The 54,990-nt window shown below is 39.8% G+C and overlaps 5 protein-coding genes and 1 pseudogene across 5 annotated transcripts; all 6 read left to right on the forward strand.

Annotated features, from left to right (window-relative positions):
- The first annotated feature begins 5,238 nt into the window (after positions 1–5,238).
- Positions 5,239–8,067, forward strand: LOC137642781 (sericin 1-like). Its single transcript, XM_068375634.1, has 2 exons — positions 5,239–5,311; positions 6,028–8,067. The coding sequence occupies exons 1-2, from the start codon at positions 5,291–5,293 to the stop codon at positions 7,930–7,932; spliced, it is 1,926 nt and encodes a 641-aa protein (XP_068231735.1). The 5' UTR covers positions 5,239–5,290; the 3' UTR covers positions 7,933–8,067.
- A 6,644-nt stretch (positions 8,068–14,711) lies between these two features.
- LOC137642790 (sericin 1-like) lies at positions 14,712–17,349 on the forward strand. Its single transcript, XM_068375647.1, has 2 exons — positions 14,712–14,785; positions 15,399–17,349. The coding sequence occupies exons 1-2, from the start codon at positions 14,765–14,767 to the stop codon at positions 17,277–17,279; spliced, it is 1,902 nt and encodes a 633-aa protein (XP_068231748.1). The 5' UTR covers positions 14,712–14,764; the 3' UTR covers positions 17,280–17,349.
- A 7,121-nt stretch (positions 17,350–24,470) lies between these two features.
- Positions 24,471–27,109, forward strand: LOC137642797 (sericin 1-like). Its single transcript, XM_068375661.1, has 2 exons — positions 24,471–24,510; positions 25,114–27,109. The coding sequence occupies exons 1-2, from the start codon at positions 24,490–24,492 to the stop codon at positions 27,013–27,015; spliced, it is 1,923 nt and encodes a 640-aa protein (XP_068231762.1). The 5' UTR covers positions 24,471–24,489; the 3' UTR covers positions 27,016–27,109.
- Positions 27,110–31,764: 4,655 nt separating this feature from the next.
- LOC137642803 (sericin 1-like) lies at positions 31,765–34,587 on the forward strand. Its single transcript, XM_068375673.1, has 2 exons — positions 31,765–31,867; positions 32,574–34,587. The coding sequence occupies exons 1-2, from the start codon at positions 31,847–31,849 to the stop codon at positions 34,476–34,478; spliced, it is 1,926 nt and encodes a 641-aa protein (XP_068231774.1). The 5' UTR covers positions 31,765–31,846; the 3' UTR covers positions 34,479–34,587.
- Positions 34,588–41,472: 6,885 nt separating this feature from the next.
- Positions 41,473–44,126, forward strand: LOC137642809 (sericin 1-like). Its single transcript, XM_068375688.1, has 2 exons — positions 41,473–41,546; positions 42,148–44,126. Exons 1-2 carry the CDS (start codon positions 41,526–41,528, stop codon positions 44,047–44,049), a joined length of 1,923 nt encoding a protein of 640 aa, XP_068231789.1. The 5' UTR covers positions 41,473–41,525; the 3' UTR covers positions 44,050–44,126.
- A 4,667-nt stretch (positions 44,127–48,793) lies between these two features.
- Positions 48,794–51,621, forward strand: LOC137642814 (sericin 1-like; annotated as a pseudogene).
- The last annotated feature ends 3,369 nt before the right edge of the window (positions 51,622–54,990 follow it).

A 54,990-nucleotide genomic window follows, 5' to 3' on the forward strand; every position in this document is an offset into this window, starting at 1 on the left:
TTGGCCAAGACCAGTTTGAAGCATTCTCAAAGGAATGCATCGTGGACAGAACCAAGTCCATTGAGGTGGCAATCCACCGGAACAAGCTACCACTGTTTGCGACCAAGAGAGGACCCAATATACCCAAAGGAAAAGAACAGGTCAAATCTCTGAAGAATGATGTTGCGCTCTTCGCACGATTATATATCGGCTGCCAGACCCGTGATGGGAATCTAGAAGAGTTCTTCAGGCATGAAAATCAGCAATGCCCTCCAGCTTTATCTGACGGAGGGAGACTGTACCTAGGGAGCAAGAGTGACTTGCTGGTATGCCTTGAAGGCCATGCTGAGCCTCAGTTTGAAGCTCCTACTGTCACTGCTGTTGTCCTCGATGGAGCAGTAATCGTACAGATGTTGAAGCCGGGTACTGCCAACACGTTCGAGGAATATGCACAGCAAGTGTTCATCCCATACGTTGTACAACGTTTCCAACATGTATCACGTCTTGACCTTGTGTGGGACAGCTACAGAGCAGATTCCCTGAAGGCATCAACCAGAGAACAGCGTGGAAAGGGAGTACGTCGGCGTGTTGTCGACTCAGCAGTCATACCAGGAAATTGGCAAAGTTTCCTGCGAGTTGATAGCAACAAAGTGGAGCTCTTCAGCTACCTCTCCACCATGCTTGCAGAGTCCTTTCAAGAAGAAGGCAAGGAACTGGTCGTCACTGATGGGGAGCAGGTGATCTGTGTTCCACAGCAAGAGGATGTCAACTCACTCGCACCATGCAACCAAGAAGAGGCAGACACCCGCATGATGCTACATGTAGCACATGCTGCACAACATGGTCACCACCAGATACAGGTTCGAACAGTAGACAGTGACGTCGTGGTCCTAGCAGTGATGGTAGTCCAGAAACTACCAGCTGGAGACGAACTCTGGGTAGCCTTTGGGACAGGCAAGAACTACCGCTACATTGCAGCCCATGAAATAGCTTCCTCCCTTGGTCCAGAGAAGGCATGTGCTCTTCCAATGTTTCATGCCATCACAGGGTGTGATACTGTGTCAGCCTTCGTCGGACATGGGAAGAAATCTGCCTGGGCAACATGGAACACGCTGCCAGAACTCACTGATGCCCTGCTGAGTCTGGCAAATGCACCCACAAGCATCCAAGAGGATACAATGCATGTCATCGAGAGGTTTGTCATACTCCTGTATGACCGCACAAGCAAATGCAAGGACGTCAACAAGGCGAGAAAGCAGCTCTTTGCAAAGACGAACTCTGTTCAGAACATCCCGCCAACCTACGCTGCTCTGGAGCAGCATGTGAAGAGATCTGCCCTTCAGGGTGGTCATGTCTGGGGCCAGGCATTGGTACCAACGCCCGTGCTCCCTCCACCAACAGACTGGGGCTGGCATCGGAGTGATGATGGGCTCTACACACCACTCTGGACCACACTCCCTGAGGCATCCAAGGCCTGCTATGAGCTGGTGTCTTGCGGATGCAAGAAAGGCTGCAAAAACCGCTGCAAGTGCAAGAACGCTTCACTGCAATGCACTGGTCTATGTTTCTGTGAAGGCGAATGCCAGTAGATTGTGACAGAAAACTTGCTAACCAACATTATGATCTGTAGACATTCATAATTCTGGTGACCAGATTTGAAAAGTTCGGAATCATAATTAACATAGTTTGGCAAAATCTACGTTATTGTATTACATGTATGTACTGCAGGATTACACAAGTACTGTGCCTAGAGACTGGGCTTTTGGTCGACTATATAACTACAATCTGACCATACTGTAAACTTCCCGTACTCTGTGTATTATTTTGACTAGCAATTTTGCCAGCAATTTGAAATAAAAAAGCAACTTGAGCAATTAAAGTGTGTTCCTGAAATCAGGTACTGGTTATTAGAGGTATTATGTCATTGAGTATTGAAATCTTCATCAAATGTCCACTTTTTCCACAAAATGGCGGCCAGTTTGGGGGCCATTTTTGAGAAGATTCATCTAAATATCTGTTAAACATTTATTGATGTTAATTCTGATGTAAAAAAAGGGAATTTTGGCCCATCTAGCACCAAACTAACGACACATAATGAAGTCTATGTAATGACGCTAATGTTAAATGGCGGCCATTTTGAACAATGGCCGCCATATCTTCCTAAGGGCTAATCTTGAATGCCTCCATATCCAAAAATGTTTAGAATATATTAATCTACATGTGTGCCAATTTTGGTGCTTTTAGACCAATTTGAACAATTGGTCTGCTATGCCGCTGTACTAATAGCTGGAGATGGCGTGTAGCAATCTCTCTCTCTCGAACCCGTTGAACTGATATGCCATTCACTTACCTACAGGGGAAAGAGAGAGAGAAAGAAATGGATTACGATTCTGAATAACAATAACAAGAACAATGACAATGACAATAACAATGACAATAACAAGAACAAGAACATTAACTCGAGGCAAGTTTCGAGAGCATTTATCAAAGCATTCTGACCAATTAGTTTACATAGATTACAAATTACATTTCTAATTCCCAATAAAATTGTTATAATTATTACTATTCTCTCTCAAGCAATAAATAATAATAATAATAATAATAATAATAATAATAATAATAATAATAATAATAATACCATACACTGGGATTACAGCAAAGTCTCAAATTATACTTCAAATAACCTTATATAAAAGTAACTACTGTACTTAATTAATTTAGGTCTGAATACATATAAAAAAAAAAAAAAGTTCCTGTGCATATTATATCCAGGTTACGAAAGTCTCAAGATCACCCAGTCAAATATATATTAAGTACGGCTATTTATCACCAGAACGTAACCCGGTTTCAATGTCCCAGTTTCGTCTCTTACGAAGGTCGACCTTGGAGGAGAAAAGGAGACAGTTTCAGAGGAGAATCTTTACTTCATGCTATGTCATATCTTACGTGGCCTGGGAATCTCTCTCTCTCTCTCTCTCTCTCTCTCTCTCTCTCTCTCTCTCTCTCTCTCTCATTGTCCGAGGACTCTTGAAGACTTCAAGGCCTCTTTTCATCGCCGATCAAAATTTCATTTTTTTTCCCGAACAAGAAGATCCAGTTAGGATTGGACTGGACGATGTCGTAAAAACTGGAACCCAAAGGAGAGAGAGAGAGAGAGAGAGAGAGAGAGAGAGAGAGAGAGAGAGAGAGAGAGAGAGAGAGAGAGAGAGAGAGAGATTTCAGACAACAGCAGAATTTCGATCTTGGCATGCTCGTGTTTAATACACTTTGCCTTTCTCACTCAGAGTTATATATGAACATAAATTCTATCCATCTAGAGATAAATCTCAATAAAAATATATAAAAAAAAATAATCGCAAACACGCACAAACCCACACACACAAACACGAATGAAAAATCATAAGATTTCAAGGCCTGTGTAAACGCTTATGTTCAATTCTGATAGTCAACCTCGAAGTCAAATCATTTCCTAAGTCCAATGAGGACGATTTATAATATTCTAAAGACCTGGCAACTGTCTATCACGCTTGATCTTGCCTAAACACCATAAGAGTTTACCTACTATACATCATGCCCCATGTACATTAGATCTTACCTATGTACAATTGATCTTCCCTAGACATCACACATCTTTAAGATGCAGCCTGGATCTTGAACATACATCAGAGATCTTAAATACCTGTCTACATCATTAATGTTATCTAATAATTATATATATTCACAATAACTATCTCTTGCCGAAACACTATACAATTTCACTATACACGACAGATTTTGCAAAAACACCAAATATCTAAACAAACCACCACAAATCTTTGTTAGGCATAAAAAACTTGCATAGGCACCATAGATCTTATTTTGGCACCATAGATCTTATGGTCATAAAAAACTTGCATAGGCACCATAGATCTTATTTTGGCACCATAGATCTTATTTTGGCACCATAGATCTTATTTTAGCACCATAGATCTTATCATGGGAACACAGATCTTGCCTTGGCACCTTAGATCTTATCTTAGCACCATACACTTTACCTTGGCACCATACATCTTACCTTAACACCATAGATCTTATCTTGGCACCATATCTTTTACCTTGGTACCATAGATCTTACCTAGGCACCATAGATCTTACCTATGCACTTTACACCACACCCAAGGTGTCTGTGATCTTGAGTCTGAGGCAACTAAGGACAGGTCTACACAAAGTATTTTGAACAGCTGTGATTGTTCACATGGTATGTTTTGACCTCAGCAGTCAATGCAGTAGTGAATGGCCCTTTTTATGGCATCCAAAGTCAGAATGGACAAGGAATGCCAACCTGTGGTTACCTGTGAACTACTCTATAAGCTAACACTGACCAATCAAACATGTATATCTAACCATGTAGTGGAAAGTGTCTTGTATAAACCAGGCCTAAGTTGTACAAACACACACAAGGGAATAATTCATTAATTGTTAGTATCGTCTGACCTACACTAACAAACACTTAAACTTTAGTAATCCTAATTCATAGGATTCAATAAATCTATCATATCTATTCTGCATCAGAATTTGAAAGAGCAACATAGATCTTAGCTAGGCACCAAATATCTTATCATTGGCACCTTAGATCTTACCTAGGCTTCAAGGATTTACAATGGTTTACAAAATCTAATCCCTAAAGCATTAAGGAAAAGCATTAAAAAGTTCAGCTGTCGAGGGAAAAAGTCACTGAAGAGAGTAATCAAATTATTTCAAGTAGTTAAAAAGTCAATGTGGGATAAATAACATTGATTCTTCATCATAACGTGAGATTCATTAATCCTTTGTGATTATATTAACACAGGATTTTGCATTGCCTCATTTCAAAAGCAAATTCCTGTCCTCAATGAGCAAGTAAAACTTTTCTGATATTCTAAAATAACTTAATAAAGGATCACTTCAAACTATATGTATAAATGTTTCTGTAACAAAATAATAAACTAACTCAAATGGTATTTTTAAAAAAATCCATCATAAATCGAAATATAGATAATACAAAAAAAAAGTCAGTTTTTCATGGAATTTTACGATCACTTCCAGTTCAAAAGTGCATTAAGTGGTGGGTAGGGACCTGTCTTGGATGTAGAGCAGATGGGCAGATGACTATGCCTTATAACAAACCCCCCCCCCTCCCCCCCGGCCCTCCCCATCCAGTTCTTGCACTGATTCCGTTTGAGGGACACTCTTGTCTCGTGGGTATAAAAGGACCCAATCCTTTGCAACTTGAGCTCACTCTTGGGCCATCAGCATTGCCTGAAGGAACACCGCCCTCCCAGCCATACTCACAATGGCTTCCTGGATTAGCTTGGTAATGATAACACTTGGATCTCTCTCTCTCTCTCTCTCTCTCTCTCTCTCTCTCTCTCTCTCTCTCTCTCTCTCTCTCTCTCTCTCATCTTATGATAACCATCATTATATTCTTATATTCCAAAAAACTACAAAAAGAGATAAGGTTAGAAATCAAGTTAAACTTTGACAATATCATCTCCATCACTTGAATACAAAGACTGACAACAATTCTATAATATTCTTAAGAACACTTAACGTTCTGGGTTAACTGGAAACTATGTATGCATTTCTTATTGCTCCCTTTGTCTGTGATTATTCATGTAAAGTGATTTCCTTCATTAATCAGCTGCTGAAGAATGAAAGGCGTAGAGTGAGTGTAGTAATAGGGTAGATTATTTTATTACATTTAGCTTACTGATTTAGGGGACCCCTTAAAGATACCAATAACATTAAGATTATTTTTCAATGGAATATTTAATAATGATTGACCTATAAGATGATGCCACTAATGGCACTAAGACTTTTACGCCATGTACAGTATATAACCTAAGGTAATCATTTGTTACATAATGGGGATATTCAATAATTATTGATCTATATGATAATAACACTAATGGCAGTAAGTGTTTTACACCGTATAAATTATCTGAAGCATTCATTTGTTTCAGACCAAATTACTTTCCAGTGTTTAAGAATACAAAGCTCTATATAAATGTTGGCTTTCTTCTTTCACAGGCTGTGTTGTCTGCTCTGGCAGTTAGCACTCTAAGTTTGCCCGGACCTGATGGCGCTTACAACATACCTCAAGTGGGCACAGGAAGGCGTTCCCAGTACTTTGTCCTTCATAGAGATGGTACTTACAAGTATGGTCATGACACTGGTGAAGGAGCCTTCGAGAGTGCCAAGTCCACTACAGTTGGTCAACAAAATGGAAGGTTTGGCTATGTTGACCCTGATGGCAATTCTGTCAATCTACAATACACAGCTGGTGAGGGTGGTTTTGTGCCATCAGGGAGTCACCTCCCCCAACCACATCCTGACTTCCATAAGGCCCATGCTGCTGCAAGGGCTCGCCCACCTTTCTTTGATCCTCTGGCTAACAGAAATGCTGACGCTTCTTATGGTTTCCAGTTTGCTGAAGACGGACAGTCTCGATCAGAACAAAGCGATGCCAGTGGCAATGTCAGAGGATCTTATTCTTACACAGATGACGATGGAATCACAAGAACCTACTCTTACACTGCAGGTCGTGGTACAGGCTTTGTTGTAGAAGGTAATGACCTTCCACTGTCACCTCCTACACCAGAATCTTCTGGATCTACACCAGCAGCTACTCGACAATCTTCTTCAGCTAATAGATTTTCCTCTGGTAACAGAAGAACTGGATTCTCGGGATCTTCATCACCCACCTCCTCCTCAGTCATTAGTTATCAATCACCAGCTACGAGTTCCACATCATCATCCTCTTCTAGTGCTGCTGTTACAGGCTCAAGAGGAGCCTTTTCTCCTTCCCAAACCTCACCTAATAATGATGGATCTTATGCATTCTCCTTCAACGCTGGTGACCATTCCCGTTCTGAATCTGCTGATGCTAACCTTAATGTTGAAGGACAGTTTTCTTTCATTGCTGATGATGGAGTGACGAGGAGAGTTGATTATCAAGCTGGAGCTAACAGAGGCTTCGTTGCATCAGGAGACCATTTGCCAACACCTCCCTCTTCTAATACACCTCTTTCCTCTCAGTCATCTGGTGTATCATCTTACAGAGCTCCATCTGCTACCTCTTTCAGTTCTTCCACTACAAATTTCTCTGGTCGGCGACCTTCTGCTCCCCAAACATACTCTTCTGGCTCCTCTTCCTCCTCAATTGGATCTCGTTTTGAGGAAGCTAATACACGAAGTGAATTGAGACCAGATGGAACTTATGCCTTTGAATATGACACATCCAGTCACTCCAGGAAAGAAGCAGGTGATAGGAATAACAATGTTGATGGAAACTTTGCCTTTGTTGCTGATGATGGTCAACGAAGACAGATCCAGTATCAAGCTGGTTCTGATACAGGATTTATTGCTGAAGGATCCCATATCCCTGTAGGTCCTATCGTCCCTGGAGCACCTTCAGGTCAGCCTACTGGTAGGATTACCCCAGTAAGCACAGTCCCATTCATTGACCCACTCGCTAATTCTAATGCAGATGCCTCCTATAACTTTGCCTTCAACTCAGAACAGTATTCAAGATCAGAGACTGCAGACGCTGATGGCAATGTACGTGGAACATACACTGTAGTCGACGATGATGGTACACGTCGTACTGTTCAATTCCGTGCAGGACAAGGAATTGGTTTTGAAGCCAATGAAGTTTCCTCATCAAAAGGTCCTGCTCCTTCTAGATCACCATCTCCTTCGCAGACTGCATCATTTTCTTCCTCACCATCATCTCAGTCGGGAGCATTCTCTTCGTCACAAACTTCCTTAGCTGGAACATACGCTTCACCATCCTCTCACAGTGCAACATCATCATCTTCTAAAGGATATTCTGCTCATTCTTCCCAAGGATCTGCTTCGCAGAATTTCAAACTTACTCAATATGAGGCTTCAAAGAACCCTAATAAATTTGGGTATGTCTTGACTTTCAATTAGGAAGAACTAAATACAAAACTTCAATTGGTAGTTTGAGTTTTTTTTTATAAGAATCATTTTGGATGTTGTTATTCAAATTGCCATAGAATCTGTTCTATCTTTTGTATTATATTTTCTTTACTTCATAGTATCTGTGATACCACTATAAGTATAGTTATTGCAAATGAAATAATAAAAAAATATGCAGAATCATAAGAATCTTTTACTTTTACCTTGAAAAAACTACCTAATCAACTATAGTCTCAAAGGGAACAACGAAACACGGCACAAAAGTCAACAATTAATTTATAAATTCCCTCCTTTTGGCTATTACATACATTGCAAGTCTCTTCATTTTTTTTTGGAAAACATACTGCTACCTTTCACATACACTGCGACTCGAGTCTTCTCCCACATTTTACTATCCTTTGCATTAACTCGAGAATATCAAATCAAAATGGACTTTTTGTCCTTTCAATGTTCAAAATAACATTCACTCATCTATCTCCTTATTTCTATTTACTTTCACAACCTTAATTCTCCTCTTATTCCTTTCCATCTTTTCCTCAAGCAAACTCTGGTATACAAGTAATATTAAACGATTCAATTCTTTTTTTCATAAGAATTTTATCTTTAAATTCAAATGTAAATATAAACATACATGGATCATTGCACTTCACTTACATCCATCGGATACATGGTAATACCACTACACGCAAAACAAAGATGGGAGCATAGGCACCACAAAAATGTAGTTCAAAGCTGAAGATGAGAATCTTTGGGACTGCAGTTGATCCCGGCTACAGCTATCACGAAAGGAGGGCTAGTGACCTAAACACTACAACCTTGCAGATACCAGGAGACTGGAAGATTTTGAAACCACCAATGAAATTATCTGTACAGATTTATATGAATACACACATCAATATTGTCTATTCATTAGAAGTAATATAGCCAAGTACAGGTTTCAGAACTACCAGAGGATAGAGGCTTCACCTATGAGAGAATGCTGGAACCACGAAACTTCAAGCTGTTTTGGGCAGGGATGCCGTTCCACGGGAATTGTCATCAGGGACCAACCTAGTCTTCATATCTACAAATTCAGGCTCAAGAGGAGCCTTTAGTCTAGGGTGTGTTGCACAAGCAAGACCAACTTTGAAAACTCTGCAAAAGTGGAATTTTGAGCTATGTCAGAAAAACAAGAGAAAGGGCATGCCGAAATTACTTCATAGTAAAGAAAATGTTGGAACATCGCGACCACAATTTGTCATAAGGAAAGTCACAGCTCCAAAAGGAATTGCATTAGAGATCAATGCAATTCGAAAATATAAATCTATGAGGGAGCGAGAAAGCTTCCAGATTTAGTCTCCTTTGAACAAGAGAACACTTTCCTCAAGAACCAAAATTAATCCCATTGCAAAGATGAATTCTAAAGCTGCGTTGACGAGGGGGAGGTCTTGTGATTGTTGTCATGGAATTCCATAAAGTATTATGAAATAATCTCTCAAGTATTTCAAATTTGATCTCAATGTTTTTCATTTAAAAGAATCTTAAAAATTTATTTTTGCAAATTTTACCCCCGCTAAGGAGATTATGCAATCAAGTCGGTTTATTTGTCTGTATTAGTGTCTGTGAACAGGATTACGTCAAATATTCTTGATGGATTTTGACGAAATCTTCACCACAGATAGATCTTTAGTCCTGGATGCCCCTAAGAAAATTTAGAGATGATCCAGATCCGGATTGCCGATCTGGATTTGCATTTTACGCCATCTTAAAAATAACATCAAAATTACTTGACGGATTTTGATGGAATTTTTACCACAGATAAAGCTTAGGTTACGGAAGACCACATTAAATTTTGGATTTGATCAAGTTTCGGATTCTACTTTATTAATTTATATATTTGCCACTGTGGCCATAAACTGGATTACATTAAAACTACTTGATGGAATTTGACGAAATTTTCCCGACAGATAGATCTTAGTTCGTAGACAACCCTTTTCAATTTTGAAGATGATCGGGATACAGATTTCAGATTCAAATTTCCCTTTTTAACAATTTTAAAGATAACGTCAAAACTATTAGACAGATTTTGACAAAATTGTCGCCACAGATAGTTATTAGGTCATGGACGATCCAATAAAATTTTGGAGATGAACCGGATCCAGATCTGGATTCTAAATTCGGATTTGCATTTTAAAGATAACGTCAAAACATAGACAAATTTCGACGAAAGTCCCACAACAGATAGATCTTAAGCCATGGACGACTCCATATAACCTTTGGCGAAGGTCAGAAATCTCTGCTTGCTATTGTTGTTAATGTATTTTGGACTATTCAAATATTTTTGTAACTTAATATTTTCCACACTATATTAAAGTGTAATTCTATTAGTCAACTAATGCAGTCCTGATGAAGTCATGTAATAAAGTTATTCGAAACATATGTCAACAACATATAATAGATATTGTTTATTCATTATGAATGTAATGTAACATGCCAAAGTGCTCTCTCTCTCTCTCTCTCTCTCTCTCTCTCTCTCTCTCTCTCTCTCTCTCTCTCTCTCTCTCTCTCTCTCTCTCTCTCTCTCTCTCTGTGGTTTTGATAACTGCCAGTCACATTTTATCTTATCTAATCACCAACGAAATTGTCTAAGTATATTAGATATTGTCTAGCCATTATACATCCTGCCTTTGTACAATAGGGTCTTGCCTATGCCCATCAGATCTTACCAAGGCAATAGATATCTTACCAAGGCATCAAAGATCTTTATTACACATCACAAAAACTTTTCTTGGCACAACATATCCTCTCAATGATCGCAGACCTTGCCTATTAAACAGAAATCTTGCTGGAGAGTCTTGCATTTACACTAAAATATTTTACTTACACACCATATTTCTTGCCTAAACACCGCAGACCTTGTCTAAACACTAAGGATCTTGCCTAAGAACCAGAAATATTGCCCAAGCACTATATACCTTCATTAGGCACTTCAAATATTGCCTAGACACAATAACCTCGCTTAGACCCAACAGAACTTTCAGAGGCATCATAGATTTCACCTAAACATCATACTCAAGTCTGGGCACTGAAGATCTAACTTGGGGACTACAATAAGCCAGAGGCAACTGTTATTTCCAGGAGATGCTTCAAACATGACTGAATCTTGCCAAGACAACTAAGTTTTACAACAAAAACAAGAGCAAAAACACACTGAAGAATAATTCATTATTCAATATTGGTATCGACTCCCTCTACAATGACAAATATTTAATCTTGGCACTCCCAATCAACAGGATCCAATCAATCCATTGCTTCATTTCAGCGACATAATTCAAAGAACCTCGAAGGAGCTACAACGATTTGCCTAATCCATGAATCTTAAAGGAAAAGGATTCCTCAAACCTAATCGCTATAGCCTGAAGGAAGAGGATTCCTCAAACCTAATCCCTAAAGCCTGAAGGTAGAGGATTCCTCAAACCTAATCCCTGAAGCCTGAAGGAAGAGAATTCCTCAAACATAATCCCTGAAGCCTGAAGGAAGAGAATTCCTCAAACATAATCCCTGAAGCCTGAAGGAAGAGGATTCCTCAACCCTATTACCTAAAGCCTGAAGGAAGAGGATTCCTCAAATCTAATCCCTGAAGCCTGAAGGAAGAGGATTCCTCAAACCTAATCCCTGAAGCCTGAAGGAAGAGAATTCCTCAAACATAATCCCTGAAGCCTGAAGGAAGATGATTCCTCAAACCTAATACCTGAAGCCTGAAGGAAGAGGATTCCTCAAACCTAATACCTGAAGCCTGAAGGAAGAGGATTCCTCAAACCTAATACCTGAAGCCTGAAGGAAGAGGATTCCTCAAACCTAATACCTGAAGCCTGAAGGAAGAGGATTCCTCAAACCTAATACCTGAAGCCTGAAGGAAGAGGATTCCTCAAACCTAATACCTGAAGCCTGAAGGAAGAGGATTCCTCAAACCTAATACCTGAAGCCTGAAGGAAGAAGATTCCTCAAACCTAATACCTGAAACCTGAAGGAAGAGGATTCCTCAAACCTAATCCATGAAGCCTGAAGGAAGAAGATTCCTCAAACCTAATACCTGAAGCCTGAAAGAAGAGGATTCCTCAAACCTAATCCCTGAAGCCTGAAGGAAAGGTATTCCTCAAACCTAATCCCTGAAGCCTGAAGGAAGAGAATTCCTCAAACATAATCCCTGAAGCCTGAAGGAAGAGGATTCCTCAAACCTAATACCTGAAGCCTGAAGGAAGAGGATTCTTCAAACCTAATCACTAAAGCCTGAAGGAAGAGGATTCCTCAAACCTAATCACTAAAGCCTGAAGGAAGAGGATTCCTCAAATCTAATCACTAAAGCCTGAAGGAAGAGGATTCCTCAAATCTAATCCCTGAAGCCTGAAGGAAGAGGATTCCTCAAACCTAATACCTGAAGCCTGAAGGAAGAGGATTCCTCAAACCTAAGCCCTAAATCCTGAAGGAAGAGGATTCCTCAAACCTAATACCTGAAGCCTGAAGGAAGAGGATTCCTAAAACCTAAGCCCTGAAGCCTGAAGGAAGAGGACTCCTCAAACCTAATCCCTGAAGCCTGAAGGAAGAGAATTCCTCAAACATAATCCCTGAAGCCAGAAGGGAGAGAATTCCTCAAACATAATCCTTGAAGCCTGAAAGAAGATTCCTCAACCCTAATACCTGAAGCCTGAAAGAAGAGCATTCCTCAAACCTAATCCCTGAAGCCTGAAAGAAGAGCATTCCTCAAACCTAATCCCTGAAGCCTGAAGGAAGAGGATTCCTCAAACATAATCCCTGAAGCCTGAAGGAAGAGAATTCCTCAAACATAATCCCTGAAGCCTGAAGGAAGAGGATTCCTCAACCCTAATACCTGAAGCCTGAAGGAAGAGGATTCCTCAAACCTAATCCCTGAAGCCTGAAGGAAGAGGATTCCTCAAACCTAATTCCTGAAGCCTGAAGGAAAAGAATTCCTCAAACATAATCCCTGAAGCCTGAAGGAAGAGGATTCCTCAAACCTAATACCTGAAGCCTGAAGGAAGATGATTCCTCAAACCTAATCCCTGAAGCCTGAAAGAAGAGGATTCCTCAAACCTAATACCTGAACCTTGAAGAAAAATGGTTCCTCAAACCTAATCTCTGAAGCCTAAAGGAAGAGGATTCAAGCCTGATCCTTGAAGCCTGAAGGAAGAGGATTCCTCAAACCTAATACATGAACCCTGAAGAAAGAGGGCTCCTCAAACCTAATCCCTGAAGCCTGAAGAAAGAGGATTCCTCAAACCAAATCCTTGAAGCCTGAAGGAAGAGGATTCCTCAAACCTAATACCTGAACCCTTTAGAAAGAGGGTTCCTCAAACCTAATCCGTGAAACCTGAAGGAAGAGGATTCCTCAAACCTAATCCCTGAAGCCTGAAGGAAGAGGATTCCTCAAACCTAATCCCTGAAGGAAGAGGATTCCTCAAACCTAATCCCTGAAAGAAGAGGATTCCTCAAACCTAATCCCTGAAGCCTAAAGGAAGAGGATTTCTCAAACCTAATACTTGAACCCTGAAGAAAGAGGGTTCCTCAAACCTAATCCCTGAAGCCTGAAGGAAGAGCATTACTCAAACCTAATCCCTGAAGCCTGAAGGAAGAGGATTCCTCAAACCTAATTCTGAAGCCTGAAGAAAGAGGATTCCTCAAACCTAATCTCTAAAGCCTGAAGGAAGAGTATTCCTAAAACCTAATACCTGAAGCCTGAAAGAAGAGGATTCCCCAATCCTAATCCCTGAAGCCTGAAGGATGAGGATTCCTTAAACCTAGACACTGAAGCCGGAAGGAAGAGGATTCCTCAATCCTAATCACTGAAGCCTGAAGGAAATGGATTCCTCAAACCTAAATCTTAAGCTTGAAGAAAGAGGATTCCTCAAACCTAATCCCTAAAGCCTGAAGGAGGAGGATTCCTCAAACCTAATCCCTGAAGCCTGAAGGAAGAGTATTCCTCAAAACTAATCCCTGAAGCCTGAAGGAAGAGCATTACTCAAACTTAATCCCTGAAGCCTGAAGGAAGAGGATTCCTTAAAACTAATCCCTGAAGCCTGAAGGAAGAGCATTACTCAAACTTAATCCCTGAAGCCTGAAGGAAGAGGATTCCAAATTTTAACAGTACACGAAAGAAAGTCATTAAGATACTGGATTTAATGTTACTAGAAAGTCAATATGGGAACATTAACATTAATTCTCCAGATACTCACTAATCCTTAGATAAAATATTAAATACAGATTTTGTAATACCACAACTTCAAAAGCAAATTCCCTATCTAAAACGAGAAAGAGCAAGTTTTCTACTTATTTCTTAACAAATAGGATCAATATAATAATACTAACTATATATAACAAACTCTCAATTAACCAATGGAAAAAACTGAAACAAATATAATTCATTCAAAGTGAAGATGGTCTTAAACGAGTCTCATAATCCAAATAAAAACAATATAAAAATCAATTTGAAAATTGTTCTAAAATCCTTCGTGAATTGAAATAACCAATTCCTTATCAAGATAAAAAAAAAAGATTCAAGTTCTCTCATGGAAATTTACAGTCTATCCCAGTCCTCAAATGCCCCAGGGCATCAGGTCGTGGGTAGGGTCCCTTGGAAGTAGAGCAGTTGGGCAGGTGACGATACCATCTCCCCCCACCCAACCCCTCATCGTCCAGTTCTTACACTGATTCCGTTTGAAGGACTCTCTTCTGTTGTGGGTATAAAAGGATCCGATCCTTTGCAACTTCACCTCACTCTTGGGCCATCAGCGTCGCTTGAAGGAACACCACCCTCCCAGCCATCCTCACAATGGCTTCCTGGATTAGCTTGGTAATGATAAACTCTCTCTCTCTCTCTCTCTCTCTCTCTCTCTCTCTCTCTCTCTCTCTCTCTCTCTCTCTCTCTCTCTCTCTCTCTCTCTGTCTCGTCATTATATTCTTTTCATTATATTCAATAAAACCAAAATATCATTTCATAAATTAAGTTAAACTTTGACAAAATCATCTCCCTCACTTGGATACAAAGACTGACAATAATTCTATATTTTAAAGATCACTTAAGGTTCTGAGATAACTTAAAACAATGTAATCATTGATCCTTGCAATTGATGTGTGAATTTATACACAAGAATTTAAATCATTATTCGACTGCAAAAGAATTAACAAAGTAGACTGAGTATAGTAATCGAGAAAATTACTTTATTGCTTTTCAATTACTGTTCTAGAGGGACACCTTAAAGTTATCCCATAATAGTAAGGTTATTCAATAATGAATAAATGTATCAAAACAATGAATTCTTTTCTAAATGACCTATATGATAATAACCCCAGAGAGATTTACACCATATAACTAATCTGAAATATTTATTTGTTTCATACCAAAATACTTTCCAATGTATAAGAGTGCAAAGCTCTATATAAATGCTGGCCTCCTTCTTTCACAGGCTGTGTTGTCTGCTCTGGCAGTTAGCACTCTAAGTTTACCCGGACCTGATGGCGCTTACAACATACCTCAAGTGGGCACAGGAAGGCGTTCCCAGTACTTTGTCCTTCACAGAGATGGTACTTACAAGTATGGTCATGACACTGGTGAAGGAGCCTTCGAGAGTGCCAAGTCCACTACAGTTGGTCAACAAAATGGAAGGTTTGGCTATGTTGACCCTGATGGCAATTCTGTCAATCTACAATACACAGCTGGTGAGGGTGGTTTTGTGCCCTCAGGGAGTCACCTCCCCCAACCACATCCTGACTTCCATAAGGCCCATGCTGCTGCAAGGGCTCGCCCACCTTTCTCTGATCCTCTGGCTAACAGAAATGCTGACGCTTCTTATGGTTTCCAGTTTGCAGAAGACGGACAGTCTCGATCAGAACAAAGCGATGCCAGTGGCAATGTCAGAGGATCTTATTCTTACACAGATGACGATGGAATCACAAGAACCTACTCTTACACTGCAGGTCGTGATACAGGCTTTGTTGTAGAAGGTAATGACCTTCCACTGTCACCTCCTACACCAGAATCTTCTGGATCTACGCCAGCAGCTACTCGACAATCTTCTTCAGCTAATAGATTCTCCTCTGGTAACAGAAGAACTGGATTCTCGGGATCTTCATCACCTACCTCCTCCTCAGTCATTAGTTATCAATCACCAGCTACTAGTTCCACAACATCCTCCTCAAGTGGAGCCTTTTCTCCTTCTCAAACCTCACCTAATAATGATGGATCTTATGCATTCTCCTTCAACGCTGGTGACCATTCCCGTTCTGAATCTGCTGATGCTAACCTTAATGTTGAAGGACAGTTTTCTTTCATTGCTGATGATGGAGTGACCAGGAGAGTTGATTATCAAGCTGGAGCTAACAGAGGCTTCGTTGCATCAGGAGATCATTTGCCAACACCTCCCTCTTCTAATACACCTCTTTCCTCTCAGTCATCTGGTGTATCATCTTACAGAGCTCCATCTGCTACCTCTTTCAGTTCTTCCACTACAAATCTCTCTGGCCGGCGACCTTCTGCTCCCCAAACATACTCTTCTGGCTCCTCTTCCTCCTCAATTGGATCTCGTTTTGAGGAAGCTAATACTCGAAGTGAATTGAGACCAGATGGAACTTATGCCTTTGAATATGACACATCCAGTCACTCCAGGAAAGAAGCAGGTGATAGGAATAACAATGTTGATGGAAACTTTGCCTTTGTTGCTGATGATGGTCAACGAAGACAGATCCAGTATCAAGCTGGTTCTGATACAGGATTTATTGCTGAAGGATCCCATATCCCTGTAGGTCCTATCGTCCCTGGAGCACCTTCAGGTCAGCCTACTGGTAGGATTACCCCAGTAAGCACAGTCCCATTCATTGACCCACTCGCCAATTCTAATGCAGATGCCTCCTATAACTTTGCCTTTGACTCAGAACAGTATTCAAGATCAGAGACTGCAGACGCTGATGGCAATGTACGTGGAACATACACTGTAGTCGACGATGATGGTACACGTCGTACTGTTCAATTCCGTGCAGGACAAGGAATTGGTTTTGAAGCCAATGAAGTTTCCTCATCAAAAGGTCCTGCTCCTTCTAGATCACCATCTCCTTCGCAGACTGCATCATTTTCTTCCTCACCATCATCTCAGTCGGGAGCATTCTCTTCGTCACAAACTTCCTTAGCTGGAACATACGCTTCACCATCCTCTCACAGTGCAACATCATCATCTTCTAAAGGATATTCTGCTCATTCTTCCCAAGGATCTGCTTCGCAGAATTTCAAACTTACTCAATATGAGGCTTCAAAGAACCCTAATAAATCTGGGTATGTCTTGACTTTCAATTAGGAAGAACTAAATACAAAACTTCAATTGGTAGTTTGAGTTTTTTTTTTATAAGAATCATTTTGGATGTTGTTATTCAAATTGCCATAGAATCTGTTCTATCTTTTGTATTATATTTTCTTTACTTCATAGTATCTGTGATACCACTATAAGTATAGTTATTGCAAATGAAATGATAAAAAAATATGCAGAATCATAAGAATCTTTTACTTTTACCTTGAAAAACTGCCTAATCAACTATATTCTCAGAGGGAACAACGAAACACGGCACAAAAGTCAACAATTAATTTATAAATTCCCTCCTTTTGGCTATTACATACATTGCAAGTCTCTTCATTTTTTTTTCGAAAACATACTGCTACCTTTCACATACTCTGCGACTCGAGCCTTCTCCCACATTTTACTATCCTTTGCATTAACTCGAGAATATCAAATCAAAATGGACTTTTTGTCCTTTCAATGTTCAAAATAACATTCACTCATCTATCTCCTTATTTCTATTTACTTTCACAACCTTAATTCTCCTCTTATTCCTTTCCATCTTTTCCTCAAGCAAACTCTGGTATACAAGTAATATTAAACGATTCAATTCTTTTTTCATAAGAATTTTATCTTTAAATTCCAATGTAAATATAAACATACATGGATCATTGCACTTCATTTACATCCATCGGATACATGGTAATACCACTACGCGCAAAACAAAGATGGGAGCATAGGCACCACAAAAATGTAGTTCAAAGCTGAAGATGAGAATCTTTGGGACTGCAGTTGATCCCGGCTACAGCTATCACGAAAGGAGGGCTAGTGACCTAAACACTACAACCTTGCAGATACCAGGAGACTGGAAGATTTTGAAACCACCAATGAAATTATCTGTACAGATTTATATGAATACACACATCAATATTGTCTATTCATTAGAAGTAGCATAGCCAAGTACAGGTTTCAGAACTACCAGAGGATAGAGGCTTCACCTATGAGAGAATGTTGGAACCACGAAACTTCAAGCTGTTTTGGGCAGGGATGCCGTTCCACAGGAATTGTCATCAGGGACCAACCTAGTCTTCATATCTACAAATTCAGAGGGGGCCAGTAAGCATTAGTCTAGGGTGTGTTGCACAAGCAAGACCAACTTTGAAAACTCTGCAATAGTGGAATTTTGAGCTATGTCAGAAAAACAAGAGAAAGGGCATGCCGAAATTACTTCATAGTAAAGAAAATGTTGGAACATCGTGACCACAATTTGTCATAAGGAAAGTCACAGCTCCAAAAGGAATTGAATTCGAGATCAATGCAATTCGAAAATATAAATCTATCAGGGACCGAGAAAGCTTCCAGATTTAGTCTGCTTTGAACAAGAGAACACTTTCCTCAAGAACCAAAATTAATCCCATTGCAAAGATGAATTCTAAAGCTGCGTTGACGAGGGGGAGGTCTTGTGATTGTTGTCATGGAATTCCATAAAGTATTATGAAATAATCTCTCAAGTATTTCAAATTTGATCTCAATGTTTTTCATTTAAAAGAATCTTAAAAATTTATTTTTGCAAATTTTACCCCCGCTAAGGAGATTATGCAATCAAGTCGGTTTATTTGTCTGTATTAGTGTCTGTGAACAGGATTACGTCAAATGTTCTTGATGGATTTTGACATAATCTTCACCACAGATAGATCTTTAGTCCTGGATGCCACTAAGAAAATTTAGAGATGATCCAGATCCGGATTGCCGATCTGGATTTGCATTTTACGCCATCTTAAAAATAACATCAAAATTACTTGACGGATTTTGATGGAATTTTTACCACAGATAAAGCTTAGGTTACGGAAGACCACATTAAATTTTGGATATGATCCGGTTTCGGATTCTACTTTATTCATTTATATATTTGCCACTGTGGCTATAAACTGGATTACATTAAAACTACTTGATGGAATTTGACGAAATTTTCCCGACAGATATATCTTAGGTCGTAGACAACCCCTTTCAATTTTGAAGATGATCGGGATACAGATTCCAGATTCAAATTTCCCTTTTTAACAATTTTAAAGATAACGTCAAAACTATTTGACGGATTTTGACAAAAGTTTCACCACAGGTAGTTATTAGGTCATGGACGATCCAATAAAATTTTGGAGATGAACCGGATCCAGATCTGGATTCTAAATTCGAATTTGCATTTTAAAGATAACGTCAAAACATAGAGAAATTTCGACGAAAGTCCCACAACAGATAGATCTTAAGCCATGGACGACTCCATATAACCTTTGGCGAAGGTCAGAAATCTCTGCTTGCTATTGTTGTTAATGTATTTTGGACTATTCAAATATTTTTGTAACTTAATATTTTCCACACTATATTAAAGTGTAATTCTATTAGTCAACTAATGCAGTCCTGATGAAGTCATGTAATAAAGTGATTCGAAACAAATGTCAACAACATATAATAGATATTGTTTATTCATTATGAATGTAATGTAACATGCCAAAGTGCTCTCTCTCTCTCTCTCTCTCTCTCTCTCTCTCTCTCTCTCTCTCTCTCTCTCTCTCTCTCTCTCTCTGTGGTTTTGATAACTGCCAGTCACATTTGATCTTATCTAAACACCAACGAAATTGTCTAAGTATATTAGATATTGTCTAGCCATTATACATCCTGCCTTTGTACAATAGGGTCTTGCCTATGCCCATCAGATCTTACCAAGGCAATAGATATCTTACCAAGGCATCAAAGATCTTTATTACACATCACAAAAACTTTTCTTGGCACAACATATCCTCTCAGTGATCGCAGACCTTGCCTATTGAACAGAAATCTTGCTGGAGAGTCTTGCATTTACACTAAAATATTTTACTTACACACCATATTTCTTGCCTAAACACCGCAGACCTTGTCTAAACGCTAAGGATCTTGCCTAAGAACCAGAAATATTGCCCAAGCACTATATACCTTCATTAGGCACTTCAAATATTGCCTAGACACAATAACCTCGCTTAGACCCAACAGAACTTTCAGAGGCATCATAGATTTTACCTAAACATCATACTCAAGTCTGGGCACTGAAGATCTAACTTGGGGACTACAATAAGCCAGAGGCAACTGTTATTTCCAGGAGATGCTTCAAACATGACTGAATCTTGCCAAGACAACTAAGTTTTACAACAAAAACAAGAGCAAAAACACACTAAAGAATAATTCATTATTCAATATTGGTATCGACTCCCTCTAAAATGACAAATATTTAATCTTGGCACTCCCAATCAACAGGATCCAATCAATCCATTGCTTCATTTCAGCGACATAATTCAAAGAACCTCGAAGGAGCTAAAACGATTTGCCTAATCCATGAATCTTAAAGGAAAAGGATTCCTCAAACCTAATCGCTATAGCCTGAAGGAAGAGGATTCCTCAAACCTAATCCCTAAAGCCTGAAGGTAGAGGATTCCTCAAACCTAATCCCTAAAGCCTGAAGGTAGAGGATTCCTCAAACCTAATCCCTGAAGCCTGAAGGAAGAGAATTCCTCAAACCTAATCCCTGAAGCCTGAAGGAAGAGAATTCCTCAAACCTAATCCCTGAAGCCTGAAGGAAGAGAATTCCTCAAACATAATCCCTGAAGCCTGAAGGAAGAGGATTCCTCAACCCTATTACCTAAAGCCTGAAGGAAGAGGATTCCTCAAACCTAATCCCTGAAACCTGAAGGAAGAGGATTCCTCAAACCTTATCCCTGAAGCCTGAAGGAAGAGAATTCCTCAAACATAATCCCTGAAGCCTGAAAGAAGAGTATTCCTCAAACCTAATACCTGAAGCCTGAAGGAAGAGGATTCCTCAAACCTAATACCTGAAGCCTGAAGGAAGAGGATTCCTCAAACCTAATACCTGAAGCCTGAAGGAAGAGGATTCCTCAAACCTAATACCTGAAGCCTGAAGGAAGAAGATTCCTCAAACCTAATACCTGAAGCCTGAAGGAAGAGGATTCCTCAAACCTAATCCCTGAAGCCTGAAGGAAGAGTATTCCTCAAACCTAATCCCTGAAGCCTGAAGGAAGAGAATTCCTCAAACATAATCCCTGAAGCCTGAAGGAAGAGGATTCCTCAAACCTAATACCTGAAGCCTGAAGGAAGAGGATTCTTCAAACCTAATCCCTAAAGCCTGAAGGAAGAGGATTCCTCATATCTAATCCCGGAAGCCTGAAGGAAGAGGATTCCTCAAACCTAATACCTGAAGCCTGAAGGAAGAGGATTCCTCAGACCTAAGCCCTAAAGCCTGAAGGAAGAGGATTCCTCAAACCTAATACCTGAAGCCTGAAGGAAGAGGATTCCTAAAACCTAAGCCCTGAAGCCTGAAGGAAGAGGACTCCTCAAACCTAATCCCTGAAGCCTGAAGGAAGAGAATTCCTCAAACATAATCCCTGAAGCCAGAAGGGAGAGAATTCCTCAAACATAATCCTTGAAGCCTGAAAGAAGAAGATTCCTCAACCCTAATACCTGAAGCCTGAAAGAAGAGCATTCCTCAAACCTAATCCCTGAAGCCTGAAGGAAGAGGATTCCTCAAACCTAATCCCTGAAGGAAGAGGATTCCTCAAACCTAATCCCTGAAGGAAGAGGATTCCTCAAACCTAATCCTCGAAAGAAGAGGATTCCTCAAACCTAATCCCTGAAGCCTAAAGGAAGAGGATTTCTCAAACCTAATACTTGAACCCTGAAGAAAGAGGGTTCCTCAAACCTAATCCCTGAAGCCTGAAGGAAGAGCATTACTCAAACCTAATCCCTGAAGCCTGAAGGAAGAGGATTCCTCAAACATAATCCCTGAAGCCTGAAGGAAGAGGATTCCTCAACCCTAATACCTGAAGCGTGAAGGAAGAGGATTCCTCAAACCTAATCCCTGAAGCCTGAAGGAAGAGGATTCCTCAAACCTAATCCCTGAAGCCTGAAGGAAAAGAATTCCTCAAACATAATCCCTGAAGCCTGAAGGAAGAGGATTCCTCAAACCTAATACCTGAAGCCTGAAGGAAGATGATTCCTCAAACCTAATCCCTGAAGCCTGAAAGAAGAGGATTCCTCAAACCTAATACCTGAACCTTGAGGAAAAATGGTTCCTCAAACCTAATCTCTGAAGCCTAAAGGAAGAGGATTCCTCAAGCCTGATCCTTGAAGCCTGAAGGAAGAGGATTCCTCAAACCTAATACATGAACCCTGAAGAAAGAGGGCTCCTCAAACCTAATCCCTGAAGCCTGAAGAAAGAGGATTCCTCAAACCAAATCCTTGAAGCCTGAAGGAAGAGGATTCCTCAAACCTATACCTGAACCCTTTAGAAAGAGGGTTCCTCAAACCTAATCCGTGAAACCTGAAGGAAGAGGATTCCTCAAACCTAATCCCTGAAGCCTGAAGGAAGAGGATTCCTCAAACCTAATCCCTGAAGGAAGAGGATTCCTCAAACCTAATCCCTGAAAGAAGAGGATTCCTCAAACCTAATCCCTGAAGCCTAAAGGAAGAGGATTTCTCAAACCTAATACTTGAACCCTGAAGAAAGAGGGTTCCTCAAACCTAATCCCTGAAGCCTGAAGGAAGAGCATTACTCAAACCTAATCCCTGAAGCCTGAAGGAAGAGGATTCCTCAAACCTAATTCTGAAGCCTGAAGAAAGAGGATTCCTCAAACCTAATCTCTAAAGCCTGAAGCAAGAGGATTCCTAAAACCTAATACCTGAAGCCTGAAAGAAGAGGATTCCCCAATCCTAATCCCTGAAGCCTGAAGGATGAGGATTCCTTAAACCTAGTTACTGAAGCCGGAAGGAAGAGGATTCCTCAATCCTAATCACTGAAGCCTGAAGGAAATGGATTCCTCAAACCTAAATCTTAAGCTTGAAGAAAGAGGATTCCTCAAACCTAATCCCTAAAGCCTGAAGGAGGATTCCTCAAACCTAATCCCTGAAGCCTGAAGGAAGAGTATTCCTCAAAACTAATCCCTGAAGCCTGAAGGAAGAGCATTACTCAAACTTAATCCCTGAAGCCTGAAGGAAGAGGATTCCTTAAAACTAATCCCTGAAGCCTGAAGGAAGAGCATTACTCAAACTTAATCCCTGAAGCCTGAAGGTAGAGGATTCCTTAAAACTAATCCCTGAAGCCTGAAGGAAGAGCATTACTCAAACTTAATCCCTGAAGCCTGAAGGAAGAGGATTCCTTAAAACTAATCCCTGAAGCCTGAAGGAAGAGCATTACTCAAACTTAATCCCTGAAGCCTGAAGGAAGAGGATTCCTTAAAACTAATCCCTGAAGCCTGAAGGAAGAGCATTACTCAAACTTAATCCCTGAAGCCTGAAGGAAGAGGATTCCTTAAAACTAATCCCTGAAGCCTGAAGGAAGAGCATTACTCAAACTTAATCCCTGAAGCCTGAAGGAAGAGGATTCCTTAAAACTAATCCCTGAAGCCTGAAGGAAGAGGATTCCTTAAAACTAATCCCTGAAGCCTGAAGGAAGAGCATTACTCAAACTTAATCCCTGAAGCCTGAAGGAAGAGGATTCCAAATTTTAACAGTACACGAAAGAAAGTCATTAAGATACTGGATTTAATGTTACTAGAAAGTCAATATGGGAACATTAATATTAATTCTTCAGATACTCACTAATCCTTCGATAAAATATTAAATACAGATTTTGTAATACCACAACTTCAAAAGCAAATTCCCTATCTAAAACGAGAAAGAGCAAGTTTTCTACTTATTTCTTAACAAATAGGATCAATATAATAATACTAACTATATATAACAAACTCTCAATTAACCAATGGAAAAAACTGAAACAAATATAATTCATTCAAAGTGAAGATGGTCTTAAACGAGTCTCATAATCCAAATAAAAACAATATAAAAATCAATTTGAAAATTGTTCTAAAATCCTTCGTGAATTGAAATAACCAATTCCTTATCAAGATAAAAAAAAAGATTCAAGTTCTCTCATGGAAATTTACAGTCTATCCCAGTCCTCAAATGCCCCAGGGCATCAGGTCGTGGGTAGGGTCCCTTGGAAGTAGAGCAGTTGGGCAGGTGACGATACCATCTCCCCCCACCCAACCCCTCATCGTCCAGTTCTTACACTGATTCCGTTTGAAGGACTCTCTTCTGTTGTGGGTATAAAAGGATCCGATCCTTTGCAACTTCACCTCACTCTTGGGCCATCAGCGTCGCTTGAAAGAACACCACCCTCCCAGCCATCCTCACAATGGCTTCCTGGATTAGCTTGGTAATGATAAACTCTCTCTCTCTCTCTCTCTCTCTCTCTCTCTCTCTCTCTCTCTCTCTCTCTCTCTCTCTCTCTCTCTCTCTCTCGTCATTATATTCTTTTCATTATATTCAATAAAACCAAAATATCATTTCATAAATTAAGTTAAACTTTGACAAAATCATCTCCCTCACTTGGATACAAAGACTGACAATAATTCTATATTTTAAAGATCACTTAAGGTTCTGAGATAACTTAAAACAATGTAATCATTGATCCTTGCAATTGATGTGTGAATTTATACACAAGAATTTAAATCATTATTCGACTGCAAAAGAATTAACAAAGTAGACTGAGTATAGTAATCGAGAAAATTACTTTATTGCTTTTCAATTACTGTTCTAGAGGGACACCTTAAAGTTATCCCATAATAGTAAGGTTATTCAATAATGAATAAATGTATCAAAACAATGAATTCTTTTCTGAATGACCTATATGATAATATCCCCAGAGAGATTTACACCATATAACTAATCTGAAATATTTATTTGTTTCATACCAAATTACTTTCCGATATATAAGAGTGCAAAGCTCTATATAAATGCTGGCCTTCTTCTTTCACAGGCTGTGTTGTCTGCTCTGGCAGTTAGCACTCTAAGTTTACCCGGACCTGATGGCGCTTACAACATACCTCAAGTGGGCACAGGAAGGCGTTCCCAGTACTTTGTCCTTCACAGAGATGGTACTTACAAGTATGGTCATGACACTGGTGAAGGAGCCTTCGAGAGTGCCAAGTCCACCACAGTTGGTCAACAAAATGGAAGGTTTGGCTATGTTGACCCTGATGGCAATTCTGTCAATCTACAATACACAGCTGGTGAGGGTGGTTTTGTGCCCTCAGGGAGTCACCTCCCCCAACCACATCCTGACTTCCATAAGGCCCATGCTGCTGCAAGGGCTCGCCCACCTTTCTTTGATCCTCTGGCTAACAGAAATGCTGACGCTTCTTATGGTTTCCAGTTTAATGAAGACGGACAGTCTCGGTCAGAACAAAGCGATGCCAGTGGTAATGTCAGAGGATCTTATTCTTACACAGATGACGATGGAATCACAAGAACCTACTCTTACACTGCAGGTCGTGGTACAGGCTTTGTTGTAGAAGGTAATGACCTTCCACTGTCACCTCCTACACCAGAATCTTCTGGATCTACACCAGCAGCTACTCGACAATCTTCTTCAGCTAATAGATTCTCCTCTGGTAACAGAAGAACTGGATTCTCGGGATCTTCATTACCCACGTCCTCCTCAGTCATTAGTTATCAATCACCAGCTACGGGTTCCACATCCTCCTCTTCTAACGCTGCTGTTACAGGCTCAAGTGGAGCCTTTTCTCCTTCCCAAACCTCACCTAATAATGATGGATCTTATGCATTCTCCTTCAACGCTGGTGACCATTCCCGTTCCGAATCTGCTGATGCTAACCTTAATGTTGAAGGACAGTTTTCTTTCATTGCTGATGATGGAGTGACCAGGAGAGTTGATTATCAAGCTGGAGCGAACAGAGGCTTCGTTGCATCAGGAGATCATTTGCCAACACCTCCCTCTTCTAATACACCTCTTTCCTCTCAGTCATCTGGTGTATCATCTTACAGAGCTCCATCTGCTACCTCTTTCAGTTCTTCCACTACAAATCTCTCTGGCCGGCGACCTTCTGCTCCCCAAACATACTCTTCTGGCTCCTCTTCCTCCTCAATTGGATCTCGTTTTGAAGAAGCTAATACTCGCAGTGAATTGAGACCAGATGGAACTTATGCTTTTGAATATGACACATCCAGTCACTCCAGGAAAGAAGCAGGTGATAGGAATAACAATGTTGATGGAAACTTTGCCTTTGTTGCTGATGATGGTCAACGAAGACAGATCCAGTATCAAGCTGGTTCTGATACAGGATTTATTGCTGAAGGATCCCATATCCCTGTAGGTCCCATCGTCCCTGGAGCACCTTCAGGTCAGCCTACTGGTAGGATTACCCCAGTAAGCACAGTCCCATTCATTGACCCACTCGCTAATTCTAATGCAGATGCCTCCTATGACTTTGCCTTTGACTCAGAACAGTATTCAAGATCAGAGACTGCAGACGCTGATGGCAATGTACGTGGAACATACACTGTAGTCGACGATGATGGTACACGTCGTACTGTTCAATTCCGTGCAGGACAAGGAATTGGTTTTGAAGCCAATGAAGTTTCCTCATCAAAAGGTCCTGCTCCTTCTAGATCACCATCTCCATTGCAGACTGCATCATTTTCTTCTTCACCATCATCTCAGTCAGGAGCATTCTCTTCGTCACAGACTTCCTCTGCTGGAACATATTCTTCACCATCCTCTCACAGTGCAACATCCTCATCTTCTAAAGGATATTCCACTCATTCTTCCCAAGGATCTGCCTCCCAAAACTTCAAACTCACTCAGTATGATGCTTCAAAGAACCCTAATAAATTTGGATATGTCCTGACTTTCAATTAGGAAGAACCAAAAACAAGTTCGTTCAAATAGTAGTTTGAGTTGTTGTTTTTTCTTGTAAGATTCATTTTGTATCATGACATTCTATACATGACTGAACAGATCAAATTCAACTACAAATTGCCATACAATTTGTACTATCTGTTGTAATATATTTTCTTTCCTTCGTAGTATCTGTGATATCTCTATAAGTATACTTATTGCAAATGAAATAATAAAAAATATGCAGAATCATATGAATCTTTAACTTTTTACCTTGGAAAATCCACCTAATTGACTAACTTTTCAGAAGAAATAATGGAACAAGACACACAACTCCAAATTAATTCATACATCCCCCCCCCCCTCCCCATTGGGCCATTACAGACATTGCAAGTCTCTTCCAATTTTTTTTAAAAACATTCTACTACCTTTCACATACTCTGCGACTCGAGCCTTCTCTCTCATTTTACCTTTGCCTACATTAACTCAAGAATATTGAATCAAACTGGAATTTTTGTCCTTTCAATGTTCAAAATAACATTCACTCATCTATCTCCTTATTTCTATTTACTTCCACAACCTTAATTCTCCTCTTATTCTTCTTCATCTTTTCATTAAGCGAACACTGGTATAAAAGTAATATTAAATTATTCAATTCTTTTTATTTCATAAGAATTTTATCTTTTAATTCAAATACAAATATAAACATACATGGATCATTGCACTTCATTTGCATCCATTGGCAACTACAAGATCCACTGGCACATGGCAATACCACCACACACAAAACACAGATGGGAGCATAGGCACCACAACCATGTAGTTCAGAGCTGAAGCTGAGAACCTTTGGGACTGCAGTTGATCCCGGCTACAGCTATCACGAAAGGAGGGCCAGTGACCTAAACACTACAATCTTGCAGATACCAGGAAACTGAAAAATTTCGAGACAACCACCAATGAAATTCATATAAATACACACATCAATATTGTCTATTCCTTATGAATGCTAAGTAACATATCCAAGTACAGGTTTTAGAACTACCAGGGCATTGATATCCTGGATGGAAGTCCAGATGCTTCTCCTGTGAGAGAATGCTAGAGCCACGAGACTTCAAGCAGTTTTCAGCAGGGATGCCGGTCCACGTGAACTAGAATCAGGGACCAATGTAGTCTTCAAATCTATAAATACTGAGAAGCAAGTTAGCCTCACAGTCTAAGTTGCGTTGCACAAGTGAGACCAGCTTTGAAAACTGCATTAGTGGAATTTTAAACTTTATTGGAAAAACAAGAGAAAGAGCATTGTAAAGAAAATGTTGGAACATTGAGACCACAATTTGTCATAAGGAAAGGTGCTGCTCCAAAAAGGAATTTAATAAGAGCTCAATGTAGTTCACATATCTATATATATGAGTGAGCGAGAAATCCTCACGATTTAGAGAGGGTACTTCATGAGAGATTGTAAAGATTGTGAAATAGCACTATGAATTCATGAGGAGGAGAGGGACTGTGGATGCCATCTTTATAGTAAGGCAGGGACAGGAAAAGAGACTAAAGGGAAACCAGAAGGTCTTCTGTTTTTGTAGATTTACAGAGGGCTTATGATAGAATACCATGAGAAGTGTTGTTTTGGTGCTTGAGGTAGAGGAAAGTCCCAAAGAAGGTGGTTAGAATGGAAGAGATGATATACAAAACAACAAGGACATTAGTAATAACAGCTGTTGGAGAAACAGAAACCTTTGAAGTTAGTGTTGGATTACACCAGGGGTCAACATTAAGCCCGTTTTTATTTGTGTTGGTCTCGGATGTGTTAAGTAAAGGGATCAGAGAGGAAAAGTTATGGAAGTTGCTATATACAGATGATTTGGTTATTACTGCTGAAAATTAATAAGAATTACAGAGAAGGTTGGTAGAATGGCAAGAAATTTTGGAAAGGGGTGACGTGAGGGTAAATGTGGATAAAACTGAAGCTATGGTGAGCACCAAGGAAGGTAGGGACAGGATAGCCATACATGAAAGTAGCGTAGCAGTTATAAAACTTGGGGTCTTCTATAAATCAGGAGGGAGGATGTTAGGGCAAAGTTGAGAATAGGAGAAAAGCAGCATGGAGAAATTGGAGGAGGTAGCAGGACTGGTATGTAATAAGAAAATGCAAATGAAGGTAGAAGTCAACATCTACAGCACAGTAATAACATCAGTGTTAATGATTGGATCAGAAACTTGGGCTTTATGACGAAAAGAGGAAGCAAAGATTGACAAAAGAGATGAGAATGCTGAGGTGGATACCACAGCTTGAAAGGTTGGAAAATGATGAACTAGGAATGACAGGTGTAGTAAAGATTACAGAGATGATTAGAATGTCATGACTGAGATGGTGTAGGCACCTGTTGAGGGTGGATGGTCGGGAGGGAGTGAGGAGGACGTGGGGGGAAACTGTTAGGGAGAGAAGATCAAGAGGGAGGCAGAGAAGTACATGGCGTGATTAGGTGAATGATAATATGGAGAGAAGAGGTTTGGTAGAAGAGGCTGCCTTTGATAGAAGGCATTGGAGAGGGCGCCGCAGGCACCCGACCCCTTAATGTAGGAATAACGTTGGGGAAGAAGAAGAGAAAGCCTCAGAATTTAGCCTGCTTTGAACTAGAGAAGACTTTCCTCAAGAACCGACATCAATCCTGTTGCAAAACTGAATTTTAACATTCTTCAACCAGGACGAAGGCTCATAAGTATTGCCATGGAATTCTATGATCGTATGAAAAATTGAGTATTTTAAAATTATCTTAAGATTTTTCATTTCAATGAATTTAAAACATTTAATTCATCAATTTTTAATGTAATTTAGGCTATCCAAACATTTACATAACTTGAAATTTTCAAGAGTATATTAAACCGTAATTCTATCAGTCAACCAATGGAGTCCTGATGAAGAGCCATGTCAAAAAGTGATTCGAAACAAGTCTCATCACCAAATAATAAATAGAAAAACATAAATGCAGTTCTCCTGTTATCTTGAAAACTAACTTGGGCTCAGTTTCTCAGGAGAGATACTGTCTCTGATTTTTGAGGACACTAAGATATTGTCTATTCCTTAAAAAGTAAAGTAGCATGCAATGCCAGTGCTCTCTCTCTCTCTCTCTCTCTCTCTCTCTCTCTCTCTCTCTCTCTCTCTCTCTCTCTCTCTCTCTCAACTTCAAGGAGATTGGATGGACAGGTCTTGATAACTCGGTCGCATTTGATTTTACCTAAACACTGCCGAAATTACCTAAGCATATTAGATATTGTCTAGCCATTATATAATATGCCTGTGTACGTTAGGTCTTGCCTAAGTCCTAAACTCTCTTGCTTGAGGGTACACTCGAGCACACTATTTTATATTGTTTCTCTTCCTCTTGTTTTGTTAAAGTTTTTATAGTTTATACAGGAGATATTTAATTTAATGTTGTTCCTCTTAAAATATTTGTTTTTCTTCTTTCCTTTCCTAACTAGGCTACTTTCCAGGTGGGACCCGTGGGCTTATAGCATCCTGCTTTTCCAACTAGGGTTGTACCTTAGCAAGTAATAATAAGACTAATAATAATAATAATCATATCTTACCTAAGCACAATATATCTTTCCTAAGTATCAAATATCTTATCAAGGCACCAAAGATCTATACTACACATCACAAAAAAATTGCCTACGCACAACATATCTTGTCAAAGATCACAGACCTTGCCTATTCAAAAGAGATCTTGCTGGGGAGTCTTGCACTTACTCTAAAATATGTTGTATACACACCTTATCTCTTGCCTCAGCATCAATTATCTTGCTCAAGCACAGCATCTCCTCATAAGGCACCACAGATCTTTCCTAGGCACCATAGAATGTACATAGGTACCATAATCATGCCTGAACACAGTAGATCTTACCTAGGAACTTTAAAAAACGCAAAAAGCCTCAGTGATTTTCAAGAGATGCTTTAAACACGATTGGGTCTCGGCAAGACAACTAAGCTGTACAAATAATATTAGCAAAAACGCACGAAAGACTTATCCATTCACAATTAGAAATCGATTCCACCAACACGATCTATCTCATAAATCTCAGCAATTCTAAGTCAAAGATCAAAGGACTTCCAACGATTTACTAAATCTAATCAATGAAGCCTGAAGGAAGAAGGTTCCAAAGTTCAACAGTAGATGGAAAGAAACATTCACTAAACACAGTAATTAAGATACTGTATTTCTCGTTATTAGAAAGCCAATATGGGAAGAATAGCATTGACTCTTCATCATATCCTAAGATTCACTAATCTTTTCTTATGATATTTATTCACTAATTTACATTGCAACATTTCAATGGCAAATTCCTGTCCTCAAACGACCAAGAAAATATTTTCATCTGGTTTCCTTAACATGACTTAAAAATACGACCAGTTCAATAACACTAAACTATATATAAGAAGCCTTCCTGTAACCAAATAAAAAACAAACGAATAGAATTTACTTAAAATAAATATGGTTTTAAAAAGCATTCTTAAAGTCCACCATGAATCGAAATCAAGATAATAAAAAAAAAAATGAAGTCAGTTTGTCATGGAAATTTACAATCACTTCCAGTTCACGAGTGCATCAGGTGGTGGGTAGGGACCTGCCTTGGATGAAGAGCAGATGGGCAGATGGCTATGCCTTATAACAACCCCCCCCCCCCCCACCCCCACCCCCCCACAAGCCCCTCCCCATCCAGTTCTTGCACTGATTCCGTTTGAGGGACACTCTTGTCTCGTGAGTATAAAAGGACCCGATCCTTTGCAACTTCAGCTCACTCTTGGGCCATCAGCATTGCCCGAAGGAACACCGCCCTCCCAGCCATCCTCACAATGGCTTCCTGGATTAGCTTGGTAATGATAACACTTGGATCTCTCTCTCTCTCTCTCTCTCTCTCTCTCTCTCTCTCTCTCTCTCTCTCTCTCTCTCTCTCTCTCTCTCTCATCTTATGATAACCATCATTATATTCTTATATTCCGAAAAACTACAAAAAGAGATAAGGTTAGAAATCAAGTTAAACTTTGACAATATCATCTCCATCACTTGAATACAAAGACTTACAACAATTCTATAACTTAACGTTCTGGGTTAACTGGAAACTATGTATGCATTTCTTATTGCTCCCTTTGTCTGTGATTATTCATGTAAAGTGATTTCCTTCATTAATCAGCTGCTGAAGAATGAAAGGCGTAGAGTGAGTGTAGTAATAGGGTAGATTATTTTATTACTTTTAGCTTACTGATTTAGGGGACCCCTTAAAGATACCAATAACATTAAGATTATTTTTCAATGGAATATTTAATAATGACTGACCTATAAGATGATGCCACTAATGGCACTAAGACTTTTACGCCATGTACAGTATATAACCTAAGATAATCATTTGTTACATAATGTGGATATTCAATAATTATTGATCTATATGATAATAGCACTAATGGCAGTAAGTGTTTTCCACCGTATAAATTATCTGAAGCATTCATTTGTTTCATACCAAATTACTTTCCCGTGTTTAAGAATGCAAAGCTCTATATAAATGCTGTCTTTCTTCTTTCACAGGTTGTGTTGTCTGCTCTGGCAGTTAGCACTCTAAGTTTGCCCGGACCTGATGGCGCTTACAACATACCTCAAGTGGGCACAGGAAGGCGTTCCCAGTACTTTGTCCTTCACAGAGATGGTACTTACAAGTATGGTCATGACACTGGTGAAGGAGCCTTCGAGAGTGCCAAGTCCACCACAGTTGGTCAACAAAATGGAAGGTTTGGCTATGTTGACCCTGATGGCAATTCTGTCAATCTACAATACACAGCTGGTGAGGGTGGTTTTGTGCCATCAGGGAGTCACCTCCCCCAACCACATCCTGACTTCCATAAGGCCCATGCTGCTGCAAGGGCTCGCCCACCTTTCTCTGATCCTCTGGCTAACAGAAATGCTGACGCTTCTTATGGTTTCCAGTTTGCTGAAGACGGACAGTCTCGGTCAGAACAAAGCGATGCCAGTGGCAATGTCAGAGGATCTTATTCTTACACAGATGACGATGGAATCACAAGAACCTACTCTTACACTGCAGGTCGTGGTACAGGCTTTGTTGTAGAAGGTAATGACCTTCCACTGTCACCTCCTACACCAGAATCTTCTGGATCTACACCAGCAGCTACTCGACAATCTTCTTCAGCTAATAGATTTTCCTCTGGTAACAGAAGAACTGGATTCTCGGGATCTTCATCACCAACCTCCTCCTCAGTCATTGGTTATCAATCACCAGCTACGGGTTCCACATCATCATCCTCTTCTAGTGCTGCTGTTACAGGCTCAAGTGGAGCCTTTTCTCCTTCCCAAACCTCATCTAATAATGATGGATCTTATGCATTCTCCTTCAACGCTGGTGACCATTCCCGTTCCGAATCTGCTGATGCTAACCTTAATGTTGAAGGACAGTTTTCTTTCATTGCTGATGATGGAGTGACCAGGAGAGTTGATTATCAAGCTGGAGCGAACAGAGGCTTCGTTGCATCAGGAGATCATTTGCCAACACCTCCCTCTTCTAATACCCCTCTTTCCTCTCAGTCATCTGGTGTATCATCTTACAGAGCTCCATCTGCTACCCCTTTCAGTTCTTCCACTACAAATCTCTCTGGTCGGCGACCTTCTGCTCCCCAAACATATTCTTCTGGCTCCTCTTCCTCCTCAATTGGATCTCGTTTTGAGGAAGCTAATACTCGCGGTGAATTGAGACCAGATGGAACTTATGCTTTTGAATATGACACATCCAGTCACTCCAGGAAAGAAGCAGGTGATAGGAATAACAATGTTGATGGAAACTTTGCCTTTGTTGCTGATGATGGTCAACGAAGAGAGATCCAATATCAAGCTGGTTCTGATACGGGATTTATTGCTGAAGGATCCCATATACCTGTAGGTCCTATCGTCCCTGGAGCACCTTCAGGTCAGCCTACTGGTAGGATTACTCCAGTAAGCACAGTCCCATTCATTGACCCACTCGCTAATTCTAATGCAGATGCCTCCTATAACTTTGCCTTTGACTCTGAACACTATTCAAGATCAGAGACTGCAGACGCTGATGGCAATGTACGTGGAACATACACTGTAGTCGACGATGATGGTACACGTCGTACTGTTCAATTCCGTGCAGGACAAGGAATTGGTTTTGAAGCCAATGAAGTTTCCTCATCAAAAGGTCCTGCTCCTTCTAGATCACCATCTCCTTCGCAGGCTGCATCATTTTCTTCCTCACCATCCTCTCAGTCGGGAGCATTCTCTTCGTCACAAACTTCCTCAGCTGGAACATATGCTTCACCATCCTCTCACAGTGCAACATCATCATCTTCTAAAGGATATTCCACTCATTCTTCCCAAGGATCTGCCTCTCAAAACTTCAAACTCACTCAGTATGATGCTTCAAAGAACCCTAATAAATTTGGGTATGTCCTGACTTTCAATTAGGAAGAACTAAATACAAGACTTCAATTGGTAGTTTGAGTTTTTTTTTTATAAGAATCATTTTGGATGTTGTTATTCAAATTGCCATAGAATCTGTTCTATCTTTTGTATTATATTTTCTTTACTTCATAGTATCTGTGATACCACTATAAGTATAGTTATTGCAAATGAAATAATAAAAAAATATGCAGAATCATAAGAATCTTTTACTTTTACCTTGAAAAAACTGCCTAATCAACTATATTCTCAGAGGGAACAACGAAACACGGCACAAAAGTCAACAATTAATTTATAAATTCCCTCCTTTTGGCTATTACATACATTGCAAGTCTCTTCATTTTTTTATCGAAAACATACTGCTACCTTTCACATACTCTGCGACTCGAGCCTTCTCCCACATTTTACTATCCTTTGCATTAACTCGAGAATGTCAAATCAAAATGGACTTTTTGTCCTTTCAATGTTCAAAATAACATTCAATCATCTATCTCCTTATTTATATTTACTTTCACAACCTTAATTCTCCTCTTATTCCTTTCCATCTTTTCCTCAAGCAAACTCTGGTATACAAGTAATATTAAACGATTCAATTCTTTTTTTCATAAGAATTTTACCTTTAAATTCAAATGTAAATATAAACATACATGGATCATTGCACTTCATTTACATCCATCGGATACATGGTGATACCACTACACGCAAAACAAAGATGGGAGCATAGGCACCACAAAAATGTAGTTCAAAGCTGAAGATGAGAATCTTTGGGACTGCAGTTGATCCCGGCTACAGCTATCACGAAAGGAGGGCTAGTGACCTAAACACTACAACCTTGCAGATACCAGGAGACTGGAAGATTTTGAAACCACCAATGAAATTATCTGTACAGATTTATATGAATACACACATCAATATTGTCTATTCATTAGAAGTAGCATAGCCAAGTACAGGTTTCAGAACTACCAGAGGATAGAGGCTTCACCTATGAGAGAATGCTGGAACCACGAAACTTCAAGCTGTTTTGGGCAGGGATGCCGTTCCACAGGAATTGTCATCAGGGACCAACCTAGTCTTCATATCTACAAATTCAGAGGGGGCCAGTAAGCATTAGTCTAGGGTGTGTTGCACAAGCAAGACCAACTTTGAAAACTCTGCAATAGTGGAATTTTGAGCTATGTCAGAAAAACAAGAGAAAGGGCATGCCGAAATTACTTCATAGTAAAGAAAATGTTGGAACATCGTGACCACAATTTGTCATAAGGAAAGTCACAGCTCCAAAAGGAATTGAATTCGAGATCAATGCAATTCGAAAATATAAATCTATCAGGGACCGAGAAAGCTTCCAGATTTAGTCTCCTTTGAACAAGAGAACACTTTCCTCAAGAACCAAAATTAATCCCATTGCAAAGATGAATTCTAAAGCTGCGTTGACGAGGGGGAGGTCTTGTGATTGTTGTCATGGAATTCCATAAAGTATTATGAAATAATCTCTCAAGTATTTCAAATTTGATCTCAATGTTTTTCATTTAAAAGAATCTTAAAAATTTATTTTTGCAAATTTTACCCCCGCTAAGGAGATTATGCAATCAAGTCGGTTTATTTGTCTGTATTAGTGTCTGTGAACAGGATTACGTCAAATGTTCTTGATGGATTTTGACAAATCTTCACCACAGATAGATCTTTAGTCCTGGATGCCCCTAAGAAAATTTAGAGATGATCCAGATCCGGATTGCCGATCTGGATTTGCATTTTACGTCCATCTTAAAAATAACATCAAAATTACTTGACGGATTTTGATGGAATTTTCACCACAGATAAAGCTTAGGTTACGGAAGACCACATTAAATTTTGGATATGATCCGGTTTCGGATTCTACTTTATTCATTTATATATTTGCCACTGTGGCTATAAACTGGATTACATTAAAACTACTTGATGGAATTTGACGAAATTTTCCCGACAGATATATCTTAGGTCGTAGACAACCCCTTTCAATTTTGAAGATGATCGGGATACAGATTCCAGATTCAAATTTCCCTTTTTAACAATTTTAAAGATAACGTCAAAACTATTAGACAGATTTTGACAAAATTGTCGCCACATATAGTTATTAGGTCATGGACGATCCAATAAAATTTTGGAGATGAACCGGATCCAGATCTGGATTCTAAATTCGGATTTGCATTTTAAAGATAACGTCAAAACATAGACAAATTTCGACGAAAGTCCCACAACAGATAGATCTTAAGCCATGGACGACTCCATATAACCTTTGGCGAAGGTCAGAAATCTCTGCTTGCTATTGTTGTTAATGTATTTTGGACTATTCAAATATTTTTGTAACTTAATATTTTCCACACTATATTAAAGTGTAATTCTATTAGTCAACTAATGCAGTCCTGATGAAGTCATGTAATAAAGTGATTCGAAACAAATGTCAACAACATATAATAGATATTGTTTATTCATTATGAATGTAATGTAACATGCCAAAGTGCTCTCTCTCTCTCTCTCTCTCTCTCTCTCTCTCTCTCTCTCTCTCTCTCTCTCTCTCTCTCTCTCTCTCTCTGGTTTTGATAACTGCCAGTCACATTTGATCTTATCTAAACACCAACGAAATTGTCTAAGTATATTAGATATTGTCTAGCCATTATACATCCTGCCTTTGTACAATAGGGTCTTGCCTATGCCCATCAGATCTTACCAAGGCAATAGATATCTTACCAAGGCATCAAAGATCTTTATTACACATCACAAAAACTTTTCTTGGCACAACATATCCTCTCAATGATCGCAGACCTTGCCTATTAAACAGAAATCTTGCTGGAGAGTCTTGCATTTACACTAAAATATTTTACTTACACACCATATTTCTTGCCTAAACACCGCAGACCTTGTCTAAACACTAAGGATCTTGCCTAAGAACCAGAAATATTGCCAAGCACTATATACCTTCATTAGGCACTTCAAATATTGCCTAGACACAATAACCTCGCTTAGACCCAACAGAACTTTCAGAGGCATCATAGATTTTACCTAAACATCATACTCAAGTCTGGGCACTGAAGATCTAACTTGGGGACTACAATAAGCCAGAGGCAACTGTTATTTCCAGGAGATGCTTCAAACATGACTGAATCTTGCCAAGACAACTAAGTTTTACAACAAAAACAAGAGCAAAAACACACTGAAGAATAATTCATTATTCAATATTGGTATCGACTCCCTCTAAAATGACAAATATTTAATCTTGGCACTCCCAATCAACAGGATCCAATCAATCCATTGCTTCATTTCAGCGACATAATTCAAAGAACCTCGAAGGAGCTACAACGATTTGCCTAATCCATGAATCTTAAAGGAAAAGGATTCCTCAAACCTAATCGCTATAGCCTGAAGGAAGAGGATTCCTCAAACCTAATCCCTAAAGCCTGAAGGTAGAGGATTCCTCAAACCTAATCCCTGAAGCCTGAAGGAAGAGATTCCTCAAACATAATCCCTGAAGCCTGAAGGAAGAGAATTCCTCAAACCTAATCCCTGAAGCCTGAAGGAAGAGAATTCCTCAAACCTAATCCCTGAAGCCTGAAGGAAGAGGATTCCTCAAACCTAATCCCTGAAGCCTGAAGGAAGAGGATTCCTCAAACCTAATACCTGAAGCCTGAAGGAAGAGGATTCCTCAAACCTAATACCTGAAGCCTGAAGGAAGAGGATTCCTCAAACCTAATCCCTGAAGCCTGAAGGAAGAGGATTCCTCAAACCTAATACCTGAAGCCTGAAGGAAGAGGATTCCTCAAACCTAATACCTGAAGCCTGAAGGAAGAGGATTCCTCAAACCTAATACCTGAAGCCTGAAGGAAGAGGATTCCTCAAACCTAATACCTGAAGCCTGAAGGAAGAGGATTCCTCAAACCTAATCCTGAAGCCTGAAGGAAGAGATTCCTCAAACCTAATCCCTGAAGCCTGAAGGAAGAGGATTCCTCAAACCTAATCCTGAAGCCTGAAGGAAGAGTATTCCTCAAACCTAATCCCTGAAGCCTGAAGGAAGAGAATTCCTCAAACATAATCCCTGAAGCCTGAAGGAAGAGGATTCCTCAAACCTAATACCTGAAGCCTGAAGGAAGAGGATTCCTTCAAACCTAATCCCTAAAGCCTGAAGGAAGAGGATTCCTCAAACTAATCCCTGAAGCCTGAAGGAAGAGGATTCCTCAAACCTAATACCTGAAGCCTGAAGGAAGAGGATTCCTCAAACCTAATCCCTAAGCCTGAAGGAAGAGGATTCCTCAAACCTAATACCTGAAGCCTGAAGGAAGAGGATTCCTCAAACCTAATCCCTGAAGCCTGAAGGAAGAGGATTCCTCAAACCTAATCCCTGAAGCCTGAAGGAAGAGGATTCCTCAAACCTAATCCCTGAAGCCTGAAGGAAGAGGATTCCTCAAACCTAATCCTGAAGCCTGAAGGAAGAGATTCCTCAAACCTAATACCTGAAGCCTGAAGGAAGAGGATTCCTCAAACCTAATCCCTGAAGCCTGAAGGAAGAGGATTCCTCAAACCTAATCCTGAAGCCTGAAGGAAGAGGATTCCTCAAACCTAATACCTGAAGCCTGAAGGAAGAGGATTCCTCAAACCTAATCCTGAAGCCTGAAGGAAGAGGATTCCTCAAACCTAATCCCTGAAGCCTGAAGGAAGAGGATTCCTAAACCTAATACCCTGAAGCCTGAAGGAAGAGGATTCCTCAAACCTAATCCCTGAAGCCTGAAGGAAGAGATTCCTCAAACCTAATCCCTGAAGCCTGAAGGAAGAGGATTCCTCAAACATAATCCCTGAAGCCTGAAGGAAGAGGATTCCTCAACCCTAATACCTGAAGCCTGAAGGAAGAGGATTCCTCAAACCTAATCCCTGAAGCCTGAAGGAAGAGGATTCCTCAAACCTAATCCTGAAGCCTGAAGAGAATTCCTCAAACATAATCCCTGAAGCCTGAAGGAAGAGGATTCCTCAAACCTAATACCTGAAGCCTGAAGGAAGAGGATTCCTCAAACCTAATCCCTGAAGCCTGAAGAAGAGGATTCCTCAAACCTAATCCCTGAAGCCTGAAGGAAGAGGATTCCTCAAACCTAATCCTGAAGCCTGAAGGAAGAGGATTCCTCAAACCTAATCCTGAAGCCTGAAGGAAGAGGATTCCTCAAACCTAATACCTGAAGCCTGAAGGAAGAGGATTCCTCAAACCTAATCCCTGAAGCCTGAAGGAAGAGGATTCCTCAAACCTAATCCCTGAAGCCTGAAGGAAGAGGATTCCTCAAACATAATCCCTGAAGCCTGAAGAAGAGGATTCCTCAAACCTAATCCTGAAGCCTGAAGGAAGAGGATTCCTCAAACCTAATCCCTGAAGCCTGAAGGAAGAGGATTCCTCAAACCTAATCCTGAACCTGAAGAAAGGATTCCTCAAACCTAATCCCTGAAGCCTAAGAAGAGGATTCCTCAAACCTAATCCCTGAAGCCTGAAGGAAGAGGATTCCAAACCTAATACTGAACCCTGAAGAAAGAGGGTTCCTCAAACCTAATCCCTGAAGCCTGAAGAAGAGGATTCCTCAAACCTAATCCTGAAGCCTGAAGGAAGAGGATTCCTCAAACCTAATTCCTGAAGCCTGAAGAAAGAGGATTCCTCAAACCTAATCCTGAAACCTGAAGGAAGAGGATTCCTCAAACCTAATCCTGAAGCCTGAAGAAGAGGATTCCTCAAACCTAATCCCTGAAGCCTGAAGAGGATTCCTCAAACCTAATCCCTGAAGAAGAGGATTCCTCAAACCTAATCCCTGAAGCCTGAAGGAAGAGGATTCTCAAACCTAATCTTGAAGCCTGAAGAAAGAGGATTCCTCAAACCTAATCCCTGAAGCCTGAAGGAAGAGATTCCTCAAACCTAATCCCTGAAGCCTGAAGGAAGAGGATTCCTCAAAACCTAATCCCTGAAGCCTGAAGAAGAGGATTCCTCAAACCTAATCCCTGAAGCCTGAAGGAAGAGGATTCCTTAAAACCTAATACCTGAAGCCTGAAGGAAGAGGATTCCAATCCTAATCCCTGAAGCCTGAAGGATGAGGATTCCTTAAACCTAATCTGAAGCCGAAGGAAGAGGATTCCTCAAACCTAATCCCTGAAGCCTGAAGGAAAGGATTCCTCAAACCTAATCCCTGAAGCCTGAAGGAAGAGGATTCCTCAAACTAATCCCTGAAGCCTGAAGGAAGAGGATTCCTCAAACTAATCCCTGAAGCCTGAAGGAAGAGGATTCCTCAAAACTAATCCCTGAAGCCTGAAGAAGAGCATTACTCAAACTTAATCCCTGAAGCCTGAAGGAAGAGGATTCCAAATTTTAACAGTACAATGAAAGAAAGTCATTAAGATACTGGATTTAATGTTACTAGAAAGTCAATATGGGAACATTAATATTAATTCTTCAGATACTCACTAATCCTTCGATAAAATATTAAATACAGATTTTGTAATACCACAACTTCAAAAGCAAATTCCCTATCTAAAACGAGAAAGAGCAAGTTTTCTACTTATTTCTTAACAAATAGGATCAATATAATAATACTAACTATATATAACAAACTCTCAATTAACCAATGGAAAAAACTGAAACAAATATAATTCATTCAAAGTGAAGATGGTCTTGAACGAGTCTCAGAATCCAAATAAAAACAATATAAAAATCAATTTGAAAATTGTTCTAAAATCCTTCGTGAATTGAAATAACCAATTCCTTATCAAGATAAAAAAAAAAGATTCAAGTTCTCTCATGGAAATTTACAGTCTATCCCAGTCCTCAAATGCCCCAGGGCATCAGGTCGTGGGTAGGGTCCCTTGGAAGTAGAGCAGTTGGGCAGGTGACGATACCATCTCCCCCCACCCAACCCCTCATCGTCCAGTTCTTACACTGATTCCGTTTGAAGGACTCTCTTCTGTTGTGGGTATAAAAGGATCCGATCCTTTGCAACTTCACCTCACTCTTGGGCCATCAGCGTCGCTTGAAGGAACACCACCCTCCCAGCCATCCTCACAATGGCTTCCTGGATTAGCTTGGTAATGATAAACTCTCTCTCTCTCTCTCTCTCTCTCTCTCTCTCTCTCTCTCTCTCTCTCTCTCTCTCTCTCTCTCTCTCTCTCGTCATTATATTCTTTTCATTATATTCAATAAAACCAAAATATCATTTCATAAATTAAGTTAAACTTTGACAAAATCATCTCCCTCACTTGGATACAAAGACTGACAATAATTCTATATTTTAAAGATCACTTAAGGTTCTGAGATAACTTAAAACAATGTAATCATTGATCCTTGCAATTGATGTGTGAATTTATACACAAGAATTTAAATCATTATTCGACTGCAAAAGAATTAACAAAGTAGACTGAGTATAGTAATCGAGAAAATTACTTTATTGCTTTTCAATTACTGTTCTAGAGGGACACCTTAAAGTTATCCCATAATAGTAAGGTTATTCAATAATGAATAAATGTATCAAAACAATGAATTCTTTTCTGAATGACCTATATGATAATATCCCCAGAGAGATTTACACCATATAACTAATCTGAAATATTTATTTGTTTCATACCAAATTACTTTCCGATATATAAGAGTGCAAAGCTCTATATAAATGCTGGCCTTCTTCTTTCACAGGCTGTGTTGTCTGCTCTGGCAGTTAGCACTCTAAGTTTACCCGGACCTGATGGCGCTTACAACATACCTCAAGTGGGCACAGGAAGGCGTTCCCAGTACTTTGTCCTTCACAGAGATGGTACTTACAAGTATGGTCATGACACTGGTGAAGGAGCCTTCGAGAGTGCCAAGTCCACTACAGTTGGTCAACAAAATGGAAGGTTTGGCTATGTTGACCCTGATGGCAATTCTGTCAATCTACAATACACAGCTGGTGAGGGTGGTTTTGTGCCCTCAGGGAGTCACCTCCCCCAACCACATCCTGACTTCCATAAGGCCCATGCTGCTGCAAGGGCTCGCCCACCTTTCTTTGATCCTCTGGCTAACAGAAATGCTGACGCTTCTTATGGTTTCCAGTTTAATGAAGACGGACAGTCTCGGTCAGAACAAAGCGATGCCAGTGGTAATGTCAGAGGATCTTATTCTTACACAGATGACGATGGAATCACAAGAACCTACTCTTACACTGCAGGTCGTGGTACAGGCTTTGTTGTAGAAGGTAATGACCTTCCACTGTCACCTCCTACACCAGAATCTTCTGGATCTACACCAGCAGCTACTCGACAATCTTCTTCAGCTAATAGATTCTCCTCTGGTAACAGAAGAACTGGATTCTCGGGATCTTCATTACCCACGTCCTCCTCAGTCATTAGTTATCAATCACCAGCTACGGGTTCCACATCCTCCTCTTCTAACGCTGCTGTTACAGGCTCAAGTGGAGCCTTTTCTCCTTCCCAAACCTCACCTAATAATGATGGATCTTATGCATTCTCCTTCAACGCTGGTGACCATTCCCGTTCCGAATCTGCTGATGCTAACCTTAATGTTGAAGGACAGTTTTCTTTCATTGCTGATGATGGAGTGACCAGGAGAGTTGATTATCAAGCTGGAGCGAACAGAGGCTTCGTTGCATCAGGAGATCATTTGCCAACACCTCCCTCTTCTAATACACCTCTTTCCTCTCAGTCATCTGGTGTATCATCTTACAGAGCTCCATCTGCTACCTCTTTCAGTTCTTCCACTACAAATCTCTCTGGCCGGCGACCTTCTGCTCCCCAAACATACTCTTCTGGCTCCTCTTCCTCCTCAATTGGATCTCGTTTTGAAGAAGCTAATACTCGCAGTGAATTGAGACCAGATGGAACTTATGCTTTTGAATATGACACATCCAGTCACTCCAGGAAAGAAGCAGGTGATAGGAATAACAATGTTGATGGAAACTTTGCCTTTGTTGCTGATGATGGTCAACGAAGACAGATCCAGTATCAAGCTGGTTCTGATACAGGATTTATTGCTGAAGGATCCCATATCCCTGTAGGTCCCATCGTCCCTGGAGCACCTTCAGGTCAGCCTACTGGTAGGATTACCCCAGTAAGCACAGTCCCATTCATTGACCCACTCGCTAATTCTAATGCAGATGCCTCCTATGACTTTGCCTTTGACTCAGAACAGTATTCAAGATCAGAGACTGCAGACGCTGATGGCAATGTACGTGGAACATACACTGTAGTCGACGATGATGGTACACGTCGTACTGTTCAATTCCGTGCAGGACAAGGAATTGGTTTTGAAGCCAATGAAGTTTCCTCATCAAAAGGTCCTGCTCCTTCTAGATCACCATCTCCATTGCAGACTGCATCATTTTCTTCTTCACCATCATCTCAGTCAGGAGCATTCTCTTCGTCACAGACTTCCTCTGCTGGAACATATTCTTCACCATCCTCTCACAGTGCAACATCCTCATCTTCTAAAGGATATTCCACTCATTCTTCCCAAGGATCTGCCTCCCAAAACTTCAAACTCACTCAGTATGATGCTTCAAAGAACCCTAATAAATTTGGATATGTCCTGACTTTCAATTAGGAAGAACCAAAAACAAGTTCGTTCAAATAGTAGTTTGAGTTGTTGTTTTTTCTTGTAAGATTCATTTTGTATCATGACATTCTACACATGACTGAACAGATCAAATTCAACTACAAATTGCCATACAATTTGTACTATCTGTTGTAATATATTTTCTTTCCTTCGTAGTATCTGTGATATCTCTATAAGTATACTTATTGCAAATGAAATAATAAAAAATATGCAGAATCATATGAATCTTTAACTTTTTACCTTGGAAAATCCACCTAATTGACTAACTTTTCAGAAGAAATAATGGAACAAGACACACAACTCCAAATTAATTCATACATCCCCCCCCCCCCCCCATTGGGCCATTACAGACATTGCAAGTCTCTTCCAATTTTTTTTAAAAACATTCTACTACCTTTCACATACTCTGCGACTCGAGCCTTCTCTCTCATTTTACCTTTGCCTACATTAACTCAAGAATATTGAATCAAACTGGAATTTTTGTCCTTTCAATGTTCAAAATAACATTCACTCATCTATCTCCTTATTTCTATTTACTTCCACAACCTTAATTCTCCTCTTATTCTTCTTCATCTTTTCATTAAGCGAACACTGGTATAAAAGTAATATTAAATTATTCAATTCTTTTTATTTCATAAGAATTTTATCTTTTAATTCAAATACAAATATAAACATACATGGATCATTGCACTTCATTTGCATCCATTGGCAACTACAAGATCCACTGGCACATGGCAATACCACCACACACAAAACACAGATGGGAGCATAGGCACCACAACCATGTAGTTCAGAGCTGAAGCTGAGAACCTTTGGGACTGCAGTTGATCCCGGCTACAGCTATCACGAAAGGAGGGCCAGTGACCTAAACACTACAATCTTGCAGATACCAGGAAACTGAAAAATTTCGAGACAACCACCAATGAAATTCATATAAATACACACATCAATATTGTCTATTCCTTATGAATGCTAAGTAACATATCCAAGTACAGGTTTTAGAACTACCAGGGCATTGATATCCTGGATGGAAGTCCAGATGCTTCTCCTGTGAGAGAATGCTAGAGCCACGAGACTTCAAGCAGTTTTCAGCAGGGATGCCGGTCCACGTGAACTAGAATCAGGGACCAATGTAGTCTTCAAATCTATAAATACTGAGAAGCAAGTTAGCCTCACAGTCTAAGTTGCGTTGCACAAGTGAGACCAGCTTTGAAAACTGCATTAGTGGAATTTTAAACTTTATTGGAAAAACAAGAGAAAGAGCATTGTAAAGAAAATGTTGGAACATTGAGACCACAATTTGTCATAAGGAAAGGTGCTGCTCCAAAAAGGAATTTAATAAGAGCTCAATGTAGTTCACATATCTATATATATGAGTGAGCGAGAAATCCTCACGATTTAGAGAGGGTACTTCATGAGAGATTGTAAAGATTGTGAAATAGCCTTATGAATTCATGAGGAGGAGAGGGACTGTGGATGCCATCTTTATAGTAAGGCAGGGACAGGAAAAGAGACTAAAGGGAAACCAGAAGGTCTTCTGTTTTTGTAGATTTACAGAAGGCTTATGATAGAATACCATGAGAAGTGTTGTTTTGGTGCTTGAGGTAGAGGAAAGTCCCAAAGAAGGTGGTTAGAATGGAAGAGATGATATACAAAACAACAAGGACATTAGTAATAACAGCTGTTGGAGAAACAGAAACCTTTGAAGTTAGTGTTGGATTACACCAGGGGTCAACATTAAGCCCGTTTTTATTTGTGTTGGTCTCGGATGTGTTAAGTAAAGGGATCAGAGAGGAAAAGTTATGGAAGTTGCTATATACAGATGATTTGGTTATTACTGCTGAAAATTAATAAGAATTACAGAGAAGGTTGGTAGAATGGCAAGAAATTTTGGAAAGGGGTGACGTGAGGGTAAATGTGGATAAAACTGAAGCTATGGTGAGCACCAAGGAAGGTAGGGACAGGATAGCCATACATGAAAGTAGCGTAGCAGTTATAAAACTTGGGGTCTTCTATAAATCAGGAGGGAGGATGTTAGGGCAAAGTTGAGAATAGGAGAAAAGCAGCATGGAGAAATTGGAGGAGGTAGCAGGAGTGGTATGTAATAAGAAAATGCAAATGAAGGTAGAAGTCAACATCTACAGCACAGTAATAACATCAGTGTTAATGATTGGATCAGAAACTTGGGCTTTATGACGAAAAGAGGAAGCAAAGATTGACAAAAGAGATGAGAATGCTGAGGTGGATACCACAGCTTGAAAGGTTGGAAAATGATGAACTAGGAATGACAGGTGTAGTAAAGATTACAGAGATGATTAGAATGTCATGACTGAGATGGTGTAGGCACCTGTTGAGGGTGGATGGTCGGGAGGGAGTGAGGAGGACGTGGGGGGAAACTGTTAGGGAGAGAAGATCAAGAGGGAGGCAGAGAAGTAGATGGCGTGATTAGGTGAATGATAATATGGAGAGAAGAGGTTTGGTAGAAGAGGCTGCCTTTGATAGAAGGCATTGGAGAGGGCGCCGCAGGCACCCGACCCCTTAATGTAGGAATAACGTTGGGGAAGAAGAAGAGAAAGCCTCAGAATTTAGCCTGCTTTGAACTAGAGAAGACTTTCCTCAAGAACCGACATCAATCCTGTTGCAAAACTGAATTTTAACGTTCTTCAACCAGGACGAAGGCTCATAAGTATTGCCATGGAATTCTATGATCGTATGAAAAATTGAGTATTTTAAAATTATCTTAAGATTTTTCATTTCAATGAATTTAAAACATTTAATTCATCAATTTTTAATGTAATTTAGGCTATCCAAACATTTACATAACTTGAAATTTTCAAGAGTATATTAAACCGTAATTCTATCAGTCAACCAATGGAGTCCTGATGAAGAGCCATGTCAAAAAGTGATTCGAAACAAGTCTCATCACCAAATAATAAATAGAAAAACATAAATGCAGTTCTCCTGTTATCTTGAAAACTAACTTGGGCTCAGTTTCTCAGGAGAGATACTGTCTCTGATTTTTGAGGACACTAAGATATTGTCTATTCCTTAAAAAGTAAAGTAGCATGCAATGCCAGTGCTCTCTCTCTCTCTCTCTCTCTCTCTCTCTCTCTCTCTCTCTCTCTCTCTCTCTCTCTCTCTCTCTCAACTTCAAGGAGATTGGATGGACAGGTCTTGATAACTCGGTCGCATTTGATTTTACCTAAACACTGCCGAAATTACCTAAGCATATTAGATATTGTCTAGCCATTATATAATATGCCTGTGTACGTTAGGTCTTGCCTAAGTCCTAAACTCTCTTGCTTGAGGGTACACTCGAGCACACTATTTTATATTGTTTCTCTTCCTCTTGTTTTGTTAAAGTTTTTATAGTTTATACAGGAGATATTTAATTTAATGTTGTTCCTCTTAAAATATTTGTTTTTCTTCTTTCCTTTCCTAACTAGGCTACTTTCCAGGTGGGACCCGTGGGCTTATAGCATCCTGCTTTTCCAACTAGGGTTGTACCTTAGCAAGTAATAATAAGACTAATAATAATAATAATCATATCTTACCTAAGCACAATATATCTTTCCTAAGTATCAAATATCTTATCAAGGCACCAAAGATCTATACTACACATCACAAAAAAATTGCCTGCGCACAACATATCTTGTCAAAGATCACAGACCTTGCCTATTCAAAAGAGATCTTGCTGGGGAGTCTTGCACTTACTCTAAAATATGTTGTATACACACCTTATCTCTTGCCTCAGCATCAATTATCTTGCTCAAGCACAGCATCTCCTCATAAGGCACCACAGATCTTTCCTAGGCACCATAGAATGTACATAGGTACCATAATCATGCCTGAACACAGTAGATCTTACCTAGGAACTTTAAAAAACGCAAAAAGCCTCAGTGATTTTCAAGAGATGCTTTAAACACGATTGGGTCTCGGCAAGACAACTAAGCTGTACAAATAATATTAGCAAAAACGCACGAAAGACTTATCCATTCACAATTAGAAATCGATTCCACCAACACGATCTATCTCATAAATCTCAGCAATTCTAAGTCAAAGATCAAAGGACTTCCAACGATTTACTAAATCTAATCAATGAAGCCTGAAGGAAGAAGGTTCCAAAGTTCAACAGTAGATGGAAAGAAACATTCACTAAACACAGTAATTAAGATACTGTATTTCTCGTTATTAGAAAGCCAATATGGGAAGAATAGCATTGACTCTTCATCATATCCTAAGATTCACTAATCTTTTCTTATGATATTTATTCCGTAATTTACATTGCAACATTTCAATGGCAAATTCCTGTCCTCAAACGACCAAGAAAATATTTTCATCTGGTTTCCTTAACATGACTTAAAAATACGACCAGTTCAATAACACTAAACTATATATAAGAAGCCTTCCTGTAACCAAATAAAAAACAAACGAATAGAATTTACTTAAAATAAATATGGTTTTAAAAAGCATTCTTAAAGTCCACCATGAATCGAAATCAAGATAATAAAAAAAAAAATGAAGTCAGTTTGTCATGGAAATTTACAATCACTTCCAGTTCACGAGTGCATCAGGTGGTGGGTAGGGACCTGCCTTGGATGAAGAGCAGATGGGCAGATGGCTATGCCTTATAACAACCCCCCCCCCCCCCCCCACCCCCCACAAGCCCCTCCCCATCCAGTTCTTGCACTGATTCCGTTTGAGGGACACTCTTGTCTCGTGAGTATAAAAGGACCCGATCCTTTGCAACTTCAGCTCACTCTTGGGCCATCAGCATTGCCCGAAGGAACACCGCCCTCCCAGCCATCCTCACAATGGCTTCCTGGATTAGCTTGGTAATGATAACACTTGGATCTCTCTCTCTCTCTCTCTCTCTCTCTCTCTCTCTCTCTCTCTCTCTCTCTCTCTCATCTTATGATAACCATCATTATATTCTTATATTCCGAAAAACTACAAAAAGAGATAAGGTTAGAAATCAAGTTAAACTTTGACAATATCATCTCCATCACTTGAATACAAAGACTTACAACAATTCTATAACTTAACGTTCTGGGTTAACTGGAAACTATGTATGCATTTCTTATTGCTCCCTTTGTCTGTGATTATTCATGTAAAGTGATTTCCTTCATTAATCAGCTGCTGAAGAATGAAAGGCGTAGAGTGAGTGTAGTAATAGGGTAGATTATTTTATTACTTTTAGCTTACTGATTTAGGGGACCCCTTAAAGATACCAATAACATTAAGATTATTTTTCAATGGAATATTTAATAATGATGACCTATAAGATGATACCACTAATGGCACTAAGACTTTTACGCCATGTACAGTATATAACCTAAGATAATCATTTGTTACATAATGTGGATATTCAATAATTATTGATCTATATGATAATAGCACTAATGGCAGTAAGTGTTTTCCACCGTATAAATTATCTGAAGCATTCATTTGTTTCATACCAAATTACTTTCCCGTGTTTAAGAATGCAAAGCTCTATATAAATGCTGTCTTTCTTCTTTCACAGGTTGTGTTGTCTGCTCTGGCAGTTAGCACTCTAAGTTTGCCCGGACCTGATGGCGCTTACAACATACCTCAAGTGGGCACAGGAAGGCGTTCCCAGTACTTTGTCCTTCATAGAGATGGTACTTACAAGTATGGTCATGACACTGGTGAAGGAGCCTTCGAGAGTGCCAAGTCCACTACAGTTGGTCAACAAAATGGAAGGTTTGGCTATGTTGACCCTGATGGCAATTCTGTCAATCTACAATACACAGCTGGTGAGGGTGGTTTTGTGCCATCAGGGAGTCACCTCCCCCAACCACATCCTGACTTCCATAAGGCCCATGCTGCTGCAAGGGCTCGCCCACCTTTCTCTGATCCTCTGGCTAACAGAAATGCTGACGCTTCTTATGGTTTCCAGTTTGCTGAAGACGGACAGTCTCGGTCAGAACAAAGCGATGCCAGTGGCAATGTCAGAGGATCTTATTCTTACACAGATGACGATGGAATCACAAGAACCTACTCTTACACTGCAGGTCGTGGTACAGGCTTTGTTGTAGAAGGTAATGACCTTCCACTGTCACCTCCTACACCAGAATCTTCTGGATCTACACCAGCAGCTACTCGACAATCTTCTTCAGCTAATAGATTTTCCTCTGGTAACAGAAGAACTGGATTCTCGGGATCTTCATCACCCACCTCCTCCTCAGTCATTAGTTATCAATCACCAGCTACGGTTCCACATCATCATCCTCTTCTAGTGCTGCTGTTACAGGCTCAAGGGAGCCTTTTCTCCTTCCCAAACCTCACCTAATAATGATGGATCTTATGCATTCTCCTTCAACGCTGGTGACCATTCCCGTTCCGAATCTGCTGATGCTAACCTTAATGTTGAAGGACAGTTTTCTTTCATTGCTGATGATGGAGTGACCAGGAGAGTTGATTATCAAGCTGGAGCTAACAGAGGCTTCGTTGCATCAGGAGATCATTTGCCAACACCTCCCTCTTCTAATACCCCTCTTTCCTCTCAGTCATCTGGTGTATCATCTTACAGAGCTCCATCTGCTACCCCTTTCAGTTCTTCCACTACAAATCTCTCTGGTCGGCGACCTTCTGCTCCCCAAACATACTCTTCTGGCTCCTCTTCCTCCTCAATTGGATCTCGTTTTGAGGAAGCTAATACTCGCGGTGAATTGAGACCAGATGGAACTTATGCTTTTGAATATGACACATCCAGTCACTCCAGGAAAGAAGCAGGTGATAGGAATAACAATGTTGATGGAAACTTTGCCTTTGTTGCTGATGATGGTCAACGAAGAGAGATCCAATATCAAGCTGGTTCTGATACGGGATTTATTGCTGAAGGATCCCATATACCTGTAGGTCCTATCGTCCCTGGAGCACCTTCAGGTCAGCCTACTGGTAGGATTACTCCAGTAAGCACAGTCCCATTCATTGACCCACTCGCTAATTCTAATGCAGATGCCTCCTATAACTTTGCCTTTGACTCTGAACAGTATTCAAGATCAGAGACTGCAGACGCTGATGGCAATGTACGTGGAACATACACTGTAGTCGACGATGATGGTACACGTCGTACTGTTCAATTCCGTGCAGGACAAGGAATTGGTTTTGAAGCCAATGAAGTTTCCTCATCAAAAGGTCCTGCTCCTTCTAGATCACCATCTCCTTCGCAGGCTGCATCATTTTCTTCCTCACCATCCTCTCAGTCGGGAGCATTCTCTTCGTCACAAACTTCCTCAGCTGGAACATATGCTTCACCATCCTCTCACAGTGCAACATCATCATCTTCTAAAGGATATTCCACTCATTCTTCCCAAGGATCTGCTTCAAAACTTCAAACTTACTCAATATGATGCTTCAAAGAACCCTAATAAATTTGGGTATGTCCTGACTTTCAATTAGGAAGAACTAAATACAAGACTTCAATTGGTAGTTTGAGTTTTTTTTTATAAGAATCATTTTGGATGTTGTTATTCAAATTGCCATAGAATCTGTTCTATCTTTTGTATTATATTTTCTTTACTTCATAGTATCTGTGATACCACTATAAGTATAGTTATTGCAAATGAAATAATAAAAAAATATGCAGAATCATAAGAATCTTTTACTTTTACCTTGAAAAAACTGCCTAATCAACTATATTCTCAGAGGGAACAACGAAACACGGCACAAAAGTCAACAATTAATTTATAAATTCCCTACTTTTGGCTATTACATACATTGCAAGTCTCTTCATTTTTTTTTCGAAAACATACTGCTACCTTTCACATACTCTGCGACTCGAGCCTTCTCCCACATTTTACTATCCTTTGCATTAACTCGAGAATATCAAATCAAAATGGACTTTTTGTCCTTTCAATGTTCAAAATAACATTCAATCATCTATCTCCTTATCTTATATTTACTTTCACAACCTTAATTCTCCTCTTATTCCTTTCCATCTTTTCCTCAAGCAAACTCTGGTATACAAGTAATATTAAACGATTCAATTCTTTTTTTCATAAGAATTTTACCTTTAAATTCAAATGTAAATATAAACATACATGGATCATTGCACTTCATTTACATCCATCGGATACATGGTGATACCACTACACGCAAAACAAAGATGGGAGCATAGGCACCACAAAAATGTAGTTCAAAGCTGAAGATGAGAATCTTTGGGACTGCAGTTGATCCCGGCTACAGCTATCACGAAAGGAGGGCTAGTGACCTAAACACTACAACCTTGCAGATACCAGGAGACTGGAAGATTTTGAAACCACCAATGAAATTATCTGTACAGATTTATATGAATACACACATCAATATTGTCTATTCATTAGAAGTAGCATAGCCAAGTACAGGTTTCAGAACTACCAGAGGATAGAGGCTTCACCTATGAGAGAATGCTGGAACCACGAAACTTCAAGCTGTTTTGGGCAGGGATGCCGTTCCACAGGAATTGTCATCAGGGACCAACCTAGTCTTCATATCTACAAATTCAGAGGGGGCCAGTAAGCATTAGTCTAGGGTGTGTTGCACAAGCAAGACCAACTTTGAAAACTCTGCAATAGTGGAATTTTGAGCTATGTCAGAAAAACAAGAGAAAGGGCATGCCGAAATTACTTCATAGTAAAGAAAATGTTGGAACATCGTGACCACAATTTGTCATAAGGAAAGTCACAGCTCCAAAAGGAATTGAATTTGAGATCAATGCAATTCGAAAATATAAATCTATCAGGGACCGAGAAAGCTTCCAGATTTAGTCTCCTTTGAACAAGAGAACACTTTCCTCAAGAACCAAAATTAATCCCATTGCAAAGATGAATTCTAAAGCTGCGTTGACGAGGGGGAGGTCTTGTGATTGTTGTCATGGAATTCCATAAAGTATTATGAAAAATCTCTCAAGTATTTCAAATATGATCTCAATGTTTTTCATTTAAAAGAATCTACAAAATTTATTTTAGCAAATTTTACCCCTGCTAAGGAGATTATGCAATCAAGTCGGTTTATTTGTCTGTATTAGTGTCTGTGAACAGGATTACGTCAAATGTTCTTGATGGATTTTGACGAAATCTTCACCACAGATAGATCTTTAGTCCTGGATGCCCCTAAGAGAATTTAGAGATGATCCGGATCCGGATTGCCGATCTGGATTTGCATTTCTCGTCATCTTAAAAATAACATCAAAATTACTTGACGGATTTTGATGGGATTTTCACCACAGATAAAGCTTAGGTTACGGAAGACCACATTAAATTTTGGATATGATCCGGTTTCGGATTCTACTTTATTCATTTATATATTTGCCACTGGGGCTATAAACTGGATTACATTAAAACTACTTGATGGAATTTGACGAAATTTTCCCGACAGATATATCTTAGTTCGTAGACAACCCTTTTCAATTTTGAAGATGATCGGGATACAGATTCCAGATTCAAATTTCCCTTTTTCGCAATTTTAAAGATAACGTCAAAACTATTAGACAGATTTTGACAAAATTGTCGCCACAGATAGTTATTAGGTCATGGACGATCCAATAAAATTTTGGAGATGAACCGGATCCAGATCTGGATTCTAAATTCGGATTTGCATTTTAAAGATAACGTCAAAACATATTGACAAATTTCGACGAAAGTCCCACAACAGATAGATCTTAAGCCATGGACGACTCCATATAACCTTTGGCGAAGGTCAGAAATCTCTGCTTGCTATTGTTGTTAATGTATTTTGGACTATTCAAATATTTTTGTAACTTAATATTTTCCACACTATATTAAAGTGTAATTCTATTAGTCAACTAATGCAGTCCTGATGAAGTCATGTAATAAAGTGATTCGAAACAAATGTCAACAACATATAACAGATATTGTTTATTCATTATGAATGTAATGTAACATGCCAAAGTGCTCTCTCACTCTCTCTCTCTCTCTCTCTCTCTCTCTCTCTCTCTCTCTCTCTGTGTGGTTTTGATAACTGCCAGTCACATTTGATCTTATCTAAACACCAACGAAATTGTCTAAGTATATTAGATATTGTCTAGCCATTATACATCCTGCCTTTGTACAATAGGGTCTTGCCTATGCCCATCAGATCTTACCAAGGCAATAGATATCTTACCAAGGCATCAAAGATCTTTATTACACATCACAAAAACTTTTCTTGGCACAACATATCCTCTCAATGATCGCAGACCTTGCCTATTAAACAGAAATCTTGCTGGAGAGTCTTGCATTTACACTAAAATATTTTACTTACACACCATATTTCTTGCCTAAACACCGCAGACCTTGTCTAAACACTAAGGATCTTGCCTAAGAACCAGAAATATTGCCCAAGCACTATATACCTTCATTAGGCACTTCAAATATTGCCTAGACACAATAACCTCGCTTAGACCCAACAGAACTTTCAGAGGCATCATAGATTTTACCTAAACATCATACTCAAGTCTGGGCACTGAAGATCTAACTTGGGGACTACAATAAGCCAGAGGCAACTGTTATTTCCAGGAGATGCTTCAAACATGACTGAATCTTGCCAAGACAACTAAGTTTTACAACAAAAACAAGAGCAAAAACACACTGAAGAATAATTCATTATTCAATATTGGTATCGACTCCCTCTACAATGACAAATATTTAATCTTGGCACTCCCAATCAACAGGATCCAATCAATCCATTGCTTCATTTCAGCGACATAATTCAAAGAACCTCGAAGGAGCTACAACGATTTGCCTAATCCATGATTTTAAAGGAAAAGGATTCCTCAAACCTAATCGCTATAGCCTGAAGGAAGAGGATTCCTCAAACCTAATCGCTATAGCCTGAAGGAAGAGGATTCCTCAAACCTAATCCCTAAGCCTGAAGGTAGAGGATTCCTCAAACCTAATCCCTGAAGCCTGAAGGAAGAGAATTCCT

The sequence above is a fragment of the Palaemon carinicauda genome, chromosome 1, assembly GCF_036898095.1.
Source record: "Palaemon carinicauda isolate YSFRI2023 chromosome 1, ASM3689809v2, whole genome shotgun sequence".
Classification (NCBI taxonomy): domain Eukaryota; kingdom Metazoa; phylum Arthropoda; class Malacostraca; order Decapoda; family Palaemonidae; genus Palaemon; species Palaemon carinicauda.

Coding starts and splice junctions, on each gene's coding strand:
- LOC137642781 (XM_068375634.1), top strand. CDS start 5,291: ATGGCTTCCTGGATTAGCTTG. Junction 5,312..6,027: donor TGGCTTCCTGGATTAGCTTG/GTAATGATAACA, acceptor CTTCTTTCACAG/GCTGTGTTGTCTGCTCTGGC.
- LOC137642790 (XM_068375647.1), top strand. CDS start 14,765: ATGGCTTCCTGGATTAGCTTG. Junction 14,786..15,398: donor TGGCTTCCTGGATTAGCTTG/GTAATGATAAAC, acceptor CTTCTTTCACAG/GCTGTGTTGTCTGCTCTGGC.
- LOC137642797 (XM_068375661.1), top strand. CDS start 24,490: ATGGCTTCCTGGATTAGCTTG. Junction 24,511..25,113: donor TGGCTTCCTGGATTAGCTTG/GTAATGATAAAC, acceptor CTTCTTTCACAG/GCTGTGTTGTCTGCTCTGGC.
- LOC137642803 (XM_068375673.1), top strand. CDS start 31,847: ATGGCTTCCTGGATTAGCTTG. Junction 31,868..32,573: donor TGGCTTCCTGGATTAGCTTG/GTAATGATAACA, acceptor CTTCTTTCACAG/GTTGTGTTGTCTGCTCTGGC.
- LOC137642809 (XM_068375688.1), top strand. CDS start 41,526: ATGGCTTCCTGGATTAGCTTG. Junction 41,547..42,147: donor TGGCTTCCTGGATTAGCTTG/GTAATGATAAAC, acceptor CTTCTTTCACAG/GCTGTGTTGTCTGCTCTGGC.